The 72,089-nt window shown below is 37.2% G+C and overlaps 1 protein-coding gene across 1 annotated transcript; it reads right to left on the minus strand.

Annotated features, from left to right (window-relative positions):
* Positions 1 to 23,915: 23,915 nt before the first annotated feature.
* Positions 23,916 to 53,683, minus strand: CYTIP (cytohesin 1 interacting protein). Its single transcript, XM_023217412.2, has 8 exons — positions 53,428 to 53,683; positions 44,197 to 44,246; positions 43,878 to 43,932; positions 40,248 to 40,350; positions 39,947 to 40,040; positions 36,732 to 36,801; positions 27,760 to 27,826; positions 23,916 to 25,357 (listed from the first exon to the last, which is right to left on the minus strand). Exons 1-8 carry the CDS (start codon positions 53,599 to 53,601, stop codon positions 24,891 to 24,893), a joined length of 1,080 nt encoding a protein of 359 aa, XP_023073180.2. The 5' UTR covers positions 53,602 to 53,683; the 3' UTR covers positions 23,916 to 24,890.
* Positions 53,684 to 72,089: the final 18,406 nt, after the last annotated feature.

Raw genomic sequence — 72,089 nt, forward strand, 5'->3', positions numbered from 1 at the left:
ACATTAATTTGGGAGGAAAAAATATTAACCCTGTTTGTGCCCTAATTGAAGAGGACCAATGATTAACAGCAGAAACAATAGCCAACACCATAGATATCTCAATTGGTTTCGCTTAAACAATTCTAATTGAAAACTTAAAGGTGAGCAAACTTTCCGCTCAATGGGCATCAAAACAATTGCACCAGATCAGCTGCAGACAAGAGCAGAGATTTCAAAGGAAATTTTAAACAGTTGGGATCAAGATCCTGAATGGTTTCTTTGAAAAATTGTGCTAGGAGATGAAACATGACTTTACTGGTATGATCCTACAGACAAAGCACAATCAAAGCAATGGCTACCAAAAGATGGAAGTGGTCAAGTCAAAGCAAAGTGGATGGGTCAGGAGCAAAGGTCATGACAACAGCTTTGGGTGATGCTCAAAGCATTTTGCTTGTTGACTTTCTAGAGAGTCAAAGAACAGTTTATATATCTGTCATTTATCTGTTTATTATGAGGGAGTTTTGAGAAAGTTCGCCAAAGCTTTAACAGAAAAAATATCCAGAAAAGCTTCACCAGAGAGTCTTTCTCCACTACAACAATGCTCCATGCTCCTGCTCATTTATCTCATCAAAGAAGGACAATTTTATGAGAGTTTCTATGGGAAATCTTTTGGCATCTACCTTACATTCCTGATTTGGCTCCTTCTGATTGTTTTTTGTTTGTTTCTTAATCTTAAAAAAACTGTAAAGGGCACCCGTATTTCTTCAGTTAATAATGTATAAAAGACTGTATTAACATGGTTAAATTCCCAGGACCCTCAGTTCTTTAGATGGTGGTATTATTGCTTACAAGAATGGCTTAAGCTTAATTGAGCTTGTGTTGAAAAATTAAGGTTTATATTTTTTTAACTTTTATTTTTTAATTCCATTTTTCCACAAACTTTTTGAAGTCTCTTTATATATTTATTATGGTAATTTCCCTAATTTTTCAGTTCACAGATTCTCTCTTTATCTATGTATGATATGCTTTCCCACTGATGATGAGGATTTGATTTCAATAACAATTTTTTAATATACTTTTTTTAGAGCGGTTTTAGGTTGAGAGCACAGTTGAGTAGAAGGTACAGAGATTTTACATATATCCCTTGGCCCAATATATGTATATCAACGTTTCCCATTATCAGCATTCCCCACCAAAGTGGTACATTTATTACAATTGCTAAACCCACATTGACATATCTTTATCACCCAAAGTGTAGTTTATATTAGAGTTCACTCTTGGTGTTTTACATTCTGTAAGTTTGGACAAAAGTATGATAGCTTGTATCCAAAATTAGAGTATCACACAAAACGGTTTCACTGCCCTAAAAACTCTCTGTGCTCCATGTATTCATCCCTCCCTCCACCCTAAACCCTGACAACTAATGATACTTTTACTCTGACCATAGTTTTGCCTTTTCCAGGATGTCATATAGCTGGAATCATACGGTATGTGGCTTTCTCAGATTGGCTTCTTCACTTAGTAACATGCACTTTGGTGCATGTCTTTCCATGGCTTGATAGGTCACTTCCTCTTACCACTGAATGATATTTTATTGTCAGATATAGTACAGTTTTTCCATTCACCTACTGAAGGACATCTTGGTTGCTTCTGAGTTTTGGTAATTATGAATAAAACTGCTGTAAATATCTATGTACAGGTTTTTTTGCATACAAAAGTTTTTAACTTCCTTGGATAAATGCCAAGGAATGTGATTGCTTCATGCTCTGGTAAAAGTATGTTTAGTCTCCAAAACTATGTTTAGTTTCCAAACTGTACTCCAAAGTGGCTTTACCATTTTGTCTTCCCTTTGGCAATGAATGAGAGTTTCTTTTTCTGCACATCTTCACCAATATTTGGCGTTGTCAGTGTTCTGGATTTTGGGCATTCTAATTGGCATGCAGTGGCATCTCATTGTTGTTTTAATTTGCATTTTCCTAATTATATATGACGGGGGACATCTTTTCATATAATTATCTGCCCTCTGTGTTTCTTCTTTGGTTTCAACTTAGATTTTTGGCCCTTTTTAAATTAGGTAGTTCATTTTATTATTGTAGAGTTTTTGTATATTTTGGATAACAGTCCTTTATCAAATACATATTTTGCAAATGTTTTCACTCAGTATGTACCTTGTCTTCTCATTCTCAATGGTGTCTTTTGCTGAACAGAAGTTTTTAATTTTAATGTAATCTAGCTTATCAATTATTTCTTCCCAAGGTCATCTAGATTTTCCTCTATGTTATCTTTTAGCAGTAGCATAATTTTGAATTTTACATTTAGGCATATGATCCATTTCAAGTTAATTTTTTTAACTTGAAAAATTAACCTTGAAAGCTGCAAGGTCATGTCTAAATTCTCTCTCTCTCTCTCTCTCTCTCTCTCTGTCTTTTGGTATGTTGATGTCCAGTTGTTCTAGCACTATTTGTTGAAAAACTATCTTTTCCGCATTTCATTGCCTTTGCTTCTTTGTCAAAGATTAGTTGGCTAATTATGTGATTCTCTTTCTGGGCTTTCTATTCTGTTCCATTGATATATTTTTTTATTCTTTTATCAATACTATACTGTCTTGATTACTGTAGCTTTATAGCAAGTATTGAACTTGGGTAGTGTGAATCATCTGACTTTATTCTTCAATTTTGTGTTGGCTGTTCTAGGACTTTTGCCTTATGCACTTTAGAATCAGTTTGTCAATATTCACAAATAAGTTGGTATTTTGATTGGTATTGCATTGAATCTATAGATCAAGAAGGGAAGAACTGATATTTTGACAACATTGAGTTTTCCTTGAACATAAAATATATCTCCATTTATTTGATTTCTGTCATCAGAGTTTTGTAATTTTTCTCATATAAATCTTGTACATATTTTGTTGGCTTTATACCTAAATATTTCACTTTGATTATATGATAATATAAATGGCATTGTGCTTTAAATTTGAAATTCCACTTCTTCATTTCTAATATATAGGAAAGCAATTGACCTGTATATTATTCTTATATTCTGCAATATTGCTTTGATCACTCATTAACTTCAGGAAATTTGGAGATTTTTCTGTTGATTATTTTAGATTTTTTACATAGACAATCATATTATCTGTGAACAAAGATAATTTCTTCCTTCTCAATCTGTATAGTTTTTGTTTCTGTTCATGTCTTATTGTATTAACTAGAAATTCCAGTAAGCCATGGAAAAGGAGTGGTGAAACAGATGTCCTCGTCTTGTTCATGATCTTAGCAGAAAAGCATCTACTTTCTCACCATTTAAGTATGATGTTTATTGTAGGAATATTGTGTAGATGTTCTTTATAAAGTTGAGGAGGTTTCCCACTATTTCTAGTTTGCTGAGAGTTTTCATCATAAATGAGTATTGGATTTTGTCAGACACTTTTTCTCCATCTATTGAAAAAATCATGTGATTTTTCTTCTCTATGTTACTAATGCAATGAATTACATTAACTGATTTTTCAAATGTTGAATCAGTCTTGCATACTTGAGATAAATGAAATTTGGTTATGGTATGTAATTCTTTTTATGCACTGTTCAACACAATTTGCTAGTATTTTGAGAAGTTTTGAATCTATTTTCACAAAAGATAAAAGTCTATAGTTTTCTTTTCTTATAGTATCTTTGCCTGGCTTTGATATTAGGGTAAAGCTCATCTCATAGAATAAGTTAGGAAATAGTTCTTCTGCTTCTATCTTCTGAAAGAGGTTCTAGAGGATTGGTATAATTTATTCTTCATGTGTTTGTTAGAACTCACCAGTGAATCCATCTGCTCCTGTTTTTTTTCTATTTTTGAAGGATTTTATTTATTTGATTTCTATTTACTCAAATTCAATTGTTATTCAAATTCAAATAGATATGGGCCTATTCAAACTCTCTATTTCTTCTTGTGTGAGATTTGTTAGATTGTACCTTTCAAGGAACTGGTCTGTTTCATCTAGGCTATCAAATTTGTGGGCAGAGTTGTTTATAATAATTCTTTATTATCTTTTTAACATTCATGGGACTTATAGTAGTATTTCACTTTCATTTCTGATACTAGTAATTCCAGTCTTCTCTCTCTCTCTCTTTTTTTTTAAGTTAGCCTTGCTAAAGGCTTTTTAATTTTGTTAATGTTCTCAAGAAACTAACTTTTGGTTTCATGATTTTCTCTATTGAAATTCCAGTTTCTATTTATTGATTTATGTTCTAATTGTTATTAATTATATTCTTCTACATATTTTGGATTTAATTTGCATTTCTTTTAAATTTCCTAAGGTAGAAGCTTATATTACTGATTTGAGATTTAGAACATAGCATTAAATGTTCTAAATCTCCCAATAAGCACTGCTTTTGCTTCATGCCACAATTTTTGATATGTTGTCTTTATTTTCTTTATTCAAAATATTTTAATGCCTCTTGATATTTCTTCTTTGACCTATGCATTATTTAGAAGTGTGTTGTTTAATCTCCAAGTATTTGAGGAATTTTCTAGCTAATTTACTTCTAGTTTAGTTCCATTGTGATCTGAGAGCAGACATTGGATGATTTATATTCTCTTAAATTTGTTAAGGTATATTTTATTGGCCAGCATGTGGTCTATGTTGGTGACTAATCGATGTGAGTTTGAGAATAATGTGTATTTTTCTGTTTTAGAATAAAGTAGTTGATAGATATCAGCTATATTCAGTTGATTGATGATGTTATTGATTTCAGCTATGTCCTTGCAGATTTTCTGCCTGCTGTATTTGTGCATTTCTGATAGAGGGTGTTGAATTCTCCAACTGTAATAGTGGATTAAACTAACAGGCTACAGTTAGTTTTCGTGTATTTTGCTGCCCTGCTAGGCACATACACATAAAGATTTCTATGTCTTCTTGGAGACTTGGTCCCTTTATCATTATATAATGTTCCTCTTTATCCCTGATAATTTTCTTTGAAGTCTCTTCTGTTTGAAACAGAAGAGACTTTCTTTAAAGTAGTGACAGCATGGCATATGCTTTTCCATCACATGCTTTTAATTTCTATGTGTCTCAAAAATTAAAAGTGGGTTTCATGTACACAACACATAGTTGAGTCTTGTTTTATTGATCTACTCTGGCAATCTTTGTGATTTAATTGGTGCATTTAGACCTTGACATTCAAAATGATTATTTAAATGGGTAGATTAATATCTATGATATCTGTTACTGTTTTCTATTCATTGCCCTTTTTCTCTGTTCCTGTTTTAGTCTTTTTAACCTTTTTGTGACTTGTGTGATTTTAATTGAGCATTTTATATAATTCTATATTCTTTCCTTTCTTAACATATCTGTTATACTTCCAATACTTTTGTTAGTGATGCCCTAGAGTTTTCAATACGCATTTACAGCTAATCCAGGTCCACTTTCAAATAATACTATACCACTTTCCAGGCAATGTAAATACCTTATAATAAATTCTGATTCCTCTAATTCTAATTCCTACCTCTAGTATCACTGCTGCCATTCATTTTACTTATACATAAACACACATAATCCTATTCATGTACACATAAATACTATTTGATTACATTATTATTTTAAACAAATTATCTGTTACATCAGTTAAAAATTGTAAAAAGATTTAATTTTACCTTCACTTATTCCTTCTTCAAGGCTCTTTTCTTTACATAGATCCAAGTTTCTGACCTATGTCATTTTTTCCCTATAAAGAACTTCTAAAAATCATTTCTTGCAAAACAAGTCTACAAGCAGGATTTCCCTTAATTATTGTTTGTTTGAGAAAGTCTTTATTTCTCCTTTACTTTGAAGGATAATTTCACAGGATATGGATTTTTCTGGTGTGCTAGGCTTTTTCTTTTCTTTTGCCCCTCAATCCTTAAAATATTTTACTCTAATTTCTTTTTGTTTGCTTGATTTCTGGGGAATCGGGTGTAATTCTTACATTTGCTGAAATATAGGTAAGGTTTTTTTTTTCTTCGCTTCTTTCATATTTTTTTCTTTATTTTTTATTTTCCTGAGCTTTGAATCTGATACACTTATGTAGAGTTTCCTGGTATTTATCCTACTTATTTCTCTCTGAGATTCCTGGAATGATGTCTGATACTAATTAGGGAATTTCTCAGTCATTATTCCTTTGCTTCCATTCATTCCTCTCTTTCTTCTTCTTGTATTCTTTTTATGTATATGTTACAGATTTTGTAGTTGTCCCACTCTTCTTGGATTTTTAGCTGGTTGTTGTTTTCAGTCTCTTTTCTATGTGCTTTTCAGCTTTGAAAGTTTTTACTGACATTCTCAAGTTAAGAGATTCTTTCCTCATCTTTGTCCAGTCTCCTAAAACATCCATTAAAGGCATTATTCATTTCTGTTACAATGGTTTATTTTAATTGCAGCAAGAACACTTAACATGAACTATATCATCTTAACAAGTTTTTAAATAGACAGTACATTGTTGTTAACTATAGGGACAATGTTTTACAGCAGATCTTTAAAGCTTATTCATTATGTCTGACTGAAACTTTTCACCCATTAATAACCCTCCATTTCCTCATTCTCCCAGCCCCTGGCAAACACCCTTTCATTCTTTGATTCTATGAATTTCACTATTTTAGATACCTCATAAGTGAAATCATACAATATTTATCTTTCGGTGACTGGCTTATTTCACTTTTCATAGTGTCCTCAGGGTTCATTCATGCTGTTGCATATTGTAGGACTTCCTTCTTTTAAAGGCTGCATAGAGGTCCATTGTGTGTATATATCACATATTCTTTTTTGAGGTGACAACAACTTAAATCCAGTTGCATACAAAAACTCTGTATTTTAACTTCCTACACATACAAAATGTATTATTGTTGTCACAATATGCATCTATGCATATATGTATCTTTTAATGTATTTTTAGCTATAGTTACTTTCAATACTTATATCTTAACTTTTATATTAGAATTCAGTGATTTACTCACAACCATTACATTCACAGTTTTCTGTATATGCCTATATGTTTACATTTACCAATAAGTTTCTTCATTGTTTATGTTTTCATGTTGCTGTTTAAAGTCCTTTCATCTCATCTTAAAGAACTCCCTTTAACATTTTGAGCTCTCTCTCTCTCCTCTCTCTCTTTCTCTGTGTGTGTGTTTTAGTCTAGGAAAGTCTTTATTCTCTTTCATTCCTAAGGAGAATTTTGGCAGCTATAATAATTTTGGTTGGCAAGGGCTTTTTTTTTTCTTTCAGCATTTTGAATTTATCTTCCCTCTCCTTTCTGACCTGTAAGGATTCTACTGAAAAATTAGCTAATAGTCTTAAAGAGGTTCCTTTGTATGTCACACATCTTTTTTCTCTTGTACCTTTCAAAGTTCTCATTGTCTTATATGATGTCATTTGGACTTCTTGGATCTGTATGTTCATTTCCTTCCCCAGCCTTTGAAAGTTTTTAAATCATTTTTTCTCTTTGGACAAGCTTTCTCATCCTTTCTCTCTTTCTTCCCCTCTGGAACCCTCTTTATGCATATTTTGGTTGGCTTGATAGTATCCCATGGTCTCTTAAACTTTCTTCTCCTTTTTCATTCTTTTTTTCTTTTTTGCTCCTCTGACTAAATTACTTCCCAAGACCTGTCTTCAAGTGTATTAATCCTTTCTTTTGCTTGATCTAATCTGCTGTTGAAACCTTCCAATGAACTTTTTTTAGTTCAATTATGGAATTCTTCAGTTCCACAGAGATATTTCTATATCTGTACTGCAATTCTCAGTTTGTTCACGCATTGTTTTCTTGACTTGGTGAGCATCTTTATGAGAGTTACTTTTACTTTTCTGGCAGGCAAATCATATAATTCCATTTCACTTGCATCAGCTTCTGGACATTTATCTTGTTTTGTTGTTTAAACATCTATGCCTTTTTCTTCATTTTCCTTTACTCTCTTTTTTCGTGTCTGCCCATTAGGCAAAGCAGGCTCCTCTCCCAGTCTTCACAGACCCACCTTGTACAGCAGAAAATCTCCAACAATTAGCTAAATCAGAGATTCTGGGGAGCTCTACAAATTATTCTCCTTCCCAGGGAGATTCAGGGAGCTGTGTTTCGTGTCTGCTTGCACTCTGCTGAGCCAGGGCATGCTGGAGAAGCTATGGAATCCCAGACTAAGACACAACCCCTGTTCATCTCCAGGGAGATTGACTATGCTGGACCCATCAGAGATCCAGGACCGGTGAGACAGAATCAAGTCTTTTGGGGGACCTCCTTGGGAAAGTTGGTGGAATAGGCACATCAACCCCTTCCTTCCCATGGGTAAAACTGAGAGTTTAGATTGTCTCTCCTAATCATATGGCATAGTGCTTGGGGTAGAGTCTCCAACAAGATGGTGTCCTGAATCTCCTTACTGGCTTTGTGGGGTGGGGAGTTGATTTTGCATTATCTTACAGTAGATATCCTTTTAATTAGTTTCTGACATCCTGTAAAGGAAATTTGCCATGAATTTTTACTGAATCATTGTGTTTATGCAGGAAAAAAGGGTCCAGGACTTCTTACTCTGCCATCTTCCTGATGTCCTTTCCTCTGTTACAGTGTTTTCCATCTCCAGCATCTCTTTTTTATTCTTTCATAGAATTTCCATCTTTCTGATTACATTGTTCATTTGTTCATGTACGTTATTAACTTTATCCATTATGGCCCTTCACATATTAACCATGGTTGTTGTAATTCCCCAGTCTGATAATTCCAACATCCTTGCCCTATTTGACTCTGGTTCCAGTGCTTACTCTGTCTCTTCAAATTGTTTGTGTTTTTGCTTTTGCTTTTAGTATGTCTTGTAATTTTTTTCTTGATAGTGCAGCATGATGTACTGGGTAAAATGAATGCTATAACTAGGTCTTTAACTTTAGTAATGTGGTCATGAGGTGCAGGGTGTACAGAGCATTCTATAGTGCTATGATAAGGTCTCAGTCTCAGTGAACTTGTGACTCTGCATTGTGAACTTTACAAGTGCTTCACGGCCCACCTCTGCCCCTACCTCCACTTACATGGAACAGAATGGCTAGAACATGCTAGAGTTGTATACTTTCCTTCCTCCAGCTCAGTTGGGCTTTGAAAAAAAAAAAATAGTTTAGGCCCTGATAAAATAGTTTATTTTGAGGGTAGGCCTTGTTAAGAAGAACAGAATGCTCTGGCTTATTTCAAAATAGTTATTTTTGAGGGGCGGAGCAAGATGGCCAAATAGGAACAACTCCAGTCTCCAGCTCCCAGTGCAAGTGACAGAGAAGACAGGTGATTTCTGCATTTTCAACTGAGGTACTGGGTACATCTCACTAGGGAGTGCCGGACAATCAGTGCTGGTCAGCTGCTGCAGCCCGACCAGCGAGAGCTGAAGCAGGGTGAGGCATCGCCTCACCTGGGAAGTGCAAGGGGGAAGGGAATCCCCTTTCCTAGCCAGGGGAACTGAAACACACAACACCTGGAAAATCAGGTAACTCCCACCCCAATACTGTGCTTTACCAAGGGTCTTAGCAAACAGGCATCCCACACCTGGCCAGGAGGGTCCCATGCCCACGGAGCCCCCCTCATTGCTAGCACAGCAGTCTGCGATCTAACGGCAAGACAGCAGCGAGGCTGGGGGAGGGGTGCCCGCCATTGCTGAGGCTTAAGTATGTAAATAAAGCCACAGGGAAGCTGGAACTGGGTGGAGCTCACAGCAGCTCAAAGAGGCCTGCCTGTCTCTGTAGACTCCACCTCTGGTGACAGGGCACTGCTAAACAACAACAACAACAACAACAACAACAAAAAAGCAGCAGAAACCTCTGCAGATGCAAACGACTCTGACAGCTTTGAAGAGAGGAGTGGATCTTCCAACACGGAGGTTGAGATCTGAGAATGGACAGACTGCCTGCTCAAGTGGGTCACTGACCCCTGAGTAGTCTAACTGGGAGACATCCCCCACTAGGGGCAGACCGACACCCCACACCTCACACGGTGGAGTACACCCCTGAGAGGAAGCTTCCAAAGTAAGAATCAGACAGGTACACTTGCTGTTCAGCAATATTCTATATTCTGCAGCCTCTGCTGCTGACACCCAGGCAAACAGGGTCTGGAGTGGACCTCAAGCAATCTCCAACAGACCTACAGCTGAGGGTCCTGACTGTTAGAAGGAAAACTATCAAACAGGAAGGACACCTACACCAAAACCCCATCAGTACGTCACCATCATCAAAGACCAGAGGCAGATAAAACCACAAAGATGGGGAAAAAGCAGGGCAGAAAAGCTGGAAATTCAAAAAATAAGAGCGCATCTCCCCCTCCAAAGGAACGCAGCTCATCGCCAGCAACGGATCAAAGCTGGACGGAGAATGACTTTGATGAGATGAGAGAAGGCGGCTTCAGTCCATCAACCTTCTCAGAGCTAAAGGAGGAATTACGTACCCAGTGCAAAGAAACTAAAAATCTTGAAAAAAGAGTGGAAGAATTGATAGCTAGAATAATTAATACAGAAAAGGCCATAAACAAAATGACAGAGATGAAAACCATGACACGAGAAATATGTGACAAATGCACAAGCTTCAGTAACCGACTCGATCAACTGGAAGAAAGAGTATCAGCGATTGAGGATCAATTGAATGAAATGAAACGAGAAGAGAAACCTAAAGAAAAAAGAAGAAAAAGAAATGAACAAAGCCTGCAAGAAGTATGGGATTATGTAAAAAGACCAAATCTACGTCTGATTGGGGTGCCTGAAAGGGAGGGGGAAAATGGAACCAAGTTGGAAAACACTCTTCAGGATATCATCCAGGAGAACTTCCCCAACCTAAAACCCTTCAAAAAAATCAATGAATCCAGGAGTTGGTTTTTTGAAAAAATCAATAAAATTGACAGACCGCTAGCAAGACTAATAAAGAAGAAAAGAGAGAAGAATCAAATAGACGCAATTAAAACTGATAAAGGGGATATCACCACTGACCCCACAGAAATACAAACTACCATCAGAGAATACTATAAACACTCTACACAAATAAACTAGAAAATCTAGAAGAAATGGATAATTTCCTGGACACACTCTTCCAAGACTAAACCAGGAAGAAGGTGAATCCCTGAATAGACCAATAGCAGGATCTGAAATTGAGGCAACAATTAATAGCCTACCAACCAAAAAAAGTCCAGGACCAGATGGATTCACAGCTGAATTCTACCAGAGGTACAAGGAGGAGCTGGTACCATTCCTATTGAAACTATTCCAATCAATAGAGAAAGAGGGAATCCTCCCTAACTCATTTTATGAGGCCAATATCATCCTGATACCAAAGACTGGCAGAGACACACCAAAAAAGAGAATTTTAGACCAATATCCATGATGAACATCGATGCAAAAATCCTCAATAAAATACTGGCAAACCAGATCCAGCAGCACATCAAAAAGCTTATCCACCATGATCAAGTGGGCTTCATCCCTGAGATGCAAGGTTGGTTCAACATATGCAAATCAATAAACGTAATCCAGCATATAAACAGAACCAAAGACAAAAACCACATGATTGTCTCAATAGATGCAGAAAAGGCCTTTGACAAAATTCAACAGCCCTTCATGCTAAAATCACTCAATAGATTTGGTACTGATGGAACGTACCTCAAAATAATAAGAACTATTTATGACAAACCCACAGCCAATATCATACTGAATGGGCAAAAACTGGAAAAATTCCCTTTGAAAACTGGCACAAGACAGGAATGTCCTCTCTCACCACTCCTGTTCAACATAGTGTTGGAAGTTCTGGCTAGGGCAATCAGGCAAGAGAAAGAAATCAAGGGTATTCAATTAGGAAAAGAAGAAGTCAAATTGTCCCTGTTTGCAGATGACATGATTGTATATTTAGAAAACCCCATTGTCTCAGCCCAAAATCTCCTTAAACTGATAAGAAACTTCAGCAAAGTCTCAGGATACAAAATTAATGTGCAAAAATCATAAGCATTCTTATACACCAGTAACAGTCAAACAGAGAACCAAATCATGAATGAACTTCCATTCACAATTGCTTCAAAGAGAATAAAATACCTAGGAATCCAACTTACAAGGGATGTAAAGGACCTCTTCAAGGAGAACTACAAACCACTGCTCAGTGAAATAAAAGAGGACCCAAACAAATGGAAGAACATACCATGCTCATGGATAGGAAGAATCAATATCGTGAAAATGGCCATACTGCCCAAGGTCATTTATAGATTCAATGCCATCCCCATCAAGCTACCAATGAGTTTCTTCACAGAATTGGAAAAAAATCCTTTAAAGTTCATATGGAATCAAAAAAGAGCCTGCATTTCCAAGACAATCCTAAGTCAAAAGAACAAAGCTGGAGGCATCACACTACCTGATTTCAAACTATACTACAAGGCTACAGTAACCAAAACAGCATGGTACTGGTACCAAAACAGAGATATAGGTCAATGGAACAGAACAGAGTTCTCAGAAATAATATCACACATCTACAGCCATCTGATCTTTGACAAACCTGAGAGAAACCAGAAATGGGGAAAGGATTCCCTGTTTAATAAATGGTGCTGGGAAAATTGGCTAGCCATAAGTAGAAAGCTGAAACTGGCTCCTTTCCTTACTCCTTATACAAAAATTAATTCAAGATGGATTAGAGACTTAAATGTTAGACCTAATACCATAAAAACCCTAGAAGAAAACCTAGGTAATACCATTCAGGACATAGGCATGGGCAAGGACTTCATGTCTAAAACATCAAAAGCAACGGCAACAAAAGCAAAAATTGACCAATGGGATCTGATTTGTTTTTCTAAGACCACCAGAGTGGGCACAAAAGAACCAGCGAGTAGGCAAGGCTAAAAGCAAAATGCAAATTTTTTCTTTGGTCATCTAGCTTCAGGGACCGGAGCTGGGGGGAAGGCGGAGTTTCTAATACAGTCCCGACAAGAGTGGGGGCTGAGAAAGCCCGCCCCTGGCGCATCTGCTGGGAGTGACTTTTCTAGGAGTGGAAGGGCAATAGGCGGGGCACGGGCATGTCAGGGGAGGGGGGTCGCTCCGCAGGTGCCACCAGGTAAATCTTGGTCTCCTCAGATTGACATCACCTGGTGCATGCCTGATTAATCTACACCTTCCCGGGCGTCAGCTGCATTCTCGCACACATGGGAAGAGTTGGTGGTGAAGAAGAACCCGGAAGTGCACCATCCTGCCTCCGTTCGTCCAAACAGTCCAACCTTTTATTGATAATAGTGATAAAGGGGCTCTGTGGTCTGTCTGGCTACTTCCTGCTGTTAAGGGGCGTCGTTAAGGTCAGGGCCCATGGTTGGTATTTGGACGTATGGATGAAGAATAAAATAAGGCACAGTATTAGTATAGGAATGAGGAATGGAAGCATTTGTTGGAATATGGGCAAAACCCAGAAGGATGGTCCTGGCAAGGTTGGGGAGTATGAGATAGTTAAGAAAATTTAGTAAGTTTGAGGCGAGTGGGGGAAAGCCAAACTGATTTCCACTGATTGCTTTCAGTAGGGGCCCTTTTTAGCTGGGAATTAGGAATGAGTGCGCAAAGTGGTTGTTGGCCAGGCAGCAATTAAGGAGTGGAGTTTTTGTGGAGTGGATGGCTTTCCGCTTACTCCTACTACAGAGATATTGGATGGAAGGCTAGGTCCAGAGAAGGACGGCAAAACAGAATAGGTAGCCTCGCTGTCGATTAAAAAATTAATTGTCTTACCCGCTACCAGGAGAGTTACCCATGGCTCGGCGAGGGTGATGCGGGTCCCCGAGTCTCGGCACCTTCAGTTGTCATCGTCCAGATGTAGGAGCTGGAAGGAGCTCCCAAGATCCTGGGAAAGGGGGTCACGTGGAGACGCAGCACCTGTTCTCAGGGTGGGGCAATCAGACTTCCAGTGTCCTCCCTGCAGGCAAACAGGGCAGGGGGTTGCTGGTGGACGAAGGTTAGGACATTCACTGGCCTAATGTCCTGATGCCTTGCACTTAAAGCAAGGCTGCGTTGGGGCTCGGGGACCCTGTGGACACCTGTTGGCATAGTGTCCTGCCTTGCCGCACTTATAGCAGGCAGGCTCCTTTTGTAGCCTTGGAGTCTGTGGGGTGTGTGCTCTCTGGCCTGGGGTTACGACTGGGCTGTAAAGCCACTGCTAGGAGCTGTAACTTCTGTTTGAGGCAAGCCTGCCGTCTCCTCTCTGGAGTTATAGACCTTAAAGGCTAATTTAACTAGGTCTTGTATTGGTGCCTGAGGACCATCCTCTACCTTTTGAAGTTTTTTTTTTTTTTTTTTTTTACGAATGTCAAGAGCTGATTGAGAAATGAAATAAGATGCCAAAATGGTGGCCCCTGTGGGGGAGGCCAGATCTAACCGGGTATATTGGGTTAGAACCTCAGTCAGTTTAGGGTAGAGGCTAGGATAACCTGGAGGTCATGCCAAGTTAAGTCATAGGCCTAACAAAGGTGTCTAAATTCCTTTATGTATATGGTAGGATTAGCTGAGAAATCACCTAAACGCTTCTCAATTTTGGAAAGATCGGCCAATGAAAAAGGGACATGTACTCTGACTACCCCCTCTGCCCCAGCCACCTCTCGCAAAGGTGCTAACAATGTAGGAGGGTGTGGGCAGAGATAGGGGACTCAAGACAGCCAGTTGGGGGCCCCGAAGGAGGCATGGGACCGAGTGGATTACTAGTAGATAAGGAGGAGGAAGGAGGAGTCTGGAAGGGGGGGGAGGAGGAGGAGTCTGGGCAGGAAGGGAGGGGGTGGAGAGAAGGAGGAGTATAGGGACGAGAGCTTAAGGCCCAAAAGCCTTGTACGTAATTAATTTCAGACCACTTGCCTAGCCGCTGGCAGAAATTGCTGAGGTCGATCATGCCACAGTGGAAAGGAAAATTAACCGCTTCCTCCCTCCTAAGGTCTTGTTCGAGCTGTAAGGTTTTTAAATTGGCTAGGAGGCACCCTAAGGGGGTGCTCTTTAGAAATTTGGACTGGGGGTTTCCCATTTGTTTCCTCTTTACGGACACAATGGACACAATGGAAATGGAAGTGGATCTCTGCCTGGCTTCAAAGCGCCCTTTGGAACCAGCAGAGACAGACTGGAGGCTCATGGAGCCAAAGTGGAGATTACCTTCAGGCGGACATCTCCACCCTGAACGGATCTCCGAGCCACTTGGTGGCTCAAAATGGACCTCAGACCTGCGCAGGATTTTGGCCGAGGGAGGTAAAGAGGAGACAAGGGCACTTACCCCAGAGAGGCGGTGAGAGTGAGGGAAGCGGGTCTCAGGTCCTGGTCCGTCTGTGGTGTGGAAGCAGGAGGAGGTTCCTCAATCCCTAGAGGCCTGAGGAGGGGTCTCCTCCCGGGTCTTCGACACCAACTGATTTGTTTTACTAAGACCACCAGAGTGGGCACAAAAGAACCAGCGAGTAGGCAAGGCTAAAAGCAAAACTGCAAATTTTTTCTTTGGTCATCTAGCTTCAGGGACCGGAGCTGGGGGGAAGGCGGAGTTTCTAATACAGTCCCAACAAGAGTGGGGGCTGAGAAAGCCCGCCCCTGGCGCATCTGCTGGGAGTGACTTTTCTAGGAGTGGAAGGGCAATAGGCGGGACACAGGCATGTCGGGGGAGGGGGGGCGCTCCACAGGTGCCACCAGGTAAATCTTGGTCTCCTCAGATTGACATCACCTGGTGCATGCCTGATTAATCTGCACCTTCCCGGGCGTCAGCTGCATTCTCGCACACATGGGAAGAGTTGGTGGTGAAGAAGAACCCGGAAGTGCACCATCCTGCCTCCATTTGTCCAAACAGGATCTAATTAAACTAAAGAGCTTCTGCACAGCAAAAGAAACTACCATCAGAGTGAACAGGCAACCCACAGAATGGGAGTGCAGTGGTGTGATCTAGGCTCACTGCAACCTCTGCCTCCAGAGTTCAAACCACTCTCTGCCTCAGCCTCCCAAATAGCAGGTATTACGGGCGTCCACCACCACGCCTGGCTAATTTTTGTATTTTTAGTAGAGATGGGGTTTCACCATCTTGGCCAGGCTGGTCTTAAACTCCTGACCCCGTGATCCACCCGCCTCGGCCCCCCAAAGTGCTGGGATTATAGGCATGAGCCACTGCGCCCAACTGTTAAGTTTTTTACTTGCTGTTAAGACAGAGTTGTGACTTCCAACTTCCTTACATGCCCTACCAGAAGCTAATTTTTTATATTTTTAATAGAGACGGGGTTTCACCATGTTAGCCAGGATGGTCTTGATCTCCTGACCTCGTGATCCACCCGCCGCGGCCTCCCAAAGTGCTGGGATTACAGGCGTGAGCCACTGCACCCAGCCCAAGTCTGCCAATGTTTTTAAAATAAAATTTTCTTTCTATTCATTTAAATTTTCTCAATTAATTCAAATACTTCATTATTCCACTGTGTTATTTATTTCTTCGTTTTACTGTTTTAGTTAATTTAAATGTGCTTATTTTTTAGTATACTTTATTTTTTAGAACACTTATATATTTAGGGGAAAATGGTGAAGATAGCACAGGGTTCCCAATATTAGATGTGAATAGGGGACACTGAGTGCAAAAATACTTTGTACCCAGTTTCCTGTTACTCACATCTAATGTGATTATGGTATATTTGTTGTAAGTAATGAACCAATATTGGCACATTATTAACTAAAGTTTAAACTTTATTCAGAATTCCTTTTAACCTAGTGTCCTTTTCTGTTCCAAGTTGTTATCCAGGATATCATATTCTATTTAGTCATCATGTCTCCTTAGGCTTTTCTTGGCTATGACAGATTTGCTGACTCTACTCATTTTTAATAATCTTGATAGTTTTGAAAAGTACTGGCTGATATTTTATAGAGTATCTCTTAATTGGAATTTGTTTGGTGTTTTTCTCATGATTAGACTGAAGTTATGGGTTCTGGGCAAGAGGATCACTGTGACAAAGTGTCCTTCTCACTATATAATATCAAGGTTACATATTAGCCACATAAACCTACAGCAATTGACATTGATATTGATCACCTTGCTGGAGTAGTGTTTGTCAGGTTTCTTTACTGTAAAATTACTTTTTCTCTTTTTCCATACTATACTCTTTGGAAAAAGGTCATCATATTCGGCCCACACTTAAGGAATGAGGAGTTCTGCTCCTCCTCCTTGAGGGTGGAGTATCTACTTAAATAATGGGAAATTTTTCCATACAGGAGGTTTGTCTCTTCACTCCATTTATTATTTATTCAGTCACCTATTTATATCAGTATGGACACATGAACGTATACTTATTTTATGTTTTGGGTTATAATTTAATACTGTTTTATTTGTTGCTCTTTGGCCATTAGGAGCCCTTCTGATTGGCTTCTATTTCCCTTTGACATATCTCAACCTTTATAAGGTTTTAAAAATATTTTATTACTTTCTGAAATTACAAGATGCTGCAGGCCTTTCTTGTGTATTCCCTGCCTCAGACCTAGAATAAGCCATTTCTCCAAGGAACTCTGGTTTCTTTTATTGGGGAATGGTATTAGAAGCCAAGATCTTGGTGCTATGTGTGTTCATTGCTGCTAAAGTGTCATTACTTCCTTGACCTCTCAGCTGACAGAGCAAGAAAATAAGTGTGTATAAACTAATTCATGCATACACAGATATCTATGAATATTTATGTATGTAGTCATCCATACTTTTAGTAAGCTAATATTGAGTGCATATGGATGTCTAAAACTTAAACGCATTACCACATGTGTCAATCTAGCATTCTCCCTTACGTATCTATAAACTTTGAATCCAACAGTAAGAAATCTGGCTCCCATTATCAGCCATGAAGAATTTATTAATTCTTCAATTGCAGTGTACATACATAGCACTGTCAGAGTTATTAATTGTATTCACATGGAAAGCAAGTTTTTCTGTTAGAGTAGAATATTTTTGTATGTTTTATTTTGCCTTTCATTTTATAAACTCCAATCATTTCCAGAGCTACTTAGCTCAGCATCTTTTTTTTCCCACACTCTTGTTTTATACATTTTTAATAGAGTTACATTGTTTTTGTCACATTCTTCATCCTGTGCTGGGATCCCCCAACCTCCTAAGTGGGCTTTTTGAAAATTTGCAAGCTTTAAGGATAACTCTTCGTGCTATAAAGTGCTATGGGTTTTGGCAAATGCATAGAGTCATGTATCCAAGATTACAATATTACACAGAAGAGTTTCATCACTATATAAAACTCACCAGTCTTCCTCCTATTCAACCATCTCCATGCCCTCTTCCCACCCCTAACTCCTTAAAACCACTCACATCTTTATTATTGCTTTAGTATTGCTTCTTCCATTATGTCATATAAATGGAAACATACAGTATTAGTCTCCTCAAACTAGTTTCTTTCACTTAGCAACATGCATTTAAGATTCATAGTGTCTTTTAATGACTTGATAGCTTATTTCTTTGTAGCTGAATAATATTGCATCTTATGGACCTAACAATTTGTATATCCACATTTTCTCACAGCCTATGACTTGTCTTTTGATTCTCTGAACAGTGCCATTCACAAAGCAGAAGTTTTAATTTTTATGACGTCTGATGTATCAACTTTTTCTTTCATAAATCATCCTTTTGATATATCTAAAAACTCATTACCATGCCAAAGGAAATCTAGAATTTCTCCTACGCTATCTTATAGAAGTGTTATAGTTTTGTGTTTTATACCTATGTCTATGATCCATTTTGAGTCAATTTTTGTGAAATGTATAAGAACTTGCATATTTGACAGAACCATTTGTTGAAAACACTATCTTTTCTACATTTAATTGACTTTACTTCTGTGTCAAAGATAATTTAGTATATTTGTGTGTGTCTATTTCTAGGCATTCTGTTCTGTTCCACTGACTTATCTGTCTATTCTTTTGCCAATACCATGCTGTAATGATGACAATACTTTATATTAAATCTTTAAAAGGATATTGTGATTCTTCCAACTTTGTTGTTCTTCAGTATTTTCTTGGCCATTATTGTCTTTTGCCTTTCCATATAAACTTTAGAATTAATTCGTTGAGTCTAAAAAATAGCTTGCTAGAATTTTGATTGAGATTACACTGAATCTACAGATTAAGTGGGGAAGAACTGAGTTGTAAAACTATGGAGTCTTCCAATCCATGACCACTGACTCTCTATTTAGGGTTAAGTTTACCATATAGAGATCCTGTAATATTTTGTTACATTTATATCTAAGTATTTTATTTTTTGCATGCTGTCAACATGTTGTTTTTCCTCTTTCAAATTCCAGTTGTTCATTGTTGATATGTAGGAAAGCAATTGACTTTTGTATGTTAACCTTGTATCCCATGACCTTGCTATACTCACTTAGTTGTGCCAGGATTTTTTGTTGCACTGTTGATTATTTGAGACTTTTCACATAGACAACATATCACCGTCAAATGAAGACAGTTTCTTTTCTTCCTTCCCAACTTGTGTATCTTTTATTTCCTTTCCTTGCCTTATTGCACTAGCTAAGATTTTCATACAATATAGAAAGGAGAAGTGAGAGAAAATATACTTGCTTTGTAACTATCTTAGAAGGAAAGTGTCGGCCGGGTGCGGTGGCTCACGCCTGTAATCCTAGCACTTTGGGAGGCCAAGGCAGGTGGATCACGAAGTCAGGAGATTGAGACCATCCTGGCTAACACAGAGAAACCCCGTCTCTACTAAAGATACAAAAAATTAACCGGGCATGGTGGTGGGCACCTGTAGTCCCAGCTACTTGGGAGGCTGAGGCAGGAGAATGGCATGAACCCGGGAGGCAGAGCTTGCAGTGAGCCAAGATGGCACAACTGCATGCCAGCCTGGACGACAGAGCGATATTCCATCAAAAAAAAAAAAAAAAAAAAGGAAAAAGGTCCCTTTTTCACACCATTATGGTATTACCTGCAGGCTTTTTGTAGATGTTCTTTATCGAGCTGAGGAAGTTATCCTTTATTCCTAAGATATACATTTTTTATATTCTTTCAAACTTCTTTTTTCCCCTCAAGTTCTGATAATTTTGTGATATCTCGGCCGGGCGTGGTGGCTCAAGCCTGTAATCCCAGCACTTTGGGATGCCGAGATGGGCAGATCACAAGGTCAGGACATCACGACCATCCTGGCTAACATGGTGAAACCCCGTCTCTACTAAAAAAATACAAAAATCTAGCCGGGCAAGGTGGCAGGCACCTGTAGTCCCAGCTACTCGGGAGGCTGAGGCAGGAGAATGGCCTAAACCCGGGAGGCGGAGCTTGCAGTGAGCTGAGATCCAGCCACTGCACTCCAGCTTGGGCAACAGAGTCAGACTCCGTCTCAAAAAAAAAAAAAATTTGTGATATCTCCTAACTTTTGCTCATGGCTGATCATTTCCTTTTGTGCTTTGTAGTTTTGATAATAAGTGTTCTGTTTACTTTTCCCTGAGTAAAAATTGAAAGCAAGTAACTAGTTCATTCTTTCTTATTCTTTTAAAATCTTCTTTTATCATTTCATGCACCTAGAAGACAAAGTTAGGAGGCCAAAAACTTTCTTTATCAACTTTTTGGCTAGTTACACAATCTTGACCAGATTATTTCATTCCAAAATTCACTAATGCTTCCATTCCTTTATGTATAAATTATTATGACAGTCACTAATTTTTACTCAAGGAGATTTAGAGACAGCTCAATACCCATATGTTATCAAGTCTGTGAACTCCTTGAATGGTGTTACAAACAGACTAGGGTGGTCCCCTGATCCTTACCTCCTAATGTTCATGACTGTGTAATCCCTGCTTCTTGAGTGTGGGTGGGTCTGTGACATGTTTTTACAAACAAAACATGGTACGGTTGATAGGATGCTATTCCCATCTTAATGTTACATCATAAGGCAAGGTAATGGAAAGTCACTTAAGAGGTTATATTGCATGGCAAAGGCGATTACATTGTATTATTTAAGACTCTGTCTTGTTTGCAGCCTCTCCATTTTTCCTCTTGATTGCCAGCTTTGAAGAAGCAAGCTGCCATGAATTGTATGGCCACCAGGAAATGATTCTGACAACAACCTGGGGAGCTTAAAGGCATACCCTTCTCCAATCAAGCCTCCAGGTAACACCTCAACCCTGGGCAACACCTAAATTGCAGCTTTGTGAAATCCTGAGCAGATCCAGCTAATCTGTGCCCAGACTCCTTGCCCACAGAAACTTTGAGAAAATAAGTATATTTTAGGCTTCTAAGTTTGTGAGGTTTTTTTATTATTTATTTTTTTGAGATGGAGTTTTGCTCTTGTTGCCCAGGCTGGAGGACAATGGTGTGATCTCAGCCCGCTGCAACCTCCGACTCCCAGCTTCAAGCGATTCTCCTGCCTCAGCCTCTGGAGTAGCTGGGATTACAGGCATGCACCACTATGCCCAGTTAATTTTTGTATTTTTAGTAGAGATGGGGTTTCATCATCTTGGTCAGGCTGGTCTCAAACTCCTGACCTCAGGTGATCCACCCGCCTTGGCCTCCCAAAATGCTGGGATTACAGGTGTGAGCCACCATGCCTGGCAGTAATTTGTTAAATAGCAATACAAAAGCTAATCGTGCAAAGTCTCAATTAAGTAAGTAGTGTCTTTTAAGGTCCTCAAAGAAGTAAATGTCGAGAATCACCCAGGATTTTTTAAAAATATGCTTTTAAAACAATTATTTCTTTATGGTAGAGAGAAATGTAGGGAGAGAGACAGAGAAAGAGAGAGAAAGTCCTGACACTGAAAACTGGCGTTCTTTATTTCATAAAGGCATCAAATTTTGATTTTGTAGCCCATAGGTATGTAAGGAAATGGATATAAAATAACAATACTTTTATGATCTGAAGGGCTCAATGTAGTTGTGTATTACCTACTATTTTTAGTATGATACATTCAAAAATGCCTGTGCTTTGGTGATTAATACACACATACTATTTCCAAGTTTGATCTCTTAAGTGCAAACTGGGATTTTAAATGCTATCTGTATCATGCACTTAAGATATAAAATTATTACAAGGTAGAAAGTCATAAATAAAAGTTCACTTCCAAAAACATATTACTAATCTGTTGTCATGGTTGTGTTCTTCAGACACATGATAAAGTAATTCCCAATCTACTTGATTCAAATTTGGTTTATCAAATGGCCTTCCCGAAAAATGCATTTTCATAACAGGTGATCAATTAATGGAATTCACCAGTATTACATATTTGAGAACTTTCAAGTTAAAAAAAAACACTTTTAAATTTTTTTCCCAGTAAATTATATCAGAGTGAATCACTATGCACCAGAAGTTTCTTCTAAAGCCCCGTTGAGGTCATAAATTTGTCTGAAAGCTATACTGTGAGAAATTTACCCACATTTCCACTAAACAAAAGCTAATTTTCTTACAGCTTGTGAAATATAGAACATGACATACCCTTCCTTCCTGTACTTTGGTTAACCAGTACTTTTTTCTTTATTCTCAGAACATACCTCGACTCTAATTCTTACCGCAAACTAAAGTGATGCTTGCTCCATCTCTTCCTTGCCTTTTTTGCGTTTGAGGTCTACTGTCATACAGCAATGTTACACTTCTGTATTAAAGTCACAAGAAAAGCAAATGTCATTCCATGTAGTTCTCAAAGCATTTTTTCACCTTGTAGAAGATTTCAAAGTCGTCTTTCCTTAAATAAATGTGGTGTTTCCTTCCCCTGGACTTTGTGAAACAGGATAACAGAAATGCTGAATTCGTATAAGTAGACCTTCAACAGGATGATTCTAGACTACGATGAGAAATGAGCAATACCAGTTGAATCATAACTGGTTTGCAAGCTCTTGTTGAATCATAACTGGTTTGCAAGCTCTTGTTGAAAATAAACGCATTGCTCATCATGTAGTTATTAAAGAACCTATATCTGAAAGTTTTGTATGAGGAACAGAGAAATGTTTGTTTGTTTTCCTATTTACCCAAAGAAATACACTTATCTATGCAGTATCTATAATTGTACATTTTAAGTATTCCTGTTGAGTGGAATAAAAAGTACTGTGATGATCACTAAACAGAATCAAAAGAATAAATGATATCTAGAATAGACTAGAGCAAGGAAGAACTGACTTCCCATTTAAGCCCTGCCACCAACTAGCCTTGTGACCCTGAGAACATTTCCAAATTCCTGACTTATCTGTATGCCTAACACCTACTATATAGTAATTGTGAGGATCACACATAAAGTGTCTTCAGCCAACTAGGCATTCAGTAAATGGTAGACAGGATTGCTATTGTTTCTGTAAAAGGTGTGACACTCTGCCTTTCATATGAGTGACCTGCATGCACAGCCCACTGGATGTTTCTCAGTTCAAAGAGTTAATAGAAGGCAAGTCCCACTAGAAATCTTTTTTTTTTTTTTTTTTGAGACGGAGTCTCTCTCTGTCGCCCAGGCTGGAGTGCGGTGGCGCCATCTCGGCTCACTGCAAGCTCCGCCTCCCGGGTTCACGCCATTCTCCTGCCTCAGCCTCCTGAGTAGCTGGGACTACAGGCGCCCGCCGCTACGCCCTGCTAACATTTTTGTGTTTTTAGTAGAGACGGGGTTTCACCGTGTTAGCCAGGATGAACTCGATCTCCTGACCTCGTGATTCACCTGTCTCAGCCTCCCAAAGTGCTGGGATTACAGGCGTTAGCCGCCGCGCCCGGCCTAGAAATCTTTTTATACTTTATCATTTCTTTGTTATCCTACATGCTTCCTTACCCTAACTTCTTTTTTCTCAAAATAACTCATTTCTTAATCAGAAGTTTACTCAAATTTAGCAGTTCTACTTAAAGTGAAGTGTTTCTGTTTCTCCCAAACACACACACACGCACACATACACACACACACACACACACACAGAGAGAGAGAGAGAGAAAGAGAGAGAGAACTTAAAATCAGCAGACTATTTATTACATAGTCCAGATTGTCTACTCTAGAATATAGGTAATGAACAGCTGTGCCACCAGAACAGAGAATTCATAGACTTTAATGGATATTAAATAAAACATGGAGTAATTGAAAGGCTAGAAGTAATGTGATACTAACATAACCAATAGGCAAAAGACTGCTGAGGTGATAGCTATTTAGAATATATGATATAGAGAAGTAATATGAAAAAATCTACAGGAGCAAAGTCCTTTTCCCAACTCTCACGTTTTGGATGTTAGACATTTGTAGAAAAAAAAATTGCAAAGCTGTAGGATTCGAAGAGTTCTAGATTTGCCATTCATGTTCAGGCAGAACAAAAGTTGAATCGGGCAAAAAACATGACATCCCTATCCATTTTGTTTAGACTGACTATAAAAAAGACTTTATTATGATCTTCGCAGCACCCATCTCAGACCACATCTTTCCATGGTTCTCATGAATCTTAACCCCTCCTATTAAATCTTATACTTCCCACTTTATTGTCACTATAGATGTGAGAAAGGGTTGATGGTCATCTTTGTTTACAAGCCATTACAGGTTTGAACACATTCAAAACTGCCTATTATTAAGCCTCCCCAGAAGCCACTGGGCATAAGCAAACCTAAGATTTTACAACTCACCAATTATCCTATAGAAGATAGTCCAGATTTTTATATTCTGCCAAACGTTTATTCATACTTGACTCCAAAAGTTATCAATTATTCACAGGGATAATCTAGAAAATAAATATTAGTTTTGCTTTCAAAGACAGTACTGGAATGAGCAGGCACTTTCATGTTTGTTATATTAATTAACTTATTATTTAGTTTCCCCGTCTGCTTAGAAATTGAGCTGTTCAGGTTGAAAAATGATGTAAGAAGCAAAAACTATGACACCAACAATTTAAATAAAGGTCACTATTGCTGTGAAATGGGACGTCAGTTTTGCAATTTTTCTGCACTTTCCCACCAGGCTGGGATGTGGGTGAGTCTAGAGATATTTGTGAAATAAGCCAATTTGAAAGGACACCACAATCCGTCAAAAGCGACTTTCTTCCTCTTCCACAGCACGATGAAGGCCAGGGATAAATTTCAGGAGTTGCTTTCGGACACTTCCCTTTCTGCTCTTCCGGGGCAGGGTCCCAAACATGCTTGAGAAGTTGCCCTCCCACAAGGGAGACATGGATCCGCTGCTGGTGTTACTGATGCTCCGGTTCCTCCTTGAAGATGACCTCCTCAGAAAATCATCCCCCTCCTTAGGGATAAAGCACTCATCATCTGTGCTCGTCTGCCGACTGAAGGCACCCCTGCTGGAGTCCTCAGACACACACGTCTGGTAGCCATCTTCACTGTCCATAGTCATGGAGCTCAGCCAGCTCTTACAGCTGCTCTCACTGGATAATCGATTCCGGTCCACAAGGGCTGGGCCTGGCCCAGGCAGGGGTCCAAAGAAAGACAATTCATCCAAGTCCATGTTTTCCAAACTGGGGCAGTTAGCTGCATCACCTAGAGCACAGAGAACAAAATCTACTGTGAAATGGACCTGCACATCATTCCCTACAAATAAATACGCTACATCAAAACTTCTCTTTGAATGACACAAGAAGGAGTAAGGGTGAAAAATACTTTTCACTGAGCTTTGGCGTGCACGAATAAGTAACTGTTTATGAGGCCATTTGATAAACCGTATAGTAGGGTTTCATGAACTATTGTTCATAGACCAAGGTTCCATGGTCACAAAAATTATAATATTAGAATAAATTTAAACAAGATGTTTCATATGAGAATAGTTCAACCCAACTGACAGTCTACCATTGTGACATCTGAATCTCCAAAATGATCATTTCTTAAATTTAAATAAACCTGAAACCTTTTATTATAATTCTCACAGAAATGGGGTTCCATAGAATACACTTGGGAAATGCTATCATGATTTTCTCCATTTAGTTTCTCTGATTCTTAGGTACTGTCTTCTGAAAATAATTCTAAAATTATTATAAAATCATTTGAGGTATATAGAAAAAATTATGGAACAGATAATTCATAAGTGTTTCTTAGAGAAAGGATTTGTGAAATCAAATGTATCTTCCAACCTCAATATTCCAAGTTTCATTTTGGAATACTTAAATTCTCTGGAATGATACTGTACCCAGAAAGCATCCTTGTCCTCAAGTAAGTAATAATTTATTTGAAGAAATTGAATTTTATCTGCTTGGCTAAATTTTTTTCATTGATCCTTCACAACGTACATCTGGCTCTTCAAACTAGAATGTTAATCACATACCAATACCCTGTCCATACGACCCTCCCTGCTTCCACACTAACTGAGTTTGTTGGTATCTCGTGAGAGATAGAGAGAGAGAGAAAGAGAGAGAACTTGTAATACCAGCCTTGGAAAAACATAATCAGTAAGTGACTCTGCTTCAGAAAAAAAAAAAAAATAGAATACTGCACACTCCAAAATGGTTTTATTTTGTACTGATTATCTTTACTGCTGCTCTCTTTTGTCCTTGGTTGATAATATAAAAAGAAACTATTTTTTCAGATGATTTGCAAGGTTGAGTACAAGCAGCCCCACAGTGACTGGTCATAATGCTTTCCTTTTTGCTAATACAACCTACTTCATTTCATCTTGCAATAAGTGATGAATTTCTTTTGATTTGAGAGCAATTGCCTTATAGAATCACATGCCCTGGATGTTTACTATGCATCTAGAAAAAGCAGAACTCCCTCAATTGCTCAAAAAAATGTATACAACAATGACTTTATGAGGACCCTGACCTAACGATGTTGTCTATAATACAAGGCCGTTCCTATAGAACAGCAAGAATTTATATTCACCGGGCCATTCAGGATGCTCCAGAAGTGGAAATGAGGCTAAAAAGCCCTCACATCTAAAGAAAGCAACGAGGTGGCTGAATTTACAAGGCCATAAGGAAGTTTTTGTATTAAATACTTCTGCCTCTCTAACAAACTTCACTACCCAAAAAAGCTATTATGAATTTTTAAAAAATATTAAATGAAAATATAAAAAAGAGAAGTAACTTGTTCATAAGTTTCAAACACTTCAATTAAAAAACACAGAACTTTATATCAGAAATCTAAGCCATAAATTAGTGACTAGTTAAGGATTAAATTGTTATCTTTTTGGTAAACAAATTGATTATCACTTTTAATGGATATTCTAGGTTAGAGACTTAAGCTGGTGCTATTTAAAGAAGAGATAACCTATATTTCGCACCCACATAGTGGTTTCAGTGAATTATTTGCACACAAAAGTTCATTCCTTTGGTTACATCTGTCGCACAGCAAATAGCAAATTAACACATTTTAAACTCAACCCTTCCCTTAAAAATGCACTCAATGGCAAGAGCTATGCATTTACTATTGTAATAATCTTACGCATTTCTGCCTTGGTCTTGGGGGCCATGAGAAAGAAATTCTCTGTATAAACGCAACTTATGCAATTTAAACAAAAGATAGGAGCTCTACCCAAAAAGTGTGCAAACATTTCAGCTTTAATAGCTTCTAGAAACTACACAGCCCCGAGCCACGATTGTTTTCAGAAACGTAATTCATTCACTGAAGTAGAAGGAAAGTCAGGCAATCTTCCCCAATGATCTTCTAAAATCTCCAGGTGCCTGTTTTCGAGTGTGTGCATCTGTGTGCATGTGCACATGCCCATCTGCGTTGTGTGTGTGTGTGTGTAGAGTAGTGGATCTGACTTGCCTTGACCCTCCTCCAAATACAGCCACTCCAAAGCTCATGCCAAAGAAACACAGACCCGTTTCTTTGACCAGCACTAGACAAATTTTTCTTATAATGATGATAATCTTAAAACAACTTAGAGGCAGAAATACTGAAAGAAGTAAAGTTAGTGTGGTTTCTGAACAGGAAATTGCATTTACCATGAAGCAGACGATGTTCCTGTAACTGCAGAGATCTGTACTCCACCCATTTTTGTTTCAAGGTTTGCTGTGAGATTAAAAAAAAAAAAAAGTTTTTATTATTAGGAAACCCCAGTGAAGCTAGCAATTTAATTCTAGGTGTTGAGATTTGTCATTAAAATTTTTTACCTTTCTTCCTAGTACTACCAATCCATCTTATCCATTTAAAATATTTTTGCTGTATAAAAGGAGGATATTGGGCCAACAAGCTTTCTTTGAAAAAAAAACAATAAAATATATTTTTATTTAAAAAGTTATTTTAAAAAGATTATTTGGGTCTGTGAAAATGTACTTGCTGTTTAGGCAAGCATTTATACTCTAGGATTCCCACATCTGTAGGATGAAGACAGTAATAGAGCCCAAACCCTGGAAATGTTATGAGGATTCGATGAGTGAATAGATGTACAATTTTTAGAACAGTGACTAGAACTTAGTTAACACCCTACAAATATCATCATCAATATACAAGCCTGAAGACCTCCGCCTCCCAGGTTCAAGCGATTCTTCTGCCTCAGCCTCCCAAGTAGCTGGGATTACAGTTGCGCCCCATCATGCCCAGCCAAATTTTTGTAATTTTAGTAGACACGGGGTTTCACCATGCTGGCCAGGCTGATCTCGAACTCCTGACCTCGTGATCCGCCCACCTCGGCCTCCCAAAGTGCTGGGATTACAGGTGTGAGCCACCGCACCTGGCTTGGACAGCTATTTATTTTCCACACCAAAAAAGAGAACAGAACTGTCTGAAATGCTTCCTTAGTGGGCTAAACTTAGAACACTGCTAAGCACCCTAACTTCTTAACTGCTTCCCTTCTTGGCTGCCCCAGCACACGAGAGCTGAGGCCCACAGTGGGAATTAAGTAGCTGCCACATGGGTCAAGACAGCACACAAGTCCTGGTCTATCCCACAGAAGGGACTGAGGCAATGGCAATCTAAAACAAACCAGGCAGAAGGCATCTGAAAAAAACACAGCTATAGGCTCACTCTCTCCCATTCTTTATCCTCTCCTCTTCCCCTTCCTTTGCCAGTTCAGGTCCCTATAGCGAGCCCAGCAAGTGGGCACAGCTCAGGTTTGCCTGTGGACTCTTATGCCAAAGGAAAGACAGCCTAGTTGAAACAAGCAGTCCTTCCCACAAAGCAATCTGCAAAGAGTAGATGAAGGCTAAAAAGGAAGAGGAAAAAAATGTATATTTAGAGAAGGATTAAGGGAAAGAAAATAATAAAATTGCAAGAACATCATTAAATGCTTGAGGGGAACATGGCTTACTCCTCAGTCTTCAAAGATTGAACAATAACTTGGCAGAATTTTCTAAACCTTAATACTAGTAACATATAACAGCAACCCTTACGGTTGCCAATATAAAATCGAGCAATAAATCAATCAAATGCTTGACTCAGTCAACTTCTTGTTCTTTCTGTACCATAATATAGTCTAGAATAGCTATAATACTGCTTTGAGGACTGAGGGCAGTGGCTTACATCTGTAATCTCAGCACTTTAGGAGGTTGAAGTGGGAGGACTGCTTGAGACCAGGAGTTTGAAACAAATCTGGGCAACATAGTGAGATCTTATCTCTACAAAATTCTTTTTTAAATTAGCTGGGTATGGTAGTGCATACCAGCTCTTAAGAGGCTGAGGAGGCTGGGCACGGTGGCTCACACCTGTAATCCCATCACTTTGGGAGGCTGAGGTGGGTGGATCGCCCGCGGTCCGGAGTTCGAAACCAGACTGGTCAAAATGGCGATACTCCGTCTCTACTTAAAATACAACAATAAGACGAGTGTGGTGGCAGGCACCTGTAGTCTCAGGTACTCAGGAGGTTGAGGCAGGATAATCGTTTGAACCCAGGAGGCAGAGGTTGTAGTGAACTGAGATGGTGCAATTATACTCCACCCTGGGCAACAAGAGCAAAACTCCATCTCAAAAATAATTAATTAATTAATTAATTAATTTTTTTAAAAAGAGGCTAATGTAGAAGGATCACTTAAGCCTGGGAGGTTGAGGCTGCAGTGAGTTGTGATTATGCCACTGCACTCCAGCATGGGCAATAGGGTGAGACCCTGCCTCCAAAAAAAAAAGGACTGCTATGCTGCCTTATTCCCAGCTTTTAACTATGCAAATCTGTGGTTATACAAAGGTCAAATTAGGGACGTAGGGACTATAAGGCAACAAGTACCTGGCATACATACCAACCCCTTTCATCTTTCTTAAAGAGATTTATTTCCTACAAGAGACTAGAGTTCAGTGGAGGAACATAGGGATAGGTCAAGAAAAACTAGAGACAGAAAGAAGAGGAAGTTACATTTCTGCACTTACTATCTAAAAATACAAAGTCAGCGCTGGCCATATAGTCAATTTTTGGAAAAATACTGGTGTTGCAATATCTGATTTGTTGATTTGGCCCAGTCATTTCAGTTTGTCGTCACTTAAACCAAGAAAATACCAGTGTAAAGAGCAGATGTGTCAGAGTGACTAAGGGTTTTTCAACTGTAAACAAGCTTCCCTGTTTTTCTTTGGGTCTGTTTCTGCCTGTGTTACTGACATCACAATTGTATATTTGGACATATCTGAGCTCTCATTAGATGAGAATTAAAGCACAAGTAAGATCTAATCCTGCTGGGCAGCATCACCTCACTGTGCCCAGTTCAGTGCCAGCTACATAGCAGCTGCTCAGTAAATAACGGTTGAATGAATACATGAAAAAAATGGCTTCCTAAAACAACTGTCAGCTGTCACACATTGGTTCCAAAGAAGTTTCCAATGCTTTCAATCTACAGGATTGAAATACAGCTGAACATTTCCATGGCACTTCAGTACTTCAGTTGTGTTTTCACTGATAACATGATATTTAATTTTCATAACTTCCCTAAAAAGTAAGATTCAAAAATGAATATTCAGTGTAACAAAATATTTCCCAGGCACTACACACCCAGTAAATAGCAGAAGTAGATTACAAACTAGCTCACCCAGCTAGCCCATTGGATGTGCTGTTTTCATGTTAAACATTTGAATCATAGGTCAGAAGAAAGGGAATCCCTGAAAATGTGGATCAGAAAGGACCACTGTTTCTAAAGAAGAGTCCCTGGCCCCAAGAAGAGTCTTTGAGGGACAGAATGCTCACTTACACAGGACGCACAAAGTAAATGTCATTGTGTGGAGGGGAAACCAGCCTGACCTTGGCTATGGGTCAGACCAAGACATTTCTGGCTCAAGAGATAAAAGGAATCTCATAATTTCAAGATTAGAAACAGGACAGACATGCAAGATAGAAAGCAGAATGAAACTTAAAGTCTTCTGGACACAGACAAGCAGAAAGAAATTTTTTGGCAATATATGGTTTAAATGCATGTATCTGAAACACAGGTCTGAGCCAGGTTTTCTGCTTAAGAAAAAAACATTGGCTGAAACTCCATCACTGGGAAAGGAGGCTGAGAAAAGCTGATGCTGCTGGCTATGGCTCATGTAGAGCTTGTATGAAGAAAGGCAGGAGTACCTAAGCACAGCCTCATGGCTTGAGCCAAACAGCTCACTGAGTCTCCAGGGAAGGCACATAAGCCCCCAGACCTGGCTCTGGATTGGTAGCCTTGAAATGCTGAGTGGGGGCAAGCATCCAATTATCACTTTGTGCTGAAGGCGGAGGCTATATGCCATGCAAGGAAAGTAGGCAATCTAAATCCCCAAATACTCACAGATGTTTAATGATAAAAAAGATTTTAAAATTGATAATTTGTACATGGATTCTCTAAATAAAATGAAAATAGAAAAGTGTTCAAGGCCTGGTGTGGTGGCTCACGCCTGTAATCCCAGCACTTTGGGAGGCCTAGGCGAGCAGATCACCTGAGGGCAGGAGTTCACAACCAGCCTGCCCAACATGACAAAAATCCCGTCTCTACTAAAAATACAAAAAATTAGCCGGGTGTGGTGGGCGGCTATAATTCCAGTTACTCCAGAGGCTAAGGCAGGAGAATCCCTTGAACCCGGGAGGCGGAGGTTGCAGTGAGCCGAGATCATGCCACTGCACTCTAGCCTGGGTGACAAGGGCAAAACTCTGTCTCAGAAAAAAAAAGAAAAGTGTCCAAAAAAGACTTTAAAATAAGAATATTTATAATCCTCTGAGAGACAAGATCAATGTTTATAAGAACAAGAAATTTGAAATGAAAAAAACAAGAATAGATAGACATGAAAAAGAACTACGAGATAATAACAAAGTAATTTTTATAACTCAATAGAAAGAACACATTCTACACAGAACAGCTAGCAAGAACATTTCTGGAGATGTTACTAAAGAATTCAGAAATAATATAACACAAAAATATAAATAAAGACCTATGAAATAGTCATTAGGAAGCATGAAAGATAAATCAAGAAACTATGTCTAATATGAATTCCAGAAGATAATACAGGAGTGGTATAGAAGGTCTTTTCCAAAAAGATTGAGTTGATAGCTTTCCAAAGCTAAAGAAAGTCTTTGAACAGAAAGAGCACTGTAAGTTCTACATAGTATAAATTTATAAATGAATCCAGAATTAATTACATAGTAGTAAAACCATAGATCAATAAGGACAAAAGAATATCTTAAAGTAACCAGAAAAAGGATTAAAGATGGCCACAAATATTGGTTTTCTAGAAGATCCAAAAATAGAAAATTCTGTAGAGAAAATTATCAGGAAAAAAAAAGAAGCATAAAAAGTGGTACAAGATGCAAGAAAAAAATGGGGCACACTCAATTTTTGACAAAAATTTAAAACATCAGAATAATATTTTACCATCAACTCAGTTAACAAATTTAAAAACTTTGTTAGCAAAAGTATAAGTCACTAAAACTGGCTTTAAAAAAAAAAAACAGAAGTCCTGAGTAGTCTCTCAACTAATAAAGAAATTGAAACAATACATTAACAGTATTTCCATCAAAAAAGAATCCTAAACCAAGATGATTCAGATGGTATTATTAAAATTCTGCCAGAAAAGAAGAAGAGGAAAACAGGTCATGCAAAGAGTCTAGTAAACTTGATACCAAAACTTAAAAAGATAATCTAAGAAAAGAAAATTACAGGCCAGTCTACCTGAAAAATGAAACTATCTTTCAAAATCCTAAATAAAATATTAGAAAATCAAACCTGTAATTACATTTACAAATTATAAATTTCAAGGGTAAGCCAGGTTGGGTTTATCCTAGAAATGAAATGGTAGCTTTATACTAGAATATATTTGAATTTCATTCACATATTGACTGAATTTTTTCAAATGAATAAATGAGAAGACCAGCTTAACAGATGCAGAAAAAGGTATTTAATAAAATTTAATGCACAAGCATTATAAACACTACCAACAAACTTCGTATAGCAGGGAGTCTCCTTACTCTGAAAGATAGCTCATTCCTAATAGAAAGAAATTAGGAAGAATTTTCTTTAAAATCAAGAATAAAACAAGGATACCTACAACTATGGTTTCTTTCTTTTTTTTTTTTTTTTTTTTTTTTTTGAGACGGAGTCTTGCTCTGTCACCCGAGCTGGAGTGCAGTGGCCAGATCTCAGCTCACTGCAAGCTCCGCCTCCCGGGTTTACGCCATTCTCCTGCCTCAGCCTCCGGAGTAGCTGGGACTACAGGCGCCCGCCACCTCGCCCGGCTAGTTTCAACTATGGTTTCTATTCATTGTTCTATGGTAGCTCCTAAGCTGTGAATTAAGGTAAGAAAAAGAACCAAAACTCATTCATAACAGATAGTTATTATCTCTACAGTAAGTCCAAAATAATCTACAGATAATTCATTAGAATTATTAAAATAGATATTACTATTCTATAATTTAGCAAAGTGTTTGAATATAGTAACAGCATAGAAAAATTGATTTCACATGTCTATTAACATCAATCAAAACTAGTTTTTCTAAAGAAGCGATAATAAGAACAAAAAACATAAGGTACAGAGGACTAAGTCTAACAGAAAGTCTAACAGAAGATGTATAAGACCTATGTCCATAAAATTATAACCTTATTGAAAGACTTTCAAGAAAACAACAAAAAATGGTAAGATCATCTATCAATTAAAAAACTTAATACCATATGATGTTGTTTCCTCAAATTAATATATAATATATAACTATATTATATATAATTATTTCATATATATATAATTATTTCATATATATATAGTGTGATCAGAGCCAGGAATGGTGGCTCAGGCCTGTAATCCCAGCAATTCAGGAGACTGAGATAGAATTGCTTGAGCCAGAGTTTGAGACTATAGTAAGTTATGATCACGTTGCTGCACTCCAGCGAGGGCAGTAGAGCGAGACGCTGTCTCCAAAAATAGATAAATAAAATTTGATATCAGTCAAAACACCAACATTTATTTACATATAATCTGCTTTTATAATTTATATAGATGATCAAAGGACAAAGAATAACTGTGCCCAATGTGATATCAAGATTTATTATAAACAGTTTGGGATAAACAAATTGACCTATGGATCATATTAGAAAGCCTATCAGCAAATCCATGCATATGTGGAACTTGCTTAAAAATAGAGGTTTTACTGCAAGTCAGTTGAAGGGGAAAGGGGGACTACAAAATAAATGCTACTGGAAGAACTGGTTATTCATATGGAAAAAAATTAAATTGGAATTTTCCCCATACCTCATAATATATACAAATTTATTCTGGATGAATTAAGGACATTAAAACCTTTAGCAGAAAATATAGATTACCTGCCAAAAATAATTAGGAGCTCTCTCATCAACAAAAATATTAAAGGAGTAATATATTCAAAGTGCTAAGGGACTTAAACACCTACTTAGAATAATTCAGTTACCTATCAAAACTCTCTTCCAATAGTAGCAGTGAAATAAAAACATTTTTCAACAAAAATCTACTTACCCCCACAGAAAGAAGTACTATAGCAAGATAGAAAGTAAATCTAGAGGTAAGGAGTAGAATGCAACAAACAACAGCAAACATATCAAAAGGTACAAGTTGATGTATTTCTTCACTACCAGCTATAGAACAAAAATCTGCATTTTGTACTTTAAAAAATTGATACAAATTCTCTAAAGTAAGTATAATAAGGAATATAGGGTCTTAAATGGGCATTTTAAACATTGTATGGTGCTCATGATGTTCTGGAAGAGGATGGAGATACTGAAAAATTCATATATTGGTAAGTATGTACATTAAAACTTAAGACAAAAACATGCAAAGAATAGAAATTGCTTAAAGGAAGGAAATAATGATTTGTGCAAGTTAGTACTTTATTCCATAGAATATAACCCTATTTTTCATGCTTGTTTTCAATATTTCTTTTTTCTAAGAAAAGGTGAAAAAATTAAACTTTTCAAAAAAGATGTTCACTAAGATTATCTTTCTTTTGCAAAAACAAATTAACTTTAAATTCAAGTATAATATGAAGCATTGTTTACTCCTCATAAAAATATAGTAACAAAAATCTTAGAAATGTTTTCTTTCAAGTCAACAATAAGATTATCATTATTTACAATATATTGATGATCCTAGCCAATGCTATAGGAGAGGAAAAATAAATTAGTTTCAATAATTGAGCTAAAGGGGCACAAAATTTTACTATCTGCAAATGATAAGAAATCTATATGGAATACATAAGGAAATCTATGAAAAATATTATTAGAATAAAGGGAGTTCAACAAAACTGGATTTTTAAAAATTTAAACAAAATCATTAGCAATAAGTGGCTGAAAATTTAAAAGATTAATATAGCAAGAACAACAAGGAAGTAAACAAGAAGGAATATAATAAGATGTAAAAATATAGGAAGATAATTACACAATATTTTTGAAGTCCATGAAAGATCTGAATAAACAGATTGAGATCCTGAATTCAAAGTGAGAAAAGTGAAAGCCATAAAGATTTTAATTGCTCTCATTTATTTTATAAATACAATTCAATTCCTATCAAAATCTGAGCAGAGGTTTTTTCAAGGAATTTTATAAATTGATTCAACAAACCACAGAGATAAGCGCAGTGGCAAGAGTATCCAAAACAATGTTGACGAAGAAAGCAAGACTTGTTGATGAATTGGATGTGGAGGAAGAAAAAGATACAAAATAAAATCCACTCTCTTGGGCTCAATAATTAATAAGCTCATATTTCATGAAGAAAACTAATAAATTTCAGCTGTTGCTAAATAAAGCCAAAGTAAGCAACCTGCCTATAGTAAACTACAGTCTCTGCTCAGATTGGCTACCTCGTCACTCTGCAAGGGGGAGATTGGGATGCAGAGGTCACTGAGACAAACAGAGAGGTCTTCCGAACTATAACTCAGATGCATGAGTGAGGGTCTGGACTTCATGGCTTAGGAGACCCGCATCAGCCCAGAGAACTGAGATTTTTTAAAGCCTCAAAAAGCCATTCCAGGGAATTTTCACTGAACATCCTGCATTATTTACTATCTCTTGGATGCTAATTTCTTCCTCCTTTGAAGTTGCTAGTGTATTTGCCAATGAAAGCAGATTCAAGGACAGTCACAGGATTGGATGGACAAGGTTTTTGTTTTAAGAATGAGGCAGAAGAGAAGGACTCCAAAAGAGGACATGGAAAAAGTGAAAAACCCAGGCCCTCCAACACACTTGGGAAAATAATGACCTTTTTCGTTTTAATTCCAAACAAAATGTAAATCAACAGAGATCACAGGTGCACTAATGAAGAGTTCTTCAAGTGGCATGCCTTCCTGTTGCCTTTCTGAGCCTCATAGACACACAGAAGGAGGAAGGAAGAAAGTGATTTACGCTGGTTTGCAGAATTTGATATTCCTCCGAAGGTAATTGTGCGGCTCTTGATAATTCAGCAGTTTAGATTCATCATGACATTTCTTTTTCAAGGGCTATCTCAGTTCCTCAAATAGATCTTTATTTTACCACTCACACATTCAAGGATGAAAAATGTGTCTCGCTGCATTAAATTAAATTACCTTTAAAACCTGCAGCTTTGCTTCAAGCTCTGTTCTTTTCAGAATCATTGTTCCATTAAGAGCCTCTATCCTGTTTTAAGAAAAAAAAAATAAAAAGAAGAAGAAGGTGGGGAGTGAGTAACATGAGTGATTCATTTAAATAAGTACCATATTATGGAGTACTACACTTTGAGCACACACTATACTATACTAAAAACGAAATATAAATGTTACAGTTCTCATGGCACTTCGAGTAGCTGGACCAAAGCCAAATCTTCTGATAACATTCAGAGAAAGAAAATGGGGGAAAACTCCCCTTGAGAAGGTGGCTATAAGAAAGGATCCTAGTTAATTTGTAAACTATAGCTTATTTTATAGAAGTCACTATGTGACAATGATGGCTGCTCTCTACTAGAATCTGTTCTTGTGAAGATGAGCTGAATGACCTTACTCACTTGGTAAACATTTATTGGGCATCTACTATGTACCAGATTCTAGAAACCATGCTGAACACAAAGGGCACAACAACGGAAACAAAAGGCACTAGGGACTTTCACAACCATGGAATTAACATGCTACTTCTTGAAAGAAGGAGAAATCCTTTCCTCCCTCGGATTCTAGGAGCCTTTACCTCTGTAAATCTCCTTATAATTTTGGTTCTAGAAGAAACAGAAGTACAACTACTATGAGATAATAACCTTCATATGATTCTTTCATCTCAAAACATTTAGTTTACAAACTCTACTCCTAGAATTATCGACTTACCAGTGTTCTGTTCTTCCTACACCATACACATTTCTAAAAATAAAATACTTGTTCCATTCTGAGTGATTTGATTTGTTCTGTGTGTTCAAGTTAAAGACTTTTATTTTGACTACTAAACCATCAATCTGAATATGATTTTAAAATTTCATTTGTGAATCACACACCAATTTTTAAAGTGTTGGTTCAGGTTCCTTCTTGTAATTAAGCTGTAACTCTATAAAGATACAAGGAATTTTTCAAGACATAGTAAAAGCATTAAATATGGAGATCAGTTTTCCTCTATTTCTAATAGCATCATGCTAGGGATAATCAGGTGGTAGCAAGCCAAATGCTCTCTGTTTTCTCCTTAAGGTGATGTTGACTCTCTGAGAAATAATGGGAATCCATATGAATCTGTTTCATTGGGATTGAATGTCAATTTGACCTGCTGAAGCAATAGATGTGTATGGGCAAAACTGCAACCATTGATTTGGCCATTTTGCTCAGTATTTGCACAGACTGTCTCCCATTTTCCTGAATTTCCAACAGTTACCTCCATCTACCACCCCTATTTACCTATGGTCTACCCTCTTCACCCATGTGGAACATGCTTTCTGACTCTAACCACCAGCAGTTCCCCTCAGACTCTGCACCGTTCCTCTCCTTTGGATCCAGGGTTCTCTAGAGCAAGAACACCTCATCCTTTACCCTGAACTCACAGGACCTGTAGAGTTGGACTCAATTCGTTACCACCACCATCTTTCATATCTACTCTCACAAACACCCAAAGCATCCTTTGAAGTTTTAGACCAGAATCACTGAAGAGCATCCAGCAGATTTTCTACTGGCAGCTTCCAAGGAGCAGCCATAGCTGAAAAGGACAGATCTTGGCATCCAGAGCAGGTGGTCAAATCTCAACCCTATCACTTACTGGTTATGTGACCTTAACTAAGCCCTCTCTAAGCTTCAGGCACTTCATCTATAAATAGGAATAAAATTAACCTCACGGGTGGCTGTGAAGAATAAATGAAACAACATAGGACCCACCTCAATCAGAATAAAACCCAAACTTGTTGGCATGGCCAAAGAGATCCATGGTCTGTCCCCAGGCCAACTCTCTGGCTTCATTTCTTATTATACTTTCTCTAATCCATCAACTACCAATTATACTGTCTTTTTTTCTCTCCCTTGTACATGCCAAGCCCATTTTCAGACCTCAGAGACCTCTCTCTTTGCCTGAAGTGCTCTTACCAGGAGTTCATTTGACCATCCTTCTCTTCATTTAGATCTCAACTCAAATATCGCCTCCCCAGAAAAGACCACTTTACACATCTAAGCAGAACTAGCAGCCTCCTTACCCAGCATGACAGGCCATTGCTGTTTTGTACTTTTCTCATAGTAATTATTAATAGCTGAAATACAAACATTACTTAAATTTCAGGCTTTTCTGAGCCATTTCCTTCCATAATTATTAATGTACGAAGAGAGTCTTTATCTTGGTCTCTCCTGAGCCTATCACAGAGCTGGTAACATAGTATTTGCTCAATAAATATGATTTTAATGAATGAGCGAATTTCATCATTTAACTATCCTAATAAGATTTTATTAGGTGCTAGTATTGTTATGGTAGAAAAATCAGTCAGACCTCTAACTGGGAAAGCCACTGTTCTATCAAGAAGTTTGGGGCCAGGCACGGTGGCTCATGCCTGTAAGCCCAGCACTTTGGGAGGCCAAGGCGGGCAAATCACAAGGTCAGGAAGTCAAAACCATCCTGGCTAACACGATGAAACCCCGTCTCTACTAAAAATACAAAACATTAGGCGGGTGCGGTGGCGGGCACTTGTAGTCCCAGCTACTCGGGAGGCTGAGGCAGGAGAATGGCCTGAACCCGGGAGGTGGAGTTTGCAGTGAGCCGAGATCACTCCACTGCACTCCATCCTGGATGACAGAGTAAGACTCCATCTCAAAAAAACCCAAAGTCTGGAATATTTGGAACACATGGTGTGAGTATGTGTGTTTCAGGGTGGGGAGGGTTGAACAGACTATTCTTCCTTTCCAAATGGAACACTAGAAGAGAAAAACAGGTGGCTTGTCACATAAGAGGAAAAACTCAGCCCTTCTGACCTTTTATTTGTTTTAGCTACACAGGATGATATCAACCATGAAAATTGGATCAGTTCCTCCCAGTTTAAAGAGAATGTGTGCCAGTTTAATTGAATTTAACATAAAAAAATACATTTTAAAGGCCATCCTTCCCACACAGACGTTTGGGCTATTGCTGTCCTCTGACTTCAGATGTTGACAGTATGTTCAAGTGTGAGGAATCTTGAGAAACAAAAGGAACTGATAATGTTTGTACCCCACTCTAAAGCTCCAGTGCACTGCCTCCCCCTGTCTTGTGATGCTGAACAAAAAGCCTATTTATTCACTCATCAGGCATTATGAGAAAACACAACATTTTGAAGCCCCATGGGAACTAGACAGATAGTTACGTTAGCAGGTTTCCAGACGATCTGATCAGGTCAACGACTTGTTTGTAGGTAAAACCTTCTGTGCTCACACCATTGATATTTGCAAGGACATCACCTGGGAGATGCCAAGAAAAATGAGTGTTATGTTGGTTAGTTAAATAATCCCTCCTGACATGCAAATGAAACAAGCAGCTCCAAGTCTTAAAAACATAAAGGAGCCAAGAAAATTCAAAGCAACGAATACATCCTGACCTTCACTCTCAAAACATTTTATTTTCTTTCTATTTAAACGATTCCTAACATGAGCAAAAATTTAAGTTACCAGCTTGCAGGCCAGCACAGTGAGCTGGGCTGTCCTCCTGTATTTTGCATATCAAAATGAACATTTCCGAGGAGCAGGCATTCTGATTCTGGGGCCTGTAAGACTGTAAAAATTAAGGTGATATATAGTTACTATTTAACAACCTCAACATCTATTTGCCAAAATTTAAAATGATGTCAACTATCGTTAAGCAGTATAACAGGTAAGTCCAAAGGACAATTTCTGAATCAAGGTATCAATTTTGCAATTCTACCAGACAATCTGTAGCCAACTCCATTCATAAAGACATCTGTCATGAGAAAGAAAGTGAAATGAAAGTGGCTCAAGATTTTATATTTTCAAGCCCAAGATATCACCTGATGCTGTCATAACTACATATTTATTTTTAAAAATTGAGTTTCTCATTTCCCAATGGGATAAAACAACGATGGCCAAGTGCAATGAGAAAAATCCCTATGTGGTTCTCCCAAGCTAAAACACTCATTATAGGAGTATGAAATTGTACACATGCAGCAAGGAGACATGCCAACAATGATTATTTTAAATCAGAGTTCTGCACATAATGACAATCTGCCCTGCATTTATTCAAAAGTACTATAATTGACTCAATTACCTTCATTTCTGAGCACCCTCTGCTATGCCTGTCCTGAATCCTCACCGGTTCATTAGTCACCCGACTAAATTAGAAAAAGTTAAGCTTCGACTCTTGCCTCAATTAGGCACAAGAAGTTTGGTGGTGGTGGGTTTTTTTTATTTTTAATTATACCAAAACACTGAATAAATGTTTGCTAGATATAGTGTCCCAATGACCTATAACAAATATAATTTTTTCACACATTTAAATTATGAAGTCTAGTCCCACTTAGAAGCAAAATCAGTGTTCTGAGTAGAGTACATCTTTTAAACATCTGATTCCTGAGTAGAGTACATCTTTTAAACATCTGATTCCTAAAATTAAGCTACATTAAAGTACTAATTCCTTGGGAAAAAGTTAATGTCTGATGTTCATTCTTTCTTATTCAATAATCCCTGAGGCACCACAAGTCAGCCACATGCAAGCAACTTCTAGAAACTTGGATCTGTTCACCTCTAAAGGAGTTCTATCTAATCTATAAGGCACTTAGAATCCCCATATCTTAAAGGTGGAAGGGACTTTAAAAGATCATGCACTATGTTCCCATCTATGTCAGAAACTTCATTAACAGCTTTCCTGCCAGGTGTCTTCTCAGTATAGCCTAGACCCTTCTGGAGATGAAAGACTGAACTAGTTCATGTGGTACATGAACAAAAGATATAACTGACACTCCTTTGGGAAACCACTGTTCTAACAATTCTCATTAGCAGTGAGACTCTACCCTCCATTCCCAGAGATCAAAGTGAGTACAGTGCAGTGGAAACATGCTGATTTATGTAACTGGCACCTCCATATATGTTCACATTGGGTGTAAAATTTGGTAGTTAGACACAGAAAAAAACAGAAACCCCAAAGCTACAGAAAGTATTAATTGGATACTTCTCTCCCTTATCCAGTCTTCTAGCTCCTACTAAGGGATCAGTGACACAATGATCACCTGCATTTCTTAGAGACACAAAGATCTCGTTGTCCTTTCTCATGCCCAGTGACATTCATTCTATTACCTGTCATTTGTGGATCTTCTATTGGTACCAGGCACATCACTAGGTACATTGCATATATTGTTTCATTTAAAACTCCTAAGGACCCCATAAGGCAGTCATTGAGAGGACATGAATTCAGGTGTGCATGAGTCCAAATTCTGCATTCCTATCGGGCTGCATGATTCTCATAAGCAGCATAAAACTAGCTCCCATGGAGAACCATGGATCTGGTCTCTTCCAAAGTGTCATTCCTCTAGTAGGCCACATCCCAAATACGTACTCACACTGCATGCACAATATGGGTACATGAGATTCTATCTGATGTGGCCTTTCAGTGAACTTTCAAAAAGTTCCCAGAAGCATGTCTCCTATTTGCTGACTGCTGCCAATCTGATGAGTACTAGGGAATAGATTACAGTGTGTATTTGACAATGGGGAGCATATACCAGAGGGAATTTACAGGGGTGTGGGTTCCTGCATCGCTGAGGTAACACATGCATGCTGCCATTTAGAGGTGCCCTTAGTTCATGTTGATCTACAAAGGTTCGGTGGTGTTGTGGTCTGACATAGTTTTGACTCTTGCTGCATGCAGAATAAGTGTTTATGGTATGGGAGAAAAACTTAAGAAAGTAGTGACATATAATATACATATATATATATATATGATGTCACTACTCATTGAACAATGAGTAGTGACATATATTATAGCAGTGTAAGAAAAATAAAGACAGGTGAGTAGTCTTTCATCCTGTTTTCAGTAGCCACTGCTGCACATCCTTGAGGATAATGCTCCTTTAAAAAGAGGCAGTGACAAAAAGCAGTGTCTCTACAACAGAATAGGGCGTAGTTCATACGACTGGGGAATAAGAGGGAGTACTATGCTTCTAAAACCTAATAGATTTCAACAATTACTGTGGTGAATTACAGATTTCACCAAATTTAAAAGTAGAAGAGTTCAGAAAGTGGAAGCAATCCTCTTTTCAAAGTGCCTTCTCTGTCTTCATTGCAGCTAGAGTTCCATTTTGTTTCTTTACTCATAAAACATGTTTTACTTAGCAGTTTCCTGTTCCTAATCTTAAAATACACACTGACTTTCCAATTGTGGGGCTGATATCACACCAAAGTTTTCTGAAAGCAGCACTAAAGCTAAGATCTAAAATCTGATATAGAGTGTAAGAATATGATTATGCAAAACACATCCAAAAGACATGCAAACGTACTATGAAAAAAAAAAAAACAGAAATGCTTAAGCTACTACTGTCGCACTTAATTGGGTTAGATTTCATTTGACCTACCTCACCCACTTTACAAATGTGGTCATGAAAAAGCAGACAGCAAATAAGCAATGAAATTCTTAGGCAATTATGCTGAAACTTACAAAGACTTAAAAATTTCCTACAGCATGAGGCAATCTGCAAGTAGAGCCAAATGTTCTCAAGTGTTTCAAATAACAATTATAAAGCATTGTCATTAGGAAAAAAAAGCTACAAGTTTCTCATCATGTACAATATGAACTCTTTAGCAGCAAAACACACCAGGAGCTATCCATGATTATATGCATTCCATATACACAGATGTATAGTCTTTCGAGTGTCTCTTGAATGCCAAAGTAAATATTTAAAATCTGATATACAGTATAACAATATGATTATGCAAAACACATTCAAAATGCAAATATATCAAATGCACATCTGTAAAATGTATTTCACTCTCTTATCTAAGACCTGGCTGATACCAACCGTTTCTGATCAGTCTGGGACTTAAGGGAAGACCGAAATAACTAAGCACAAACTGTTGAACATATCTCGGGGGTTTTATGTTATCATCTTCAATGTTTTCCTTCCTTAATAGTACTCAACACACTGAAAAACTACCCCCAAACAAGCACATACTGAATAAAATCATAGACTCCATCATTCTCTAATCCTAACTTCATTATTTCTTTGCACATAACATGACACTACCAATGCCACTTTCTTCCTTGGAAGTCTAGAAAATGTGAAAACTGCCCACCTGAATTTCAAATCCAAATGTTTCATTATCCTGCTTCTCCACGGTAACAAGCTTTCTGTAATGAAAATGTTTAAAAAAGAAACTGCATGAAAATTAAAGTATCACATTTGGCACAGATTTATCATTAAAAATAACTGTCACAATTAAAAATAACTGACATTTATGTAAATTGTAGTATGTAAGATTCTGTGTGTGTGTCTGCGTGTGTGTGAGAGAGAGAGAGAGAGAGAGAGAGAAAGGGAGAGAGAGAAAGAAACAGTCTGGAGAGCTGGGTTCCTAAATATTTTGGGAGAGACAAAAAATAATTCAATCTCTTTACCTTTGAGACCAGGAAAAGTCACTTAAAGAACTTGATCTGGTCAAAGCAAGCTGAAAAATACAAAAAGCATATAGTTATCCCAGGGTCTTCAAGATACACTGTAAAATGTTCTAAATCTGTCTCTCTCTCTCTTTCTTTCTCTCTCTCTCTCTCTCTCTCTCACACACACACACACACACACACACACACTGAGACACACACACCCTGTTCTTTACCACCTTCTTTGGCCCAGCTCCTGGGAAATTGTTGCATAAAGCCAGCCATTTCCATTCTCTACATTCTCTAGTGACAGCAGAGGAGAGTAGGGAGACAGGATTCTAGGCATTCCAATTAAAAGATTGAAAGAGGCTTAGATAGTAATACAATGTGGCAAAAGAGTTAATATAATGTGGCAAAACTCCAAAGCTCCCAAAGAGAACTTCCTCTCTGGTCTGTATTTAAAACAGCCTCTGAAAGATTAACCATAGCAATTTGTAATCACACTGAAATCCAAAGAAAAATAGCATACGTAGAATGGCATATGAAACCCAAATACTTCATAGTTTTTGGAGATGATGATGAAATGACTGTGTTTACTATAATAATTCAACATGTTACTGTTTTTAGTAGGATAAAGTAATCTCTAAACAATCAACACACACACACAATTCAGGTAAAACCAGGAACTCAAAACCTCACTTCTGCTTATGATTTATTTTTGTAGTAGTTTTGGAAGACTGAAGTGAAATTTCCAGCCAAGAAAGGAAAGAAACTTCAGAATAGTATAAATGGTATAAATAATATCACCTTCATTCCTCTGCACTTTCAGAAAAGATCATATAAACATAAGCTTTCAGGACACATTCTACCGCTGTAAACAGAAGAAGCACCAACAAAAAGTGACAACTTAATCTTTAGGAAAATTGTAGCAGTTTTTGTGGGTTTTTTTTTTTTTTTTTTTTGGTTTGTTTGTTTGTTTCTTTGTCCAGAAAATGTTTATTAGCCCTATTCTCAAGTGTTGGTTCAAGAGCCCAACACATAAGCTACTAGCTAAACCAGGGTTTTTAATTGTCAACCTGAAATGGCTGTCATATATAAACGAACACATAAAATATCAAGAGATCAATGCATAGTCAGTCCAGACAAAGCAAAATAAAATAAGGAAAGGATGAAAACTAGAAGGGGGAAAATTTGTAGAAGATATTAATGCTTATGTGACAAGTTACACAAATGAAATGCTTATTAAGACATTCATTAGGAGTGAAGCCTACACCACTGTAGGAAATTTGAATTACCAGGTACCAAATGCCAGCATTTTCACACATTTCCTGGAAGGGACCAGTGTTAAGAATTCAGCCACCAGTCTGTAAGCTTAATGTTATAGAGAGGTGATCTCTTCTTGCCAATTTGCTGTAAATTAATTATATTTTCCTCTATTGTTAGTTCTGGGCTTCAACTCACTTATGTTGCAATGAAGACTGAAATAGATTGCTCAGACCCAAAAAGATTCCCTAGTCTTGCTAAAAAGTATCTCTTTTCAGTTTATAAGCACTAACTGTGGAATGCCTACAAGGATTGGTATGGTTTGTTGTAACCTGATTTTGTACTTCGTATGTACCGTTAACAAGGATAGTAACTATTCATCTAGTGGGCCTCCTTGCAGAAGAGAGCCACAGACTTGATATTTCCAAGCATTCTCAGTCTCTCCCTTATATTGTACTCATATTTTCTTAATCTATTTTTATCATCTTCAGCTGCTTGTTTTCCACCCTTAATTCAAATTATATAATCATAACTAGGGATTTTTTATTCTTTTTATAGAAAAGTATCTTATACCTCCATAAATAAGGGCTTATATTTTTAAAATATTACTTTTGCTATCAGTATTCATCATATTATTCAAATATCCATATAGAGAGAGCTATATATATGTATACATATATGTATATATTTATATGAAATGAATACTGGATCAAATACTTCACAGCTGTACATAATCATCTGTGTGATTTGGGCCTCTTGGGGAATGTTATTTGTTTTACTTTCTGCCTCAATGCCCAGCACAGGGCCTGGAATAGAATGGAAACTTAAAAACAGAGAAATAGATAAAAATATATAAACTACTAAATGAAAGTGGAAGAATCTGAGGTGGTTGAAGAGCCAAGTTAAATATTCAAGTTCAGGAGAAATATGTAAAGATAGTCTTCAACATTGTCCTTTCTTAAATTCAATATCATGGAAAAACTCAAGGATAATCACTAAAATACATAAAGTAAAATTTAAAAATCTTAAATATGTAGCAAGATTTAAAAATGAAAGAAAACAGACAACTGTATATCCATATGCAGAAGAAAGAAACTAGACCATACCTCTCACTCTATACAGAAATCAACTGAAAATGAATAAATGGATCAAAATCTTCATGTAAAACCTGAGACAATACAACTACTGGAAGAAAACATAGGGGAAATGCTTCAGCGCATTGGACTGGGAAAAAAATTTATGAATAAGACTTTCAAAAAACAGGCAACAAAAGCAAAAATAAACTAATGGGTTATATTAAATTTAAAAGATTCTGCACAGCAATCAACCAACAGAGTGAAAAGACAACCTGTGGAATGGAAGGAAATATTTGCAAACTACCCATTTATATATCCAGAATATATAATGAACTGAAATACCTCAAGATAAAAAAAAAAATTTTTAATGGGCAAATGATCTGAACAGACATTCCTCAAAGGAAGACATACAAGACTGGGCATGGTGGCTCACGTCTGTAATCTCAGCACTTTGGGAGGCCGAGGAGAGTGGATCAACTGAGGTCAGGAGTTCAAAACCAGCCTGGCCAACATGGTGAAACCCCGTCTCTACAAAAATACAAACATTAGCCGGGCATGATGGCAGGTGCCTGTAATCCCAGATACTCGGGAAGCCGAGTTGTAAGAATTACTTCAACCTGGGCGGCAGAGGTTGTAGTGAGCTGAGATCATGCCATTGCACTCCAGCCTGGCAACAGAGTGAGATTCCATCTCAAATTAAGAGGGGAGGGGGGAAGAAAGAAAAAGAAAGAAAGAAAGAAAGAAAGAAAGAAAGAAAGAAAGAAAGAAAGAAAGAAAGAAAGAAAGAAAGAAAGAAAGAAAGAAAGAAAGAAGGAAGGAAGGAAAGAAAGAAAAGAAAGAAAAGAAAAGAACGAAAGGACCTACAAATGGCTAACAAATATATGAAAAAATGCTCAGTATCACTCATCATTGGGGTAACGGAAATTAAAACCATAATGAGGTATCATCTCATGCCAGTTAGGATAGCTATTATCAAAACAACAATGAATAATAAATGCTGGTGAAGATAAGGAGAAAAAGGAACTCTTATACACTGTTAGTGGGAATGTAAATTAGTACAGCCACTATGGAGAACAGTATGGAGGTCCCTCAAACAACTACAAATAGAACTACCATATGATCCCACAATCCCACTACTGGGAATTCATCCAATGGAAAGGAAATCATTATATCGAAGAGACATCTGCACTCCCATGTTTATTGCAGCACTATTCACAATAGCCAAGAGATGGCATCAGCCTAGGTGTCCAACAACAGATGAATGGATAAAGAAAATGTGGTATATATACACCATGGAATACAATTCAGCCATAAAAAAGAATGAAATCCTGTCATTCACAGCAACATGGATTGAACTGGAAGACATTATGTTAAGTGAGATAAGCCAGGAATAGAAAGTTAAACACCACATGTTCTCACTCATATGTGGAAGCTAAAAAAAGTTGATCTCATAGAAGTAAAAAGTAGAACAGAGGATACTAGAGGCTGGGAAGGGTTGGGGGAAGAAATGGATAGGGACACATTTTTTAAAGGATACAAAATTACAGCTAGATAGGAAGAATAAGTTCTAGTGCTCTATACTGTAGGCTAACTATAGTTAACAATAGTATATCATGTACTAGTTTCAAAAAGTTAGAAGGAGGATATTCAACAGTCCCAAAACGAAGAAATGATCATTGTGTGAGATGATGGATTTGCTAATTAGTCTGATCTGATCACTATATATTCTATGTATCAAAACATCACTGTGTATACCATGAGTATGTATGTTATATATCAACTAAATAAATACAAATTTTAAAAATCAAAAAAGTTACAATGAAAGAAAACAGACAAGAACAAAAAAATATTCAATCCAAAACAAGAAGTATAGAAAAAGTACTAATAGAAAACAATTATAGTAGTGCCTCAGTACATAACTGCTAAGTGGATGAATGGTGGCAAGAATTAATAAATTATTAGTAAAATTTTGCGCCTTGTCAATTTTAAATGCCCTTTTACTATGCCAGAAATCAATGCATCTATTAGGAACTTCAAGATTTCATCTAACCTGTCTTTTGAATCAAAAGTCACTCTGGATAGATTCAAACGTAAAATCTTTTAAACCGCAGGACAGACCTGAAACCTCTATAGATATTTCCCCTACCACTCTACTTCTAACCTTTCTATCTAGCTAATTGACTAGTTAAAGATGAAAATATTTGTCTAGCACAACATGAGAAACATAGCAGATTTTCAATCCCTGTGGACTGACTGATTTGGGTTATCAGCAACACCAAAAGTCAGATTAAGTCAAATTACAAATTAGTTTCCATTCTGTATTAGCTAAGAGGCTGTTTCAAGCACCTAACACTTAAACAAAAAACAATTTAAATAAATTAAGTACCGTCAAATTCTCTGACACGTGCCACATCTTGACACAAAGCCTACTTGTTTGTGATCTGAGCTGTCAGACTCAGGCGATGTGGAAAGGAATGTTCCCAGGGTTCGACCTAGCTCACACACCAAACTACCTGCCTAAAGTGAAATGAAGTGTGTGTAAGATCTTATCAAGGATTTTGCACCTTGGAAAAAAAAAAGTCTTTCCTGCACCCGTGTCCCTAGGGTGAACAGCCCTATTCAAGGATCTGACCAGTGGGGTCTATGTTCCCCAGACAGCCCTCCCAGGCAGAGCCTTTTCTAAGGGTTGTAGTGATGGCACCAAAAATCATGAATGAGGAACTGGTGTGCAATTCACAGCATATGCTGGCAACAGCTGTCTTTTATTACACATTATCTAATATGAGAAATCTAGGTTTAGCAATTTGGCAGGCTTGCAAACTACACATTCAATTATGACTGCTGAATAGACAAAGCTTCTTAACTCCTTTCTAGCCATAATACACTGATACCTAGGGTTGGGCTTACGATCACTCTTCTGTTTTTAGTCAGATGACCTAAAAGATCAGGCATTAATATTCAAAATTTAATTTCTTCTGCTCTGCAGTGATTCCACACATTCCTCTTCAGTGGGAAACCAAGACCAATACTTCAGCTGTCAATTTTTGAAAGATAGGAGTAACTGGCAGCTCAGCCAGATAGCCAGCCTTCCTTAGAGAAGCTCAAAATTCAGCACTGTAGCCACTCTGGGGCTCTTACAGAGGGTTACTTCCTCTTGGTCCCCACTCTATATACTCATCTCCTGAAAGTGTTGGGGAGGGTGCTGAGGAGAGGCTACTGATTCAAGAGTGAGGTTTTTTTTGTCACTGGTATTTGTTTCAAAGTCCCCAAAATTATGTGCTCTGCTGCCTTTCCAGTCCCCTGCCTCACTCCCTAATTCTTCATGCAACTCCCACCCTCTTTTGAGTAAGGAGCGTTAGGATATCAACGCTCCACAGACTGTTCAAAGATGCAACAAAATAATGGAACTGAACTTAATTTCCTAATGTTAAGTGCCCGGAGAAACCGAAATACAATACTGCCATTTCCAAGTAAGATCTGACTGTAGGCTCACAGACCTCTTCAAGAAAAATTATTGGATATTGATCATGCATGCCACAATATGGATTAAAGAATAGTTTTCAAAGTCTTTTGTAGTGAAATTAACACAGTTTTCTACCTAAAATTGTCATGAAGTGATTAAAATCCTTTGGTGTAGTTCAGGACAATCGGGAGTTACAGCACCTAATGGGTGTGCTGCTGGACACACCGTGAAAGCCGCTGCAGGGCAGAGCCCTGCCCAGCAGTGTACACATCCCAGAGCAGAGCACACATTCCCTATCTGAACTTGTAGATGAAATCAGCATTCCAGAAGTTGCCTATTTAGCAATAATGTGATAACTAAAAGAAAATGAGAAAAAGAGAGTCAGTCTGTGGTACCACTAAAGTTTGTGGACTTGTTTGTCAGGTCCCCGGTTCTCACTATAGCATTCTGTAAAAACTGCTTTCCAAAAGCAACGTACTACAGTTATGAGAGTGGGTGGTAAGACAATCACTACTTCTTTGGTGCCATTGATAGAGGCTGTCCTTAATTCCTCCTGTCTCCTTCCTATCGAGCTTTCCATTGCAAGGATTTTCTTTCTATTGCCTTAAACTATGTTCACAAGCAGAAGCCATACTGGGGTGTCTGACACTTCCTACCAGTACAGGTAGTGAGATGACATGCACACAGAGAAATCTATTTTTAAATAATTCTGAATGTAAACACCCAATTGATTCTGAAGACTAATTTGAAACTACAAGCTAACCAGATATAGCTTTGCAGAAACCAAAGCCAACAACAACAAGAAGTATGAGCTGTTGACGTCAGCCCTGAAAGTGTTGAAAATAACAGTAGGCAGAGAAACACCTGCTCATGTGATTGCCTCACAAGGATCTTGTTGCCTGCAATTTAGTCAGTGCCAAATGGGTGATTATTCTCTAAAAACCAGTTAAAGGAAATGAACATCCATTTGGAAGATTGTGAAATGTTGGGATAAACTTGCATCAAGTCTCATTGATGATAATTGTACGGAATCAGAACTATCATGTACAAGAAGTTTTGTTTTGCTATTTTTTAAAGCAATTCTCACAACAGTAAGAAAAAGCTGTTTGGATATGGGGAGCCTACCACATGAAAGAATTTGAGAGAAGGGGAATGAGAAGACCTAGAAAAGATGAGAACATCTGCATAAGTTAATTAGTATGGGGATATGTGTGTGCCTGTGTACATATGTGTACATGTACATATGCACATACACACACACGTACATTTCATATACCAAAATCCCAGCCTTTATCTTCCTCTGATAATTAGCCTCTCCTACTGATTGCCTTCTTTCAGTTCATGCTATCTTCACTCTGGCTTAAACCAGATGTGACTCCTCCACCTTCAGTTCCTTTCATATTAAAGCTTTTCAGTCTCCTTTCTGTTTCCCCATTTCTGCTTTCTCCAACTACTGCAAAAGTTCCTCCCTCACCACTAGTCTCTACTCACTTACTAATCCACCACATTTCTACAATAAGGTTCCTGAAATCCTCTACTTCTCGAGCATGTTCAGTGGCCCTCATGCCAGCTTTTTCAGGAGAAGTTGTCCAAGTGTTCTGTAAAGCAGCCCAGCTCTGAGGTCTCCTCTCACCTCCTACACACTAACCAGGTTCTCCTGACACACTTAATATTGTGTTGTTACACAAAAAATCCTCCAGGCACCAGGATCTGTGCCGCAGCTTCAGTTTCTCCCTTGCTCTGGAATACCCTTCAATATCTGGAATATCTATTTCCAAGGCTATATTTAAAGATGTTTCACTTGGATGAGAGTATTCATGTTGTTTTACTTTGCAGAAAACCCATTCTTTCTGCTTACTGAATTGTAAACAGTATATGGGTAGAAAACATTCCCTTCTCGTCTTTTTGCCTCCTACTCTAGCATGATGTCTGTCTCCTTGTAGGTGCTCAGAAACCATCTGTTGCATTGAATTGCATGGGCTAGAGAGTAGATCAAATGAGTGAGGTTGCAGGTATGGAGGACAGAGAGGGTGGAAAGTTCCCACCCTGATTCAGAAAGTACCCACTTTCTAAAAAAAAAAAAAAAAAAAAAAAAAACAGCCTAATCAAGTGAACCATAGTTAGTGTGATAGCTTCATGGCAAATATAAAGAAAATCTGACTGCTTTATATCTGAAAACTGAAGAAAGATGTCAGCATTTCTCATGTTGCTTTATCTTCAGACAGGTTGTAGATTGATAAAATGTTCATCACTACATTAAAGTTTGTATCATAAAAGCACTTTAGATTGAGAACGATAAATAATTCAAATCATGGAAAATTATGCCCTTATCTTCATTGTGAAAAATGCCAAGGTATCAGCTATATACATCACTGCAAAAAGATCATGTCTCTCCCACTATGCCATACCTCTCTAATCCTGAATTTAGAAGGCTTAAGAGAAGCACATGATGTACATGCAAGACTTAAGTGCAAAAATTCTTGCTCTATGGCAATTCTAAATATTTTCTGTAGAAATGCTATATCGAAATTCAAATATGTACCTGGGGATTTAGAGCAAGTCGTTTTAAAAAATCCTGAAGAGGTATTATAGTTTAAAAAATTTTTTTTTACATGCTAGAAATTGAAGAACAAAAAATCAAAATAAATTCAGTTAGACATAGATTTTTCCAAATGAGTTTTCATCCCTAGAGACGAACTTTGCAATAAAAATATTAAAATGGCACAATCTGGCATTTAATAAGCACACACTGAATGCCAGTCACTGTGTTAGGCACTGCACAGTTCCTTATTTAACCAACATAAGAACCCAATAAGGGCGGTTCTATTATTAACTCCATTTTAGAAAAAAGGAAACTGAAGCTTAGAGAGGCAAGTGGCTTGCTCAAGATCTCACAGTCACTAAGTGGTGAGCTGATATTCAATCTGGCACTCATTTATCAAAAAAAAAAAAAAAATTTTACTTTCCAATAGCATGAGGTATGTGCCAGTGCCCTAGAGCTGAAGATAATTAGTCAACAAAATTTGTCCTCAAAAAAAGTATTTCTTATTTTATTATGAACTGAAATGACCATCAAGGACTGCAAGTGAGGATGGAAGGGAAAGAATCAAGGGAGACACAATGGGGAAAAGATCATTAATTCTCATAATGGTTGTATCTATATAAACCATCTTCAAGTTTGTTATGCTTAATGATTTTTATTTTATCTGAGCACTTCTCCAAATGAGAAAAACAAACTAATTTTTGCCTTGAAAAAAAGTTTGATTGTGGTCTCAAATCTTTGGACTGGTTCACCCAGCTCCCTGAGCATCTCACCTCCTTCGCCCATAATAATCAGCCACTAATTCCAAAGCCTCTAAAATATCACTATTAGTATGAAGTCAGACAAACATATCACTCTGCCCTCAAGAGAACATGAACACTCTAAAAGGTACAAAATAGCAGTCATACCTGCTTTCGTCCCCGAGGTAGAGTAGCCACCGTGTCTGCCAACATTTGAATCCTTCTATTATCGTCCATCGTAAGGCTACCTGTGAGTGTGGAGTAAGAGCTGTACGCTGGCCCAGCACAGAAGTCCGCCAAATTGCCATTGCTGCTGTGTTGCAGGAGCCTTTGTAAAGACATTGTGAATAAAGATCACTCCAGCTAGCACATGGTTGAGTGGCCTTGCAGGATGGGGGAAGCTAAAAGTACAACTCTGACAAGTAATCAAAAGTAGCAAAGCAGAAAGAGCCCATGTGACCTCTGTGGTTTGAGGAACTTGTTACACAAACCCTATCTTGCAATTCACTCCCATTTCTCAAAGCTTTTTTCCTTTAAGCTCCTGAGAGAACCTGGAGCTAATTTTTACAATTAAAAAAGAAAAAAAACTTATTTTTTCACCTCAAACAGCGGAACTCTTACACTTTTATATTTTGTGCCAAGTTGCATTCACACCATTTGCCATTTTTTTCTTTAGAGAAGAAAGAAAAATGTCCCCAAGTGCTACCATTTGTTTCCCATCCATTCTCTTATTTAACATTAGCAATGTAATGCAAAAGGCAGCACACGAGGACATTCAGTTCTTGTGAATATAGGCAAGAATTACAGGTGCCGGTCATAATGTTCTCTCTTGAAGTCCTTGTAAAGTACTTTCCCTGAAGTATACCCTAGATCATTAATGTTCATCAAAAAGACATTATATCTGCCACTGGGGTTGTAACCATTCAGCATTCTTCTGGTTGTCCTTTTGCTACTTCGTCCATACTAAAATTACCCATGATCTTTACAAAGTACAATGGGAAGGGAAAGTCAGCACATTTAGGGCACAATGTTGCCATTTCTTAGACAAGACTTTGGGGCAGCATCAGAAAGTGGTCCCAGGGGAGGAAAGGAGTGGGCAGGAAGGTAACAGGCAAACCAAGGTGGCACAAGAATGTTGCCTGTTGGTCCCTGCGTGTGCATATGTGTCAAGGGCACCATCACCAAGTACTCAAGATCACAGATGCTTTTTTTTTTTTCCTTTGACTGAGGTTGGGGGTAGGTAGTTTTGAGAGAACTGGTTTCAGTGGAGGAGTAGGGGAGGCAAGTAAAAGGAAGAATCGAAACAAAAGTCAACAAGAGAAGTTTTACATGGCACAAAAAGTCAAATGTGCTTTTTAAAATCTCTGAAGGTCAATACTAGCATTTAAAAGAGTTAGCAAATCTTTGAACTAAAATGGAATGTGTGTGTACTGGAAGTGAAGATGGATTCAACTCAAGTAGAAATTGCCAAATATAAATAGTAAAATCTGAATTAATAGTGCTTCAAAAGTTGAAGCCAATTATAGATTTTAAAATCTCCATCACAGCATGACTCATTATACTGGAATTGAATTTTGACATGGACAAAGTGGTATCACCAAAAACGTACAACTGTCTAAATCAGAAATTAAAAACACACGTTTTCAGAAGCCAGGTGCGTAACATAAATGTGTAAGGCAAAAGGGAGTGGTAAATACCTTGGCAACTAAAGAATACATCAGTTATAAAGACATTCATGTAAAATCTATATTTATAGATATGTACAGATATGTATACAGGTATATGTGGGGTGTGTGTGTGTGTGTGTGTGTGTATTAGGAAGAGAGAGAGAGAGAGATTGATTTTAAAAACATTTCCAGACTATGAGGCACATAAATTAAATCAATACTATTAATGGACGACAGCAGTCCACTGCACCCTAGGAATTTGATAAAGTTAGGTAAATATTTTTAATATTTATTCTTAATATTTTAAAATGCCAAATGGAAATTACACATTTGCTTAATATAGGGCCACGCACTTAGGCCAACTGACTCACCCATTTTTATAAATGATCACTAAAATTGTATCAATTCATTGTTATACTGACCTTAAGCTGATGTAAATCATAGATCATCATTCAATTAAGAAACTGGAAAATAATTTACTTATTACTTAACTCACGAAATATGTCTAACAAGTAAAATTTTTCAAATCATGGGATCTCTGGATATAAAACAAGGGTCAAAAGCAGCTCTGACATCCAACCAACCCATGTCAACATGGTTACACCTGTTAATTACAAATTTATGACCTAGTCAATTTTTATTGGTCAGTTCCCTGTTCTGTCATTGCCTGTGTCATGCCAGTAACTAATATCCTGATCAAAAGTGTCCCTTGTGATAAAGGGTGGAGAAACAGTCATCTTTTAAGGGAGATGTGACTTCCAAACAACAAATCCTTGACTTACTAAGGTGTTCTCCTGTTTAGAACATCTCTATTCTTTTAGGATTTACCTTAGGAAAATTATAATAGACCAGACTCTCTTCCCCTTCAGCCTCCCCTTTATTTTGGAGAGATGATTCTGGAAATGAATTGGATCAACCTATCTAGGTACTCGAAAGATTTCAGGAGTATCTCACTGTTCACAAAATAAAATGAAATAAAAATTATTTTATATTATCTGATTTCATTCTCTGAAATGTCATATCATTTTTTAGATTCTTCTTTTGAGATTTAATATATTCTAGTTAGGTCACCAGTTAATTGTATACAAGTCTGTTTCTCTGCTAATGTCTAATTCCTTGAAAGCAATTTATCTTTAAATGTATACATTTATCTTTAAATGTATACTTTATGTCCTACATACAAAAATTGTTCAATAAATATTAATAAAAAGAGAAAGGTGGAAGCAGTAGATATTAAACAAAATGAATTAAACAACAGTGTTCTGTGGTATTAATAAGGAAAAAATTAATTAATTTGGTCGGAAATGTATGTACTACAAGCTCATATCCCAGTGCTACAATTTTCACTAAGGGGTGATCTGAGAGATGAGGACAAAGTCTCTTAAAAATACGTCGCATCTGCCATATGCTCTAAAAGCTAATATTTGTTATGTGGGGCATGCCTCTTATTTGGAACATTGGGTTCATAAATATACAAATACCCTTGGAAGGAATTTATCTTTAGTACAAATGAGGTGAACACTGAGGGCCTACAACATGGAAATTTGGTAGAGTCAGGTGAGAGGAATACGCCTAAAACATGGAACAGAGAAAGAAAGGTGGGAAAGGTTTGCAAGACAAACTGAGCCAACCTTATAATCATCTATGAAAATCTTAGGCAGCTGTAAGAGGGTTGACAACAGGGTTCCAGTGCCACACTACTTAGATTCAAATCCTAGCTCTGCTGCTTTAAAGGCTATGGACTGAGTTGTGTCCCTCAAAAATTCATACATTAAAACCCTGAGCTTCAGTGTGTCTGTATTTAGAGATAGGGCCTATAAGAAAGTTAAGGAATCATTTAAGGTTAAATGAAGTCATAAGGGTAAGGCTGAGATCTGATAAGATTAGTGTCCTCATAGAAAGAGGTGGCAGAGGGCTCTCTCTCCACCAAATGAGGACACAGTACGAAGGTAACCTCCTGCAGGCCAGGAAGAGAGCCCTCACCAGAAATGGAATCTGCCAGCACCTCAGCTTGGGCTTCCCAGCATCTAAAACTGTGAAAAAATAAATTTCTATTGTTTAAAGCCATGCAGTCTATGGTATTTTTTATGCTATGGTATTGGTTATGGTGGCTTGAACTAATACACTCCCTAAACCTTAGTGTTCACATATCTAAAACAAAAATTTGCAGGGAAAAATAGACAGAATAGCCCATGAATAGCACATGGTATAAAGTAAGCTATATCTACTGAATTTTGTTTTAAGTAACAAGGCTTCAAAAGGAAAAGCTAAAAAAGGAAATGACATAAATTCTATATGAATAGCCCTATTCATTACCAAGTGCCTCTATGTGCAGCAAGGATGCCCTTGCTCACCCTGGAGAAGTCTAAAGGCTACAATACATGTGAATTTCTTACCATCGAAAATCAAGATGTGTTTGAAAATCATCATCAGAGCCAATGTCTGAAATTTCTGGATTATTGTAAGACACAAAAGAAGAGTAACTGGTTGCTTAAAGAATGAGACTTCCTCTATGCCTTTCTGATCTTAAGATAGTTGTTGAGTTTTTGTTTTATTTTTGCAGTTTACCTTTATTTGCACAAGAAGATTTTATTTGGCTTCCTGGAACATCATAGGATTTTGTTTTGTTTTGGTTTGGTTTGCTAATTTGTTTTATTTTGGCCTTTTGCCTTCATTTGGAAGGGAAGTTTTTATTTGGGTCTCTGGACTGATGTAGGAGATGGGTTAAAGTCACATAGACAATATTTGAATGTTGTGCCTTTGAATTTATATAAGGTAAATTTAATTTAGTAAAGTTACTCTCATATATGAGGATCCACTAACTGTGAAAACTGCTCTGTCCTATGTATCACCTTATTTGAATGTTGGAGTTGGGTAGACAGACGTCCTCATCCAACTCAGTGTGGATCACTGGGATTATGAACACTACTCCCCAGAGAGTAATAGCCTTCTTCAGAAAAGGACAAACTAAAAATCTGTAACTAGGACAAGCCCTGAAAACAGGCAGCTCAGGAAAGGAAAATAACAGAAATAAAGGTCATAAAGACCCTTTGTTAGAAATCTTAGTGTGATATAAGCCAAATATTGGCTTAGAGTTGTGACATGCATATTTAAAACAGCACAAAGAAAAATTTTAAACCTAATATAAATAATAGCTAGCGATACATCAAATCTATTATGTTTTTAATACAAGTGCAAGGAAACAATTTTCTGATTTATTCAAGTTTAATTCAATCAAATCATGAAGCTGTGGGTAGATTGTAATATCATTCAAGGGATTAAGGCACTAAATTCAATTTGGGCTTTAAATAGATTATCTAGATCAGTGTTTCATGAAATAACTCAGTAAGATAATGTCAACATTCTTATAGATGCACAAGTAGACACATTCATTTGGTGCACTTATCACGTAGAAACATCATTAATTGCATTTTTTAAAATTCCATTTGCTTATTTCAGGTTTAGGGGGAGTACCTTGAGCATGTTGGGCATATGGCAGAGATGGCTCCATGTTGAAGGGTCCATGCTGAAGGTAGTACTGGGGCCTCTTGGAAGCAGTCAGGATGTGTGTGGGATTTAAAAGGCAGCTTCTCCTGTGGACTTATCCATATATCTATACAAAATGCTCTGTGAATGCATCAGGGTTGTTTTGAGTCTTAAGAGGTAGTCTATGCAATGGTTTAAAAACTGTACTCATGAAAATGTAAGATCCTTCGAATGTCCTGGGAAAAAAGGGAAGAAGAGGAAAAAGAAAAAGGCATGAGATGGGGATTCTTAGATTTTTCACTGCTGCCATCAACCACAGTAGTCGTAATGGCTTTGCTTTATATTGTGTTCCCATTCATGCCACACGATTTAATCGGGTTAAAAAATAAAACTGAATGAAAATATAGGCTTATAGAAAACAGAAAAGACTTTTCATATAGAGTGTGAAGAATGGTAGACTATTGGATCCCTCTGTTTAAAAAAAAAAAAAAAAAAAGTGTCAGCCCCTAATGAGTTCCGCAATTTCTACAGACTATCACTTTTTTGGAGAGATAAAGCCCTAACAGTAAAAATCCCTTTAAAAAGAAACACAAAGTAACCAGGATAACCAATAGTTAAAGGAACCCTAATTCTGGATTTGTTTAAAATTCATTCAAAACAATCTTTTTTTCATTAACCTATTAAGACAAAGGTAGAGAGGGTTTAACTCAACTGGAATGAACAACATTTCTGTACTAAAGCAATTGTCCTATAATATAAAGATGCTTTTCCAAGAAAGATTAAGGCTGTAAGTGAAATATATGATTGGTTGACTACTTATTACCAGGAGTATTTTCCTTCTTTGAGGACTATTGTATTTTTTTTTAAAGTATCTATTTTTATTTTTAAGTTACTTGATTAATAAAATATTTAAGAATATGTCCAATCAAGTATAAATGTCAAGATCAAGATATAGAGGCATATAGAAATCTACCTGTCTATATATAGAGAGAGATAGATAATTTTCATTTAGTTTTATTTTTAACCTGATGCATATATATCTTTATCTTGCTGCCATAACAACCATGAAATAAATGAATTATATTAGCCACACCCAATAGAAATTGGCTTCAGTGAAGAGGGCTGTTTCTATTTGAATATAGGAATAATTTATTTTATTTATTTATTCATTTATTTTTTGAGAAGGAGTCTCGCTCTGTCGCCCAGGCTGGGGTAAAGGGGCGCGACCTCGGCTCACTGCAAGCTCCACCTCCCGGATTCACGCCATTCTCCTGCCTCAGCCTCCTGGGTAGCTGGGACTACAGGCGCCCGCCACTACGCCCGGCTCATTTTTTTTTTTTTTTTCTTTTTTTCTTTTTTTTTTTTTGTATTTTTAGTAGAGACGGGGTTTCACCGTGTTAGCCAGGATGGTCTCGATCTCCTGACCTTGTGATCCACCCGCCTCGTCCCCCCAAAGTCCTGGGATTACAGGCCTGAGTCACCGCACCCGGTAGGAATAGTTTATTGGAATGAGTTCATTCAAATCTATTTGAGTCAAAGAGCATGACCTTAGGCAACAAAATAAAATCACTAAATTTCTGCATTAAAAAGAAATTAAATTCAATGTAATAGATGTCGAAGCTATTAAGATTGATTTTTGCTTTTAAAAATTCCAAGTAAGCTGGGGATAGAAGGAAAAATATCTTAACATAATGAAGAGTATCTACCAGAAATACCCACCCAATATTAACTTTAATATTGAAATGTAAATTTTTTCATTATTGTAAGAAGGAAGACCACGATGACCATAACCATCATCACTCTTCACACTTTTACAGTATATCACAAATAAAAGGTATAGAATTTATAAAGAAACACAACAAAACTGTCAAGTTTGTTGATTATATGGCTTCATAACTAGATTATCCAGGATAATTCATGAAGAACAAAAACCTGGTAAGAATTTTTCTGAAATACAGCATTCAAAAGACAACATACAAATATAAAGAAACAAGTTTCTTATACAGTAGCAGTTATTATGTTATATATTTGTTAATATATTATATTATAATAATTTCTTATTACAAAAGGACTTGTAAGAATGGGAGAAAGACACATCAAAATAGCCAAAAAGTCATAAAACAGAAATGAATTTAGCAAATATTTTTAAGATGTTATGAAGAAAATTCTAGAGTCCAGACTAAGGAAAAGGCATGCCATGTTCTCATACGAGAAGAGCCCATTTTGTAAAGACATTTATTATCCTCAAATGTTCTAAAATAGTTCACTGCAAGTCAAAATCTCTATAGATTTTGTTTGTTTGCTTGCTTGTTTGTTTATAAAATTTGACACACATTCTTACACTCATCTGAAAGAGAAAGTGCACTAGAAAAATCTGAAAATAAAAGAGGTAGGAGATGGAGGTAAGGATGAGCATTGGGAAAACTATCTTTAATGTTATATGGGTTAGAACTGTATTGTCAAACGGAAAAGGTCAATAAAAAGAATGTCTGTAAATATAATATTATCAAAGAATAGAGATTCCCCAAACATACCCATGCATACGTAAGAATTTATATTTCCATGAAGTTATTCCAGTGTACTAGGAAAATAATATATCTTCCAATAAATAAGACTGGAACCCATTTGAAAAAAATTAAATCTTAGCTTTGTATGATAATATAATAGCAATTTCCAGGTAGCTTAAGGAGTTAAAAAGGTAAAAATAATTTAAAATCTATAAAATAGCAGAAAATATAGAATATCTAATATAATTAGGTTGGAATGATTTTCCTAACAATACATAAGAGCCCAGAAAGCATTAGCTATGTAAAGATGAAAAACTTCTGTTCAATGAAAGCTTTAATATTCATAGGTGAAAACTAAGTGAAAGATAGCAAGAAATTATTTGTGACAGACAATTGTTTAATGGTTGTAATAGAGTGTTTAAAATTATACTTCTCAACAAAGTATTTTTAAATAGCAAAAGCTATGAACAGATCATTTACAACTGAAATACAAATTGTCGATAGATTTATTAAAGGAACTCACCCTAATTAGTAATCAGGAAAGCAAAAATTGAAATAGATACTCTTTTTTGCCCACCAAATAAACAAAAATAATAAAAGTTAGTGATGTCCAGTATTGGCAAAATTGCAAGTAAGTGAGCACTTAAACTCTTTCGGTAGGAATACAAATCAATAAAGACATAATAACAGTGGGGTAATTTGACAGTATCAAAATTTTAAATGTGCAACATGTAATGTGTTACACTTTTGACAGTTAATGGCAGTGAATCTTCTTTTAAGAATTGACCCTTAGTGCCGGGTGCAGGGGTTACGCCTGTAATCCCACACTTTGGGAAGCCGAGGTGGATCACATGAGGTCACGAGTTCGAGACCAGCTTTGCCAATATGGTGAAATCCATTTCCACTAAAAATACAAAAATTAGCCAGGCGTGGTGGCAGGTGCCTGTAATCCCAGCTACTCCAGTGGCTGAGGCAGGAGAATGGCTTGGACCCAGGAGGCAGAGGTTGCAGTGAGCCATGGTAGAGCCACTGCACTCCAACCTGGGTGATGGAGCAAGACCCTGTCTCAAGAAAAAAAAAAAAGAGAGAGAGAGAGAGAATTGATCCTATGGAAATACTTCCATATGTGCAAAAAACAATTCAAGAATGATTCTTATGGCATTGTTTGTGATTGCAAAAAACCGGAGTTTTAAATTTACATTAATAGGGAACTGGTGAGATAATTTATGGTAATTTAATTCAATGGAATACTTTGCAACCATTAAAAAGCATACAACAAACATTAACATGCCGTAACAGGCCGATAAAGATTTTTAAGACAAAGTAGAGAAAAAGGTGGAATAATAGGTATGGTGTGATCCCATTTGTACTTTTTTCTTAAAGTTCACATACTATATGTACACTAACATGTATAGACATAAAAGACTAGAAAAATATATACCAGCCTGTTAATAGAAGAGTGGTTACTTCTTGAACCATTGTGGGAGAAGATGGGGAGGAAAGTTCAAAGCGTATGCAACATATAGCTTGAATCTTTTATAGTAAGTATGCATTCATATATTATTTGGTCAACTTTAAAAATATCAACAATTCAAAAAGAATTTTAAAAAACCAATCACATATACTTCATAATGTCTTACGGTTTTAAAGGTCCTCATACTTCTGTTTATGCTTACCAATGAGAATTATTGGTTTATCCACTGGCTGTTTGGTGTTTGTTTACAGGCTAAGATTTTATTTTGCTTAATGTGATTTTGCTTTCATGCTTTGAGGCAATTCTTTCATATTTCTTTATCTTTTTTTCCTCCTCAAAAAGATCTACTGAAGTCTCCACAAAATAATATAGCAGCAGAGAGGAGCCATTAATTTTTATGGTGGTAAAGGGCATTGGTGTGTTCTTTTGAAATCCACTCTTTCTAAAGTGGCAGTTGTCTAGTGTCAAATTCACTTATTACCCCTACCTTTCTCTACCACATACACAGTTCCATTTCAAAATCCAAATCTTTTATCAAAATTCAAGGTAAATAAGTGACAGAGTTCCTTCCTCTTCCCTTACCTAGCATCCTGCGTCACACTCAGTGCTTGGCTTTTACTTAATCTTCACTCTTGCCCAATGGGTGTGGGCAGGCAGCCCCACAGAATCGGCAAGGGCTTCAGGGCTGTAGAAAGTAACTTCTTAGAAAGCAAGAAACTTGTTTGGGGACTGGAATTTTGTGTAATACTTGGAACAACAAAACACTCCCATGAAATCTAGGTGATTTTCCCCGGGGCTTTGAATAAAATCCAACCTCCTTACCCTATCCTGCAAGGTCCTGCATGTTCTGGCAGATCCTACAACTTCATATCACCCTGGTCACGCTGGCCTTCCCTCTGTTCCTCTGGCAGGAAGCAATTCCTCCTGAGGGCTTTTGCACTCACTGCTTCTTCTGCCCAAAACACTGTTCCCCTTGGCCTGCTTCATTTGTCTTCTCTCTCTTTCTCCAAATCCCAGTTCAAATATTACCGACTAGGGAGGTCCCAACTCAACCCATTGAATAAAGGTGATAAGCCACATCCAGATATGGATGTACAAGCTCCAGGGAGAACTTTCACCTTAGTGTTCCCCAAATAGACCCTCCTCCAATCTGCTTACCATCTGGAACTGCCTGGATTAGCTCTGCCACCTATAGGGGCTTGTCTTTGAGAATGGTAAGTGGATCAGCAGAGAAAGGTCAGCAGGAAGCAACAGCTGCAATGTTCCTCACCTTCTCCACTTTTGTTTTCAGAGTCTAGAACGTGATGTATGTGTGTGTGTATGTGTGTGCATGTGTAGCAGAAGGAATTACAGAAGAGCAATAAGGTAACTTCTTAGAAAACCAGAATCCTCTATTTTATTTCTTTTCCTGCCTGTTTACAAGTTGAAAAAAATGATATGAAATCTCAATTGCTTTGAGATTCAAATGTAACACAGGGAATAGTATACCAGTCATTTTTGGGTGTCCATAACCTAGCACAGAGCCTGACTTAAAATAGGCAGCCAGAAATATTTCTCAAATTTTATTTAATTGACATAATCAGTCAAATACATACAGTGCAGGGTAGTAAGCACAGGAGAGAAACCAATAACAATATAGCCCTCTAATAAATCCATACTATTTGTTAGACTCCTCAATAAATAATAGAATTGAGTATATATTGGTTTACTATATATATCAAATATATATATATATACATTTCTCTTTTTTTTTTCTCTCTCTCTCTCTCCATCTGTATATCTCTAGTCATCCCTCGATATCTGTGGGGGATTGGTTCCAAGATCCTTGCAGATACCAAAACCCACACATGCTCAAGTCCCTTATATAAAATAATGTAGTACTTGCATATAATCTATGCATATCCTCCCATATACTTCAGATCCTCTCTAGATTACTTATAATACCTAATACAATGTAAATGCTATGTAAATAGTTTTTTGTTTAGGAAATAATAACGAGAAAATAAAGTCTATACATGTTCAATACAACTACAACCATCCACTTTTATTTTCTAATATTTTCAATCCATTATTGATTGAATCCACAGATGTGGAACCCATGGATACAGAGGAGTGACTGCGTATATATATATATATATATACACACACATATATACATATATATATGTAGAGGGAGAGAGCACATATATTTATTTATGTATATGTATGTGTATATATATACACATATGTATATATGTATGTGTATATGTGTATGTGTATATGTATTCTTGAAGTCATAAGAAGACACTAGCTGAATTTACAGACTGGAAGGGACCTTAAAATCATCTCATCTACTCCCTTAGTTTGCAAGTAAACAAACTAAGGCTGAGAAAAGATGGCAGTCTTGCCCAAAGAAATAGAGTAATTTAATGGCAGAACTATGACCTAGACTGTTTGGCCTCCTTGAATTCAATTCTGCAAGCACTTACTGAGTATATAATTATAATAACAGTTAGACAATATGCAAAATGTGTCTAATTTCATACAAACCATAAGAAGAGTATGATATTTATCATTCTTTTCAGATGAGGATTCTGAAGCCAACACACTTGCCTAAAGTTAACAGCTAAGACCCAGAACAGCCAGAATTAGAATCTATATCATCATTTTCCAAACATGACAAGGTTGGCCACTCTGCAATACTGTCTCCTGTTAACTGCTAATCCTGTGAGAACATAAAAATGAGCCAGATCCCTGCCCTCATGGAGAAAAAAAATCCAGTAGGGAAGATAGAGACTGCCAAAAAAGTTTTGTATGATCACAATTAAAACAATAATTCTAACAATACTATGGATTTACCAAAGAGGATCAAAGTATTTCTTCTATTAGAGCTCAGCTCATATGCCTAAGAAATTTACAATCGTGAGAAAGTGATATGACGAGTATATAACTAACCACAATAAAAGGAAGATTGTCAATTATTGGTTCTATCTTTTATGGACTGAATTGTGTTCCCCTAAAACGATATATTGACATCCTTGCCCTTGGTACCTGTAAGAGTAACCTAACTTAGAAATAGGGTCTTTTTTAAGGTGAAGTCACTAGGGTGGGCCCTAATCCAATATGACTGGTGTCCTATAGAGATTGAAATACCATGTGAAGACGGACACAGCAGAAGAACCCCATGTAATGACAGAGGCAGATTTGGGATTGTAAACTTTGTAGCTGCAAGTCAAAGAGCACCAAGAATTGACAGCCACCACTAGAAGCAGAGAAGAGGGAATAAAGGCTTCTGTGCAGAGTCTCAGAGGAAGCATGCCCTGGTGACACCTCCATTTCTAACTTCTAACCTCTAGAACCATAAGAAAATAAATTTTCATTGCTTTAAGCCACTAAGTTTGTGGTACTTTGTTATGGCAGTCCTAGGAAATTTATATGCTATCCATTCTTTCTTACATTTAGAGATATTTAAGACCATATTAAAAGTGGAATGTGCTGTTTACCCCAAGAATGGATAACTACCCAGTACCTCCTTTGCCTGGATATTGACTCAAAACAGAGTGGAAGGTCTTTGAAATAAGCATTGAAATTTTACAAACAAATATATGGCAAAAAAAAAAAAAAATCATGTTTAATTGAGAAAGAGTGACACTTGTTCTTTAGCCAAGCACTGTGAACATCTTATTTTACTAATAAGCTGAGACAGGCAAGAGGTTGTGAAATGAATGATTTAGCCCAAGGGAGTTGGACAGTTGGCCTAGTTCCTGAAAGAGAAGCCTAGCGAAATTGCCATGAAGCCCAGACGCTGAGCTTCCAGAGGTAGCCAGCTAGGACTGCTCGCTACTCATCAATGGAAATGTACAGAAGCTACTGGGCAAACACCCGACCTCCTGCTTCTGCTAATGTCAACCAGAGAATGGTCCACTTCTCTTTCTTGGTAAGAATACTATCTCCTACTTAAGGGAACTGACTTCCAGTGTCAAGCAAACCTATCAATTCTCATATGCATGCTTATTTACACCTCTGATGGTAAAAAGGAGGATTGTTGAGACAAAACCAGTAAAAAGAAGAAAGCGCCAAGGACTAAGCAGAAGACAGTAGCAATTATCTAGGCTCCAGATACCTTGTTTCTTTCCCCGGCTCCACCATCTGTCAGCCATAAAGCTTTGAGACAATCAGTGCCAGTTTGGGGTACATTTCCCCTTATAACCAATACAGGAAGAAATGCCACATCATTATGAGAATCAAAATAAATGACATAGGTAATAGAAAAGATCTTTGAGAATGCAAAGTCTTATGAGACTTTAAGAGTTTAAATATCCCCTGAAAGATGCTAGAATTTGACACACAATCTACACTTCCCTGGTACCATATTGCTTAAGACCATTATGGTTCAATTCTACACTTCCCTGGTAGCATATTACTAAAGACCATTATGGTTCAATTCTACTATACACACCATGATGGTAGTGACATAGTGTTCCAAATCTAGAGAATGTTGTCACTTCAGCTACAGAATAAACTCCAAACTCTTTAACCTTTAACATAAGTTTGCAACACCTCCCCTGACCTGTGTTCAGCATTCTTTCATAGCTGAACATCACTGTGTGCGTGCTCCTACATACGTCCTGCTTGCAAAAGAAGTAAAGCCTACTGGTGATGCTTGGGCTCTTAGCCCCTTGCACAAGTTATTTAACTGTGCTTCTGTGTCCTCGTCTACAAAATGGGACCAATAACACCGCATATCGCCAAGTGAAACACAACAGTGCCTGGCACATAGTAATTGCTCAGCAAATGCTTCCTACGGTTATCACTGTTATTGCTTATGGTTTGCACTCCAACTACTCTGGATTGCTGTGTTCCCTGAACACACATGGTCCTTTTCAGGTTCTGACCTCTATCTACAGGAATTCTCCCCACTCTCCTAGCCCAACTTAAATGCCACATCTTCCCTGAAGTCTCGTCTGATATTCCCAAGCAAACATGAGCATCCCCTCTTCAAATAATCCAAAGAACAACTTTGGGATCTCTCTTATGATAAATCATATTTTGCCTTGTTAAAATTATGTATACCTGTCTTTTCTTCTTGGGACCTCCACCTCTCCATCCCCAACTCCAAGACAGAATTCTTTTCTCATTTATGCTGTGTCCCTCTAGCACCTTGAAGAATGGCTTTTTCCTAAGAGCTAGTCAGTAAATATTTGATGAATACATTCATAATCTGCCCAAAGCTCTGACAATTGACTTATTTTTATAGTGATTCTTTACTTGGGCAATGTAGGTGTTTGTTGGATATTATTTGCTGTGTTTTTAATATTTAAATGTATTTTATGCATTCTAGGCTGTTTGGCTTAATTGCAAGACTACAGAATAATTTTGTTTGAAAAATAAGACCCAAAACAATAACTTTCTTTTGAAAGCAAAACCCAAACACAGCAATAATGTACACTTTACTTTATTTATTTGATAATAAGGTATCATCAATTAAAATATGCACTATTGATTTACTAACTGCTTTTCAAGAAAAATTTCCATATTAAACGTATCCATAGATGGAAAGACATATCCTAATTTCAGAAATGTAAAGCTGGAGAAGATGAGCATTCAGAATGAAGAGTGTACTTTGCACAGCCCACTCCATACTCCAAGATATGCACACATTAGAGTAGAGAAAGAATACGACTCACCAGGACAATCCCGTAGGGAACACAGCTCCCATCTCATTTGTCTCAGACTTCTCTTTTTCTATTCAATTAGATTTCCCATTTTGTTACCTCTGCCTCTGGAATATCTGATATCTCTCTCTTCCATGACCACCAGCAACTTCCTAGTTGAGGCCCAAAGTTCAGTCCTCAACACAACACAATAGGTGGCAACTGGTCTCCCATATACGGTCTTCCTAACCAAACTATTCCTATCTAATAGTGCCAAGTTCCCAAGTTCAATAAATGTTGAATTAAATTTAAACTTCTTAGCCTTGTATTCAAAATCGTCTACAATCTAATTTGTACCTAATTTTCCAGTCTTAGCTTTTAGTCTAAATATATTGGCTTCCTGCTCTAAGATATGATAGCCTTCCTCCAGACAATTCATCTAGCATTGTCATATCTCTGTATCTCTGTTTAAACTGCTCTCTTTCTGAAACCCCCTCCCCATTCTCCCCATCTCTATTTTTCACTCCCTTGTTTTTTATTTTTTAAAATGACAAACCAAAGTTGTATATATGTATGGTGTACAGCATGATGTTTTAAAATACATATACATTGTGGAATAGCTAATTCAAACTAATTTACATGCATTATCACACATATTATTCTGTGGTGAGAACACTTAATATCTACTGTTTTGACAGTTTTCAAATATATAATGCGTTGCCATTAACTGTAGTCATTGTGTTGTTCAGTAGGTCTGTTGAACTTATTCCTCCTATCTAACTGAAATTTTGGATCCTTTGACCAACATATACTCCACCCCATCTTTGTTTGTTGAAATTTTTTTCATTTAGGAGCTGTGTTTAAATGCCACCTCGTCTTTGAAGTATTCCCTGATAGAAGCAACCAGAAATGTCTCATTACCACTCCTGGACTCCTATAAGATTTAGTTTTTGCCCTACTCACAGAGCTCTTGACACATCAGCATATATCGCAGTTATTTGTTTGCATGGCATCCTCCTATTAAGACAAGAACCTCATTTTACATATATCTATGATATGTAAAAATTGCATAAATAAAAGTCAAATAAATAAAATATTTGGAGCAGATAATTCAGTTGATTGAATGGCACATAATGGTTTCTGAGATAATATGGAGAAAGTTAAAGCAGATAAAAGTGGCCAAAATTAAAAATCTTATTCTAAACTATTTCATACCCTCACTGGGTGAAATACTCAAAAGTTTTGTAGACAAATGCTGGGCATGTTGAGAATGCATTGAGAGATACAACAGCTATTGTTCCTGACAAATTTGTCTTCTTTAGACTAGGTAGAAACTGTGCGATGTGGAAATAATAAAAGACTGAACATTCTTGGGGTCAGGGAAGGAGAAAAACCAAAGAATATGCAATCACCAAAATACCTCTGTTTTAGATTAGCAGTATCAGAAAACGATGCCCTCACCCATTTTACAGAAGGACTGAGGAAAGCAACTTATGGCCTTCCTGCTAATGGTACAACAAGCTCTGTAACAGAACTTCACCCTTCTTCGTAACACTGGAGAAGAATAAAAATGAAGTATGCGTAAGAGATTTACATCTGAAGAGAGACAGTAATTACTGGCCAGGACTGATTAAAATTCTTACTAGGACCTCAAAAAAGTACACTGATCATGGCTAAGCAAGGAAAGGAAAACATAACAGCTGCTCAACAGAGCACGTGTGGCGGGAGGAACAAAGACAGCAAAATATATCACTGGCTTCTAGCCACAAGTTAAGAAATTGAATGAAGTAAAAGCCAGATTGTATCGATCTGTCACTTCTATCTATGATATGATATTCAACTCCATAATCAGTGTGTAGGACAACACTTTCATTCGGTGATAAGCAGACTGTTAATAGTTCCTAGTCTTTCTTATGCTGCTGTATTTTATCCCCCTAAGTAATTGCTATCTCTGGGTAAAATACGTTTTCTCTTTTTGTCTGATTTATAACACCTCACAAAAAAATTATGTATACAATACACACAAATACATAACCATATAGGGAATGTTTCCTTCTCTCTTCACCCCAGAAAAGAGACCCAAAGCTTTACACCCACAACAAGCAGAATGATTTATTTATTTATTTATTTATTTATTTATTTATTTATTTATTTTTGCCAGTGTCTTGATGTCCCTCTTTCCCTGGATAGCGAGTCAGTTTATTAGCTGGATTTTAGAGGAGATTTTTTGTTTTTGTTTTTATAATAGATGCTTTTGAAATCCTTTCTAAAGTGCAAGGATTCCACAATCAAGTGTTCATTACGATTAACTTTGATTTGTTTTCCAATTACTGGAAACTGATAATATTATACTTATGCCTTTGAATTTCTCAAAAAGTAAAACTTCTCTTAAATGCTAAATAGTTCATAAGTGCATAGACCATTATAGCTTTTCCACTCTACACTGTGTCCCTTGCTTACGGCTTGCTATTCTTTGCTTAATGGTTTAGCTTTTGAAACATGACTCACTCTCCCAAGCAACTAGAAAACAAAAACCGACCTAAACCGGTGAACCACCCAAGGAAGAAAATAATTGTAATTGTATGGAATGCCGGAGGTGTTTAGAGACACACTCAGAGGTAAAATAGCTTTTGTCATTTTTCAAATGAGCCTCGGCTAGCTTCGTCTACACTTCCCTTTTCCCCACTTTTGAAATGTGATTTCCCTGAGGGCAGAAATCATGTTATGGAAACTCTGGACCACATAGGAAGCTGAAGACCATCTAGTACTTGCTCAGCAAACCCAGAGGCCCTCTTTGTCATACTTCAAGTGAAAGCAGTTAATTATTTACTTGTTTCCATGAGTTCCTGAGGGACTTGGGTGCAGAGGGGAATTCGCTCTTATTTTGCTTTTAAGTACTGGTAGCCTGTCAGTTCTATTTAGTTTTGTAATTCTCATTCCTTTTTTAAACTTTTTGTTGTTGTTGTTGTGCAAAAACTCTAACAAGATTTGCAAAGAAACGCAACACATTGGTATGCAAGCCAGGTTTGGGAAAAAGTAGGGGAAGCTGAGAGGAAACCAGTGGACTCCCCAGAAGAAATTGTACTTGCATTAATTTTTCTATTTTTATTCTTTTTTTTTTCTTTCCTAGAGCTTGTGTTTGAACACTGCCAAGAATAAGCAAAACACAATGGGCTTTGCAAAGGAAAAGAAAAAAAGATAAGCACTGAACCCAAATGCCAACATTATAAATGGAATAAAATTTCCCAAACTTTATGAGTGTTTCACCCCTAGCTTTAAAATGCTATATCTTTTTTGATTTTTTTGTTTTTTTTTTTTTTTCTTAACAGGGCTAACTCAATACACTCTGCACACTTCTTTTTGTTTTATATTCTTGGTAGATAAAAAGCCATTATAAAGTTTGAGCTGGGAGGACTTTTAAAAAATCACTCAATACAGTGCCCTCATTTGACAAATATGGATAATTTGACACAGGGAGGTCACTGGAAGTGGCTGTGGCCAGGCACTGGCCTTCTGTTTCCCAAACTGTTGCCTTTCCCACTAAACCACACTACCTTTTACTGGAAGATCATCATTAGACCTTTGCCTTTTAAAAATTTTTCCTCATAAATTCGTCTTCCAAACTTTTAATCATTCTTATTCCCTTTCAACTAATCTCTAAACTTTTCAACATGGCATAAGACAACAGATAACTTTTCAATAAAACATAAAATAATTAGCTCATTTGTTCGTAATGGTATCAAACATTCCCTCTTTCTAGCTTTACTTTCAAAAAAAATTCTTCTAATAAAAGTAATTGTTTGCTATTTTCTGACTTGAGACCAAATTCTCATGCATATATCTGTTTTTCCTCTTTTCCAGCTTATTTTCATATACTACAGATCAGATTGCTAAGCTTTCTGAAGCCTAACACAAGAATTGTTTAATACGGAATCCTGCTGCCTACTGCCTGTCATCTGTCCATCAATTCAAAAATGAATATATACAGAGGTATTTCATAGTATTAACAGGACAAATTTTCTAAAGACTGAATGACTTTAAAACCTTTTCTAAATTGTTTGAA

This window comes from Piliocolobus tephrosceles, chromosome 11 (assembly GCF_002776525.5).
Source record: "Piliocolobus tephrosceles isolate RC106 chromosome 11, ASM277652v3, whole genome shotgun sequence".
Taxonomy (NCBI): domain Eukaryota; kingdom Metazoa; phylum Chordata; class Mammalia; order Primates; family Cercopithecidae; genus Piliocolobus; species Piliocolobus tephrosceles.

What these genes read in the sequence shown, in the direction of transcription:
- CYTIP (XM_023217412.2), bottom strand. Translation starts at nt 53,601, where the DNA reads ATGTCTTTACAAAGGCTCCTGCAACACAGCAGCAATGGCAATTTGGCG. An exon ending in TACCTCGGGGACGAAAGCAG is followed by an intron (nt 44,247 to 53,427) that starts GTATGACTGCTA and finishes TGTATTTTTCAG; the next exon opens with CTTGCTTTGACCAGATCAAG. An exon ending in CTGTGCTGGCCTGCAAGCTG is followed by an intron (nt 40,041 to 40,247) that starts GTAACTTAAATT and finishes GGCATCTCCCAG; the next exon opens with GTGATGTCCTTGCAAATATC.